The sequence below is a fragment of the Calonectris borealis genome, chromosome 4, assembly GCF_964195595.1.
Source record: "Calonectris borealis chromosome 4, bCalBor7.hap1.2, whole genome shotgun sequence".
NCBI lineage: Eukaryota > Metazoa > Chordata > Aves > Procellariiformes > Procellariidae > Calonectris > Calonectris borealis.
In genome coordinates, this window is record NC_134315.1 from 11,699,874 (window position 1) to 11,771,962 (window position 72,089).

The 72,089-nt window shown below is 46.3% G+C and overlaps 2 long non-coding RNA genes across 2 annotated transcripts; both read left to right on the forward strand.

Annotated features, from left to right (window-relative positions):
* The first annotated feature begins 22,727 nt into the window (after positions 1-22,727).
* LOC142082405 (uncharacterized) lies at positions 22,728-23,756 on the forward strand. The gene is made up of 2 exons (XR_012673700.1): positions 22,728-22,807; positions 23,588-23,756. It is a non-coding gene; the product is annotated as an uncharacterized LOC142082405 (long non-coding RNA).
* Positions 23,757-36,517: 12,761 nt separating this feature from the next.
* Positions 36,518-37,550, forward strand: LOC142082406 (uncharacterized). The gene is made up of 2 exons (XR_012673701.1): positions 36,518-36,601; positions 37,382-37,550. It is a non-coding gene; the product is annotated as an uncharacterized LOC142082406 (long non-coding RNA).
* Positions 37,551-72,089: the final 34,539 nt, after the last annotated feature.

Consider the following 72,089-nt stretch of genomic DNA (forward strand, 5'->3'; position numbering starts at 1 on the left):
TATGGTTTAAGAAATTTCCTGATGTTAATTTTCAGGTCTGACTTGCACAATAATTACCTTGAGATGAGCAGAGTAATGAGAATAAAAAAAAGAACTAGGTGACCAGCAAACCTTGAGGCATTCTGTATTCTGTTCAGTTACTACTCCCGACATAGGTGCCACGCTCCTATGAAGAGCATCCTTAACAAAATCTGCCCCACTGCCACTTTTCTCAGCTATTTGAAAGTCACCATTGACTCCCCAGTGGAGAGCAAGGCTGGACAACCTTCAAGGTGGTGCTGTCAAGCTGTAGTGACCAGCACAGAGCACAGTGCTTCTTTCTGCAGAAAATCCTATCTCCTTTCCCGTTGCACAGCCTCAGCAGAGACAGGCTTCAGATTGCCCTAGGTTCTCCAACACAGGCCCTGTCACGTCAGACAGAAAGCATGGAAGGAAAAGGACGGTGTTCGGGACTGAGGAGCACTGCTCTGCGCAGCACCATGCTGCCGAGGACCCTGTGCCCCTACTGAAGAGCTGGTGTCTTATCTTGCCCTGTTAAGACGACTGCCAGTGTCTGCTCTCCTGGGAGGTAAAACACACTTGGCTAAGAGCAAGGTGACAAACTCTTCCTAGTCAATAGTAGACTTTAAAGCCTTCCCAGGCTCTGTAGTATTAGGATATTTCCACCTCAACGTACTGTGGAATAGCAATATACGACAATAGTTGTTTAACAAATCACACTAAGAAATAATACTATTCTATCTCTAGGAAAGCTTTTCGTGCAGCTTCTCACAAGCTGACTAATTACAACTTTGATGTGCACTGGCCTAGGTCCAAATAACTGAAATCCCACAGGATGCACAGACTGTCACTTTTCAGAAGCTTGCGTTAGAGAAACAAAAATGCCTGTATCTTCTTCTTCAAACTGGCTTCAAAATCTAAAGCCTAAGGGAAAACCACATGATTATACTCTCTTTCAGTGTCCAGTTGTCCAGAACACACATAAGACCTTATGTAGAAAACATTTAATATGTGATAACTGTGATTAAGAGCAGAATTTTAGTGAAGTACTTCCAGTACCTTGTTAAGTTCTCTTCATTTATTTTATATGAACATGGAAAGGAGAAGATTATGTTCTCATAAAAATGTTTGGCTGATTAAATTGCCTCCTTGGCAAAGGAGGAGCCCTATCTAACACTTTTCCCTATAATGTTTCTCACAATTATAAGAAGAAACGTGCTTTACCTAACTAAGCTATCTTGTTCTAAAAAACCTTCAGATGTCTAGAAGAGGCAAGTTAAGAAAATGATTGTCTGATATTCAAAATAAATCAACTTCTGGGGATTTAACCACGACAACAAAAGATGCATTTATGTCAAATAGAGTTCAAACATGCATGCCTGATTTGTTCTGTGTATTTAGTTTAATGCTAGTGGTTTGGAGACTGAGCACAATAGCTTTTATTTGGCATTGGTACATATTCAGTTGGTGTAGCAGTTGGTTTCCATTATAATCGATCTTGCCTGTTCCCTTTCAGATCAGTGCAATGTATGTTCCTGATTCATGGTTTTACCCTGCCCAAGTCTCCCACTGCAATAGTCAAAGGTTAACTGGGTCTCCATTTCTTGATGTCCTTGATCCCTGACAGGATGCCCTCCTTGGGCTCACGGCGGGCAGACGCAGGGTACCAGCGGCAGCATGGCAGCGGCTGAGAGAAAGCTGCAGCCTGCGGTACGCAGGTCATGTTGGGTGAGGTACGAGGGCTACCCTGCTGCAAAGTTTAAGCCCTTATGTTCCTGTGGATAAACTACTCAGCCTTTAAGCCTTTGAAAAACCTGCTTCCACACATTGGCAGCGAGTAGCCAGAGGTCAGCAGCTAAATGTGCCAAGGACCTGCTTTGGATTTAGCTTGCTCCATCCTCACTACAGTGCCTGGGGGGGGGACTTTGACCATGGGTTTCATTTTCTGTGACAGAGAAAATGAGAGTTGGGGACTACTTCTCCTGTGCTGCCCCAGCTGGAGGGGCACCCCACTGAAAGCAAGTCAGGAGAGGAGAGAAAGACTCTAGGATCAGGCACCATAGGGACAGAGGGATTTTTTGGAGGTGGGAAGAGTGCTGGGAGAAGAGAATTGACCATGGGAAGTGATGGAGAATGGGAGCCAAAAACAGTGCAGATGGGATCTGAGGAGAGAAGAGCTCTGTAGTAAGGATGTAAAGGAAAGGAAACTTGGGGAATTGGACAAGGGAAAATGCCATGAGTGACACGGCAAGGCAGAGCCCGCATGGAGACTAGCAAGGCACAAGAGCAGAAGCCATCAGGGTTTGAGGGGCCTGGGGAATAAGGGCCCTGGTGAAGGGAAGATGCGCCCTTGGAGTTAAACCTGAGAAATGAACCCAAGGCATCTGCATTTCAGTGCTCAGCTGCTGCTGGCAAACCAAGTGGGGCAGTGCCAGGCAGGCAAGACCTCCCATGGCAGCGAGTTACTGCAGGACCTCCAGTGCTTGGCTTCTGACCTTGCACACTTCTGGCAGGCTCCTTTCCTCACCCTGGTGGGATGTGGGCGAAGGAGCTACCAGGAGCCGAGGCTGGAAACCTCCTGCCCTGTTTACATGTCTGGTACCAGAGGAGTGATCATCAGGGACTGACCCCTGCATGCATGCAGAGGATCCAAAACTGCTTCCCTGCTGGAGAACCATGGGATGCCATGGGATGCCATGGGGTGTCATGCCAACAGCTGAAAATAAAACAAGCTGATGTCTGCTATTTTTAAAAGTTTAGGGATCTGCACACCAAGAAACGTCTCCCCAGAATCTGCCTGGAGACAGAGTGCTGTGAAGTCTGTGCCAGTCAAAAATGAGGAATTGCCAGAATCAGGAGCATGTGTATATTCAGCAATCCCTTTTTTAAGGCACTAATGGATTATGCTTTGGAGGCAGATTAGGGTTTTGTAGAGCAGAAAGCTGTTGTAAAACATCTCATTTTGCCCCACTTTGAAATGGTTTCACTTGCTGCAAGATCTTAGAAAGAGATGAATGACTGAAGGAGGGAGTGCAGGCATGGGAAGGATGGTCTCACATTGAAATGCTTTAGCTCCCAAGAAAACGAAAATCTCTGCTTCACAGTTGCCATTACTTTACCTGGGAATTCAGACTTTGCCAACGAGCTTTTGAAACCAGGGTGGTTCAAGAGACTGTAATATTTATAGAGCAGTTTAACTTAAATTTGGCCCAGTACTCACTACAACAGCAAGCAGGATAATCATGATGGTAAGTAACCTTCAGAATATTGTCATGAGGACAAGGGTCCAAAGAAATAAAGTTTACCCCCTTTTGCAGCATGAGCAATTCAGGGTCTGGTGTCAGAAGAGTATCTGACGTCCGTGAACTTTAATGACAATTTTGAACTTCTTTCAGGGACATTTTGTGCCAAATGTTGTCTACAGAAAAAAAAGCTCACACTAATGGTATTTGTTGCTAGTACTGTGCAGGAAAAGGGAACAAACAAAACAAAACAAAAAGCTTCACTGTTCTCCAAGCCAGGAGAGTAGAAGCAGATATTTGATTACTTCAGACATATTAAAGCTGGAACACGTCCTTGCAATAAGGACACATCTCCATAGGAACAGAGATAAAATAACGATAGAAAAATGACAAAAAAAGTGGACACATAATCAGTTAAGAAGAACATGTAAAGCAAATATGAGGTGCTGGGTGTCATGGATAATAATGTACAGTGTCCCTATTGAAAACTTTGTACTTCAGGACTGAAAAGATTTTCTCTTAAATGAAAAAAAAAAAAAAACACCCAACCCAAACCTAATACTTTTCAGCTTTTATCACAGTTTCAGTTCATCACAAAACGGCATTTTTAGGTCCTCCAATGGAGCTGGTAAGGAAGTATATGAGTAAGCGGTTTGAGAAGAATCAAAGAATATATTGAAAGGCAAATCCTTCCAAGAATATTCAGCAGTAATATTGTTTATGGCTTTGCTGTAAATCTAAATGCAGCTACTCAGCTAACCTCCTCAGCACACCACTGCACTAAAGTAATTACATCACCAAATGAGCTTTTGAAGTAAAAGTGAAAGTGTCCTGGTTTAAACTGGCAGGCAGCCAAACACCACGCAGCCGCTCACTCACTCCTCCTCTCCCCGGTGGGATGGGCAGAGAATCGGAAGAGCGAGAAAAACTCGTGGGTTGAGATAAAGACAGTTTAATAGAACAGAAAAGGGAAAATAATAATGATAATGATAGAATATACAAAGTGAGTGATGCACAATGCAATTGCTCACCACCCGCGCTGACCGATAACCAAGTAGCAATCGCTACTTCCTGGAACACGCCTACCATTCATATCCTGAGCATGACGTCACATGGTATGGAATACCCCGTTGGCCAGCTGGGCTGACTGTCCTGGCTGTGCTCCCTCCCATCTTGTGCACCTAGCTCAGTCGATAGAGCATGGGAGCTGAATGTCCTTGACTAGGAGGACACTTAGCAACAACTGAAAACATCAGTGTGTTATCAACGTTCTTCTCATACTAAAGCCAAAACACAGCACTAGGAAGAAATTTAACTCTATCCCAGCCAAAACCAGGACAGAAAGGTTTACTGAAGACAACAACAAAGAAAGTGGAAGCTTCACTGGTGACTTTTGCATCCTCTTTTAATTCATTTGAACCAAATCCTGGCTCTTCTTTCTTCTTTCCACTCCCCCACTCCCTCCCGCAAAAAAAGAGTTTTTGAAAGTAATTAACATACTATGGCAATGTTTTGAATCACCCATCTGGATGGATTTTGTTGTGTGGGTTTTCTCAGAACTATTCATTTAACTTTCTGTCACAGCAGTACTGTGCATATGCCTTGCTGACAAAAAATTTCCATCACCATTTTTAAAGAACTGCCACAAATGACCCCAAAGTCTCATTTCTGTGTGTTAATACTATGTTTGTATCTCTGCCATTCAACACAGAGAGCTGGATTAGAGTTCTTGTTCTTTCATGTGGATTAATTTCTATTTATCAGCCCTGAATATCATCTGATCTTCACCCAGTCATTCAGTACTGTGAATTTCCTGCATCTCTGCATAGCAGCTTTAGACTTAACTATCCTGAATAATTTCATATCCTCTGCAAAATTTGTTCCCTCACTATTTACCTCTTTTCCTTTATCATTAGTTAATATGCTGAGCATGACAGGCCCTACCACATATCCTTTGAAGCTCTCAATAAACTGCTAAAATGTTCATTTACTAATATATGTGGCTACAACAGGACAGAGACAAAAATTTTTTTGGTTAATAGAGGGAAAACGTCTTTAGCAGCTTTTGCTGAAAGCCCTTGTCAACCTTTTTTCTTAAGTCCAAGTATACTGGATTGACAGGTTCACTTTACCAGTAAACTGCCGTCTTCAGAAAACACATATAGTTTTACAAGACATTCCTGTGACTCATCCCAAATCTATGATTTCATCCATATTTATTAATTCCATTCCTCATTACAGTTCCTCGCCAATTTGGCTGGTGCCGAAATCGAAAGTAACTGGTTTGTCGATCCCAAGATGACCTGAGTCACTCTTTGAGACACTGGCACCATGTTAACCATTTTTTATTCCCCCAATTCTGAGGCTGGGTCAAGCAGCAGGTTATTTGCTTTTAAAAAATAGCAGCTCTCAGAGGTTTGCATTCAGTTTATTGATTTCTGAATGGCCTGCTGTTGATAATTCTGACACAGTTCCCCACCATTCTCTTCTCTGCTCTTCTGCATCAGTAATAAACTCCCCACCTTCCTTTGCAATAAATGAGGATCAAAGCTTTTCACCTTCGTTGTCTATTCATCCTACTGACTCTGGCAAGCTCTCTCTTTCTGACATGTTTGAAGAAGTTTTGATTATTAGCATTTATGTCTTTACCAAGTTGCTCCTTCTATCTTTTTCTTGGCTGCCCTGTTGTTCATTGATATTTAATTTGCTACAATCCATTATCTTCTTCTCAAGTGGGCACCACTTCCATTTTTAAGTGTGTGGGGTTTTTTTCCCATTTCTAATGCCCTCCTTTACTCTTCTGTTCAGCTATACTAGCTTTGAGGTGTGGGAATGGTCCTCTTAGGGCCTAAGTTTCTAGTATAATATGTTTTAATAGCATTTTACCTCATTACCTGCTCCTTTTAAATGGCTCTTTAACAAGCTTCCTCATTTTAGCCTAGCTTTTCTTTTCTAATGTTTCATCCTACCGTGAGGGATATTCTCTGTTTTCCCCTCTCAGTACCACTGTTAAATCTGTATACCTTACGGTCTGAGTGGCTCCTCTATATGTACTTCCTGAGCCTCCAGTTCTGGGACCTGCTCGGAGCTAATAGGTGCTTGTCCTCTTGTGGCTTTGCTGCCCGAAAAGCAGGCCTTAATGGGGTGATTTCATCTTGAAATTAAATTTACCCAGGGTATATGAGGTGTCTGATGTCTCCCAATGCTGTTCTCTGTTTTCTGCCCTGATTTGCCTCCTTCCAAAGTGATTTTCATCACAACTCCCAGACCTCACTGACAAGCCTGCAGGAGGAAGACAAACTATGCTTAGAAATGTTCATCTTGCCGAGTTCTCTACAAATCATCTCCACAAAGGGAGACAAGCTTGAAAGACTGCATAGTGGAAGGCAGATGATACAAGTACGCAGAGTCTTTATGTCTTTTCTGCCGGCCAGAAGATACCTCCTCTCTCTGCCTGCGCTTCCAGCGCACATCACTTCTGCTGCACTTACCTAATGCTCCAGAACAACCACAAAAACTCTCACAGGGAAAAGCTACCCAGTTCACATAGGTTAAACCAATTTAAGACTGAAGAGGTTTATTAATTTAAGAACATACAATTATCTGGCAATCAGCATATTATACATTTAGGATGAATACTTGCCACTCTCTGTTACCTGCTGATTGCCATACTGGTGAGAAAGCCCATCGTGAGGTTGCATATGCATGTTCAAGGTGCAGGTCCCTGCTTGCTGCACCCCATAATCCACTAGCCATTTGAACGCTACTCACAGCATCCAAAGGGGTGGCTGCTCCGTATGGTTGAGCAAAGGTTGAGATGACAGCAGGGCAGCTTCTGGTGGGTTTTGACTCCTGCTGTTTCCACTCAAATACCTCTGCCGCTATTACAAATTTTCATGCTTTTTTGTACTTCTTTTCAACCTTACTCTTTCTTCATTTTTAAAGTTCCTTTGAAATTTCCTGGTTATGCTTTGATCTGGCTGATGGCCATCTTCCTCTAACTTGATTGGTTTTATGTATTTGATACATGCATACACCGTGCACACCCGTACTCTTATCTTAAAAGCTGTGGTTATGCATGCCACTTGCCAAGAGTATGCTGTGCAGGCACCCCCAAAAAAGCAAGTCAGGGATCTCTGGCTCTCAGTCCTGTCCTCTGCAAAGGAATAACAGACAGTGAGCTATTACTGCACATATTTTCTATAGGGCAGAGATGAATCAGACCAGGTGAGCACAGGAAAGGTGCCTGCTTCCTTTTACATCCCTCTGGACTATCCTGATAGTCGTCTCAAGCAGTAAGGCTTTTCCTTTGATGTCCTACAGGAACCCAATCCTGAACAAGACTTTCCTGCAGATAAGTTGTATTTGGTGCATGGAAGATAAGACTGTCGATCAGCTACAAGTTAATTTCTAACTTACACCATTTGGTTAGTCAGGAACGGTCAATGGAGAATGGAGACGCAGAAGAACTGCCATCTTGTAGCTATTCCTGACAGGCTTCATCCCTCCCATGCCAAGAGGGGAAGTGATACACGATCTGCCTTTAGTCACCTAATGTCACTGGGAATTTGTCCTCCACAAGGGGAGATTTTGTCGGCAACTTCTCAGCTGAATCCAGGCCACTTTCCTCACGCAGATGAGGCATAGACATCTCATCCTTCATTCTTATGGCTAGTTCAGCTTCGCATACTGTCCAAGTTCTTGTGTGACAAAAATCTAGTGGTTTCTTTTTTTCTTCTAAGCAGAAGATAAAAATCTATGAACCCACATGGAGAAAACATAAAAAGAGGAGGTTTTGGATTCTCTTTCACTTATTTCATCCCTAACATAGAAATTCAAGATGACAAGTGGCTGGAAAAGTAATAAGGATTTTGTGACATGAAAACAATGGAGTCAGTTATTATCATAAACCTTGTGCTTGCCCGCTGAGGAAAGTAAGGGATTACTGGAACAAAATGGCCAATAGGCTGAAAATGAACTTACAGTACATTAGTTGATCCACACTAAATCTGGCACAGGGTAGCTTGCTCCAAAGCTGCCTCACATTTCTGTGTGCACTGAAATAGAGAAAAGCCTCTGAACTTTCCTTTAGAGACTGCTAACTTCCTTAAGAGACCAGGAAAAGAATTGAAAAGACTGAAAAGAATTGGCTGCAGAAGGAGGAAGGCAGCAGCAGTTAACACTGAAAGGAAAAAAAGTTTTCAGCAAAACCAAGACACTCAAGTTTCAGAGCTTGTAAAACTAATTGTATTAGCAAATAAGGTACATTGTGGAAACAGGAAATAAACACTTTTTGTAATCAAGTTTTCTCTCCACCACCATAAAATAATCAGCTTGATGAAATGCAAGTGGGACATTTATCTTCTTTCTTTACAAGATATCATGGCAACTTCTCTCTCCTGCCAATTAGCATTGATCTTCTTCACGTTTCCATTCTAACAATGAAGTAATGGAATCTGACACACAATTTGCTGAAATAATTTTTTCATTAGACTGCACCAGACCTTGTCAATACCTTAAGGTAGGAGGCAGTTCATTGTTTGCAATGATATCTAGCAGTGTTGTCACATGGCTATAGCTCTTAGTTTAATATCTTTATAAAAATAAGCTAGTCTGCAAAAACAATATGCTTTAAAGAAGGTTTTGGAATTCAAGTTGCTAGCAAAGTTAAATGGCATGTGTCTAGAAGTAAACACTAGATGAAAAATTGCTTTGATACAACTGTGGTATGTGGTCTGGTTTTGAATTGTTGCTTTTTTTGAGACAGAAGCGAGATGCATCTGCTTTCAGAGACAAGCTAAGCCACATTTATATTAGAGCCAATTAACAAGAGTAGGCAAGCTAGCATAACAACATTTTCTTTCTGACCTGTGCTTCCTCAGAAAATGTTTCCTTTTTGTTGTCTTACAAGGGCTGTAATTCCAACATATTTTAAAAAATGATCTCATCAAATCATTGGTTTGATCTTTCAAGCTAAAGATCAGTGCTGGACCTATGCACAAACGCAAGTATCCTTTCATCATGTAATGTCTTCCCTTCTCTTTCCAGGGATTTCATTTATACCTTGTCCTTCCTTGTATACTTGTCTGCTTGTAATTCTGTCTTTTGTTTTACAGTCAGCTTGTAAGCTCCTTCAGGACAGAAATCATTCTTTGTTCTGAATCTGGGCAGTGTCTCACTCAAAGTGATCAAGGTCTAGGACTGGAAACACTAGTTGCATGGTGCAAAGCCACCAGACCTTCAAGTACTCTCACCTTACAGATTTTCTCAAGCACCTCAGGGGCAAGGGCAACAAGTTTGGTTGGGGAACTCGGCTAGAATTGATCCTGCTTTACTCTATGTTCAGACACCTACTTCTGAGATAGACAATGAAGCTTCCATTAAAGTCAGTTGCAGATTGTGGATACAGTTAGGATCTGATTCATCTGACCAAATGGTGGTATCTGTTTTTGAATTATGTGAATTGCTTCCTGGCTCCTACTGGCCTCTTTTACCTATATCTACAGTGACTACAGGGGAAGTCTAAACAGGCTTACTATATGTAGACATAGATCTATGCAGACACCTACGAGTGTAGGTCCTCACACTCAGCTGAGTAAACGTCACACTTTATGTCTTTGTTAGTATCTGCCTGCAAATACAGGCAGTCCACGTTCTTTAACTTTGAACCTGCTAGGATAATGAGAGTTCAGTTGTTCTGCTCCCCTATCCCGAATTAATGAGGAAAGACTAAAACCCATGACATAATTGGTCTGACCTAATCCCAGTGGAATGATGGTACGAAAGGTCAGCTGCATTTTTGGCAGAAATATAGTAAAGAAGGTCCTCTGAATACACAGATACATAGAAAGGTATAGCACATGTGATGGAAATAAATGATATTTTTTAGAGCTTGACCCAGGGACTCACTGATCTCAACCGAGACCATTTCCACTGACTTCAGTTGGTGGTGGATCAGGGCCTTTAACATCGTGCATCACAAGTTCCCAACCCTGCAGCTGTTCATGACAAAGGCAAGACCAGAACAAATGAGCAAATAAAAGGAACTGATCATACAAATTTACAATATTCTGAAATTAAATAATAACAGTAATAGTCCTGCAGTAGCTCCATGGTTTCCTTGATAGGAATCTGAAACACACTTGAAGTTATGCCACACAGATTTGTGCCCTGAAGGTAGACCTTCATCATCTGTTCCTGACATGATGCAGAATCTGTGTGTTTTTAAAATGCTAGTTAACACAAATGCATAAATAAATAAATTTTAAAAATAAATCAACAGTCAGGCAGTCTTGAATATGAATGCATATAGCTATAGTTACGAAATGTGCTGGTCAAGATTTCCCCAAAAGATCAAAACCAACATAAAAACAGCCTCAGTAATTACTTTGGCACTGAGACACAAATGGATATCCAAAAGTTTCTAAGCAAAATGGAGAAGCTTATAATCCATTCTGAATGTAACCAAAGGACAATTACAGACCACACCAAACCACTAATAGCCTCACAAAAGCATGAGAAAATTTGAAAACAGAAAACCATTAGGGGGAAGTCTTCTGAGTAGGAAACACCAGGTATACAGGAAAAAACCTCTAAACATACACTTCCACAGGAATCTGTGAAAATTAAGAAAAATCTAGCTCTAAGGGAGGGTTAGTAGCACAAAAGTTAGCATTTTCTACTTGATTCTGTATTTTCTTCTCAATGATGGAAGCCCATCCTCTTCTTCTAATACCACCCATGCTTTCACTAAGCTATTTCCATTACAAATAAGTAGACATCCTAATAATTTCTATCCAGAGTTATTGTTTTTCCCTCTGAAGTCAAACTATTACTTAAAAAAGTCAGTGCTAATGAAGAAATTAAATTAACTGCTATTAAGTGAATTCAAGAGGCATGAGGCTCAAGAGCAGCTTTCCAGATCAATTATTTCCTCTTTAGGGTATTCAATTGTACTTGCATCATCATAGCACCAGTATCCACAGCACTGCCAAAAGTCACAGAGTTTATCTTCAATTTATTATGACTGCAATTTTTCCTTTGGCTCCTGAAATAGTTTATTGGAAGGATTAAACAGGCCCTAAATGGCTACCGTCTTAAGTGGTCTTAATACCTGGCAAACAAGCAAAATATCTAAGGTCAGTGTCTCCGTAAAAAACAAAGAGACATCCTCACATCTTCAAACACAGCAGCAGCCACTATTTGAATAGCAAAGCTTCAGACTTTGTGTTAGATCTTAAAAAAAATCAAAATAAAAATTTATGGACTAATGTAACCCAAACAACACACCCACTTACTGGCAGCTTTCCTTCAGCTACAATAAATTAGACCCTTTATGGGAAGTATCCTAATTTTGAGGTGGACCAGCAATGAGAAACTAAAGCAATGTTTCTGATTCTGTTGAATATATTAAGACTAAGTTTGCAGCAAGCTAGCTTTCAATCAGAGATGGTCAGCCAAAAGGCATCATTAAAGAATGAAAGGAAAGGGAAAATTAGTGTAATATTATTTAACTCCACACATGATTGTAAGCCATAAATTCTAAGTGTTCCTTTCATTTCAAAGGGAGTGGGAACATATCATTCAACAAATCATTCAAAACTATATACAAACCCAAAGATTGTCAGAATCTTTTGATGAACTAGATTTGATACAAAACCATAGAATTATTGCAACCAAAACTCTTAAAGGAAATGGACCCAAAAAAGTACCTCTGGATGCAATTTCTAGGAAAATTGGCTGAGAAAGGAAGAAGAGAGAAGAGCAACCTGATAGGAGAAGCTGCCAGCAAGTAACTAACCCTGCTGCAGGGCTGGTTAAAAAGAAATTGCTTATTAAAATGATGTAATCTAAAATGAATTACTGTAATTTTAACACTATTAACAAAGCTTAAAAACCTTTACTGCATTGGTTTATCTTATGTAGTCTATATGTATTGCATAGTATTTGTAATTACATGTTTCTGTTGAACTTCTTAATCTATATAGAAACTATTAAAACAAGCCAAGTGAAATAAAATGTTGACATTGGACATTTGTACTCGTCATTCCACAGTAGTTTTATTCTCCGGTGAAAGACAACACTTCAAAATAGTCTGATTTATGAAGAAATAGCTACCTACACAGTCGTGCTCAAAGTGAGATGTGCAGATGTTCACAAACCTTCCTGACTCAAAGGGAAGGAGGAATAAAAGTGCAGCCTCTGTAGCCTTCTTAGGCACTGTTTGCTGGTCTTGAGAATAAAGCTACGAGCACTAGATCTGATGCCGACACTGGCATCTGCTCAGCGGTTTCAGCAGCTTTCTGTGTCTCGGCAGGGAGACTGCACCTGCCAATTATCACTCAGCTGCTGATCGCGGGTTTAAGAGTGGCCATAGCCTACAGTCATTTTCTGGTGATGCTTTTGAGCCACCTTAATAATCAGGATTTGTAATAAATTCAGAACTAGTCCCTACTTAGCCACCCAGCTCCTGGTATTTGGAAAGTTACTGCTTTACTAGCCCTCCTGCTGCGTCCCAGTCACTAGCCAAAACCAGTGCCCCAGTGCCCGGGTCAGTTTTGGAGAATCTGTTTCTCCAGTGCTATGACCGATGTTTGCCAGAGCAGTGTTTTTCAATAAGCTGTGTAAGCGTGTTCTTGGAATTCACCGCATTAATCATGTTGCATTTTACTGGGGCAGCACACTACAAGGGTGGTTATGGAATCAATTTTGACAGAAGGGAGATAGTTCAGGCTCAGAAACTCCAAAACGTTAGCATTTCCCAAGAACGTTAGGTGTCATGGTTTAACACTAGCCAGCAACTAACCACCACACAGACACTTGCTTACCCCCTCCACCTCCGGTGGGATGGGGGAGAGAATCGGCAGAATAAAAGTAAGAAAACTCATGGGTTTAGATAAGAACAGTTTAATAATTGAAATAAAGTAAAATAGTAGTAGTAATAATAATAATAAAAGAATATACAAAGCAAGTGATGCAATTGCTCACCACCACCAAACGATGCCCAGTCAATCCCTGAGCAGCGATCGCTGCCCCCTGGCCAACTCCCCCCAGCTTATATACTGAGCATGATGCCATATGGTATGGAATGCCCCATTGGCCAGTTTAGGTCACCTTTCCTGGCTATGCTCCCTCCCAGCTTCTTGTGCACCTTCTCACTGGCAGAGCATGGGAAGCTAAAAAGTCCTTGACTAACGTAAGCACGACTTAGCAACAACTAAAACATCAGTGCGTTATCAACATTCTTCTCATACTAAATTCAAAACACAGCACTGTACCAGCTACTAGGAAGAAAATTACCTCTATCCCAGCCGAAACCAGGACATTAGGTCAGGCAGTGTTTTCCTTACTCTCCCATATTTTTCTTTTAGATTTGATGTTTCATGAAACAAAACTCAAAGTAAACTTCATTTGATTCATATATTACATTCATGAACTTTGGATTAGCTGAATTTGAAGCTTGCAGCCTTTATAGTAATCTTTTTGCCAGGGCCCAGGCCCTTCTGTTCTCTGCAGCAGACAGAGAGAACGTATAAAATAATAGAGACCATGACAGCTCATCTGGGTGTGGAACAGGTCCAAGCTCTGCAACTGTCCACAGCTATTATGCACATTTCTGTAATTTACCTAAGGTTCACATTATTACCAGTTCCACTCAACTCTGTTGGCATTGCAAACTGTGATGACTTACAGCACCTAAAAGAAAAGTGAAATTTCTAAAGCAGCACAACTAATAATACTCACACAGAGGATTTCATAAGGCTTTTTAAAAAAAGAAAATTAAAATGCTATTTTTTAAACCCAGGTTCTGCAAAGGACACTCTGTAATACAGAATTTATTCATTCACTTAAAACGCCTGAGATCTGCCAAACTATGAATTAATAATGATAGCTAGTCTTTTATGTCAAATCAATCTCACCATTTTCTCTCCCCCAGGAAAGTTCATGACATTTTGTTATCTGCTCCAAGTGAATTCACTGAACTTCAAGCATGCAAGTTCAGCAGTCGATGTTTTTGAACTCTGCATTGCCTTTCTCAGCGAAGCGATAGGGAAGTCTGTAGCATTCATTTGTTTGTGCTTGGGTATGGGGATATCTGGGCTGTTACTATGTCCCTAGTGAGAACATTGCCAGTAGAGTAAATGAGTGCAGGATCAAGCAATTAAGAGTAAAACAATATGGGGAAAAAAGCATGTGACTTCGGGTAAAAGAAATAAACTGCATCTTGTTATAGGCTGCAAAACGGAGCAAGGAGACAACCAAGGAAGAATGAGGATAGTCCATCATCCAGGACTGAATTTCAAAGACTGACTTATCCAAAGGGAGAGAGAAAGAGGACTTGGTTTTATTAGCACAAGCACAGTCTGCACAGAAGAAAAGATACTCCTGGGTCTCCCTCTTTGAGAAATCAAGAGCAAAGGGTCAGACCCATAAAACAAGTTGGGGACAGCAAATCGCACACTGTAATTCTAATCCTTCTCTTCCTTCACCCAAAACAACTGCTGGACTTTGTTTAAAGATAGAACTTGTGGTCAGAGTACTCACTTTTTTTTCCTTTGGTGTCTATGTAACGTAAAGATGGGCATAATCCTGGGAACAGAGGCTTGAAGGGTCCCAAAACTCTTGCTCATTCATAGATTTCTGCCACAAAGAATATGGGTTTCAACAAAAGGAGGGATGGACACTGCCTCTACCCAGGACTGCCTACAGACTTTTTCCTTAACGCATTATCTAAAGGTGAGATTTGCGGTTTGAGCCCCTGAGACAGCAGAGGGCTGAGCTCAACCAAATACCCCAGGCTCCTTCACTAACACAACACACCACACCTGCTAATAACCCCCTACAACCACATTTCCTTCACCACCACCCTGGAGACAACCTAGGATCCTCCACAAAATGCTGCATCCCAGTAACTGACCTGAGGCTTCCCCTGGTCACATTATTCAGAAAACCTTATCAAGAAACCATCTTGTAACCCCACCAGCACAGCTGCACTAGCCTGAGAAAACAGGCAGAGCTGCCTTAAAACACAATACTGCAACCAAGCAAAACCATGTGGGCTTTTTTATAGCATATTCTAAAAGAACTGGAAGGCCATGCTCTGTGCTTATCTGCTTTCCAAATACCTATTGCCTGTTCCTCATTAGTGCACATTAATACAAGCTGGGGAGACAACCTGGCATTACAAAGGACACTGAGGGATTATGAGCTGCTATGGTTTGTAAAATGTAAATTTACATTTGAGTGCAGGCAGGGGACATCAGATATCTCTGTTCCCCCTGCAGGGTTTTTTGGAAATTACACAATATCAGATCATGCAGTAGAAAATGTTTTCAGGCCTGGAGCATGAGGTAAGGAGTCAACTGAGCAACAAAGAACACAAACGTGATATACTGCTGAATGACTGGATAGAGCCTGACTCACTAAGAGCGGGATTTTTTTTTAATCCTATAGGGTGTTTTATTGACGGCGCTTTCATATTCACACACGTGAAGTCAATGAGCATTTGATTTATTGTGATTTTCACCACTGGTAAGCATTTGATTCATTGTGAGTTTCACCATTGAAAGAAGAGCTATTTGCTGCTCAGCTTTGGCAGATGTAGCTGAGGTTTCAGCAAGGAATGACCACAACGTACCTTCATGCACCTGAAAAAGCCTCAGATGGATTCCAGAGAAAATAGAGTTCATGTTTTTACTTCCGGTGTTGTTTTCTGAGCACGTAGGCAGAAATGCTCAAAAAGCACAGTCTGCAGGACACAGGTTGTTTTGCCTGCCCTAAGCCCGGGGGCTCTGCTGGGTATTCCCTGTACCCATTAGTGGCAGGGCTGAGAACATGAAATCTTGACTTTGTGATGTGAAGAGTTTTCTCCCTTGCTGTAAGTAGATTGTTGCAAGAGGTCCTGCTTTTAACTTCCTACACGTATATAGATGAAGGGTAAGTCTACCCAGTGAAATGAAGGTATGATTCCAGCACATTTGACTATAGGTATTCTCAGAATATCTGCAAAGCTGTTTTTTTATGATGAAATGGGGAACACACTTCAACCCGTTTTTCTAAATGTCAGGAGCAATTCTGAGCTTCTGTGTACAACTTGTTAAAGCGCCTTTCCCCTGTTTCCCAAAACCTTCCTCTGCCAGCGTCAGTGCCGTGTGTGCCCTGGGAGTGGCATGTATGCCTCATGGGCATGTGAATGGAAGCAAAGGTTCCAGAATCACCTCTCCTAATGCACCTAGAGAGTAAGTAGATCAGGAGAGACCCCATTCCTCACCCCATGAACGTCGCCGTTCTAGATCTCGCTACTCTCTGTCCATTTGTGCCCGGTCGGGCGGCAGCCTGGAGGTTCTCCCCGCCCTGCTCAGCCCTGGGGAGCCCCAGTGTGATGTCAGAGCCGCCACTGTGAGGTCAGAGCTGGCCGCCCACACAGCCCTGTGGTGCGCGGGGAAGGAGCCCACAGCTGCTGTGTGGCTGTTGCCCTGGGCAGGCGCGCTCCTGCTGCCAGAGCTGTTTCTGCCTGGGCAGGCCACACTGCTGGAGCTGAGGCGGAAGAGCTGAGCGGGGAGCCTGCCTTTGCCCAGAGATGGCGGGGAGAAAGGCACCCCGGAGAAGACGCCAAGGGGCCTCAGACGGCTCCTTGGGGAAGAAGGCTGACCAACAGCCAGCAGGGGAGGCCGCGGAGCCGAGGTACGAGGTGGGCTGCTCCTGCCCGGGGCCTCGGGCTGGGGAGGTAGCAGGGACACGGCCTAACACGGCCTAACACGGCGCGGAGCAGCATGGGGAAGCCGACAGAGGCTTCTGAAGAAGAGCCCCCCCCAGTGGCTTGCGAAGCCCCCCTTCTGCGGGGATGGGCCTCGGCTGAAAGCCTGGCTCGCTCTCCCGGCCAAAAGCCAGTGTGCAGCCTGGGCTTTTGGGGAGGCGGCAGCCTCCTGCTGCAGGGGCCAGTGCCCAGCCCTGCTGCACGGGGAGGTATTGCTGCCGGGGGAGAGTTTGCTGCACGGGGAGGCCAAGCCCCTGGGACCTGAGGCTGGCCCCCTCTGGACATTGAGGCGCGGCCCTGCCTGGCTGAGGGGGGGAGCTGTGCGGGGAGGAGAGGGGTCGGGAGACCGCCAGCGCCCAGGGAAGAGGTGGGGGGCCGTGGTGGGGGACAGCAGCCTCCGCGAACGGCCGCTGAGAGGTGCCTGCGAGGGGCAGGTTGGTGCCAGGGGCCAGGGAGCAGGGACGGATGGGGTGAGAATCGGGCTGTGCTGCCTGGTGGGCTTCCCGCGGCAGGGGGCTGCTGCTGCCGCCAGCTTGCTTCCTCTTCTCCCACTGCGGGCCTGTAAAGCAAAGGATGGGGAAAGGAGAGGGGGATGCCTGGATGCAGCCCAGCTGCGCTGCCCTCTCTTGCTGCAGCTGAGACGTCCCCTGGGAGGCTTCCTGCGGCCGACCTCTGGCAAGGGCCTTGGCTCACACAGCGTGGGGACGGTGGGTGACCGACATCTCTCTTTTTCCTCCCATAGGAGCCTCTGCATGGAGTTGGAGCTGGAGACAGGCTTTGTGCATGAGACTCCCAGCTCAGCCACTCAAGTGCCTGCGCAGGGCCGTCAGAAGGCCGCTGAAGTTGCAAGTAAGCTCAGCACTGATGCTTGCTGTCAAGTGCTCGGGGGTGAACTAGGAGAGCTGCGCTGTGCCAGAGCTCTGGCCAAATGTAACAAGTGGCAGGAGAAGCGGAGGCTGCCCTGCTCTTTGCCCCAGTGAGGGAATACGTAGGACTCGGTGCCCGCCTCCCCGCAGGGAGCTGAAACATGCGGGCTGGGCATCCGAGAGAAGAGACCTCCAGAGACAGGCCTAACTTTTCTCTGCTTTCTTTGCCCAGGCACGGCCTTCAGCCGTCTTTGCCATCTGGCAGGTGCCCTTGTCTCCCTGTGGAGACATCTACTGAGCATGATGACATGCATCTTCACCATGTACGTACTACGTGTTTCTGCTGTGGACAGGGGGAGAAAGGGGATGTCCGAGGGCCAGGGCAAGCAAAGGGGAGAGCAGGGGGTGTTCCCCAGCCAGCTGCCCAGCGCTCCCACTCGGGCACCGAAGCTCAGGCGCTGCTCGTGCTGTGGCCATTCTCAGGGAGAACCAAGAGCAAAGCCCCTCGGCAGTCTCACTCCCATGCATTTGCCGGTGGCCCAAACTTTGGCTGCGGTAGGACAAACTGCCGCGTAGCCAGACGCTCGGGTGCAGAGCCACGCCTCTGCAGGGGAAGGGTTTCCCCAGCTATGGCAAGAGACCGCGCAGGGCTGGGAGGGCTCTGGGAGGAAAGCCAGACGAGGCTCCTGTGCTTCCCAGCCGTGTGGAAAAACACCCCTAAGAGAGAGCTGTGTGATTGCAAGTGAGAACAGGCCTGCTCTCTCAACCAAAGAGAGAGCAAGGTCCGCAAGGTCATTTGCTCGACCTCTTTACTTCCCGGGATTATTTTCATTCCCTTTCGGAAGGCGCTCCTGGAGCTCTTCCTTTGAGGAAGATCTGCCGTTAGATCTGATTTGGGCAGAAATCATGTTCCTCCTGGGCGCTGCTCTGTCAGCTCTCTGTCAGCAGCAGGCTTCTAAAATGGTGGCTTTTCAGCCTGAAAACGGAAATCCAGCTGTGAAGGGGTTTGCTCAAGACTCGGCTCATTGACAGCCACAGGACTCCCTCTTTTCCAGGCAGAAGACGGCCCTGCAGAAGACGAGGTTCTTGAAAGTCTTCCTCTTGTTGCTCCCAGTGGCTCTTGGTGAGTTTGCTTGAGCAAACATCTGAAAGCGACAGCCTGGCTGTGCTGGATGCCAGCTTTCAGCTGGCCAGCTTTCCTTTTTGGCCGATACGGGTGGAAACTCCTGTGGCCCAAGTGCTTCCTGAGTATGTCCTTGACTGGGACTTGCTTTTGGGCGACCAGTGAGAGTGGTAGTCTGCCAGCCATGCTGCTCCTCTGGCCCCTAGACCAAACGGCTTGCTTAGTCTGCAAGTCTGCGAGAGAAGGGCGTATGTATTTCCAAGCCTGAACTGGGAATTCCCAGGGGGGCCGTGCAGGGAGACCGATGGAGAGGCACCTCTCCTAGCCCATGCAGCCTGGTCTCGGTGCTCACTGAAGCAGTGAGGGGCAATGGGGAATAGCTGTGGGGCACCGAGCACACCTGAAGATCGGGGCTGCGCCGTCCCCTGACGCCTGGGGTGATGGCTCCCGGTCAGAGGCGCGTCCTCTCTCTGCACCCCCACGTTCCCCACCTCCTCAGCTAGCCTGCTGCCCCACTCCCAAGGCACCAGGGAGGAGACAATGTGACTGCAGGGATCGCTAGCAAGCCTAGTCAAATAACTGTCTCTCGGTGATGTGAATTGCAGCTGGTGTTTACTGTGGGACCCCACTGCCAGCGTGGACAATGCGGGCCAAGGGACTGATAGAGGTCGGTGATTGTAGTGGGACAGGCACCTCCTGCAAGGGAGCGCTGCTGACAGTAGCTGTCACACATAAATCACGGGCTCTTCTGCTTCCACGCAGGGTGACCCAAAGAAGCAGCAGCTTTTGCCGTGTCTTCCTAGGGAAGCCTCTCCTGGGAAGCCCTGGCAGCTCTGCTAGTGGGTTCTCTAATGGAGCGTCTTTCCCTTTCAGGAGCTGACGCGTGTGACTGCAGCAGACCTGAAGACCCTGAGGTAGGAGATGTTTCCTGAGCTGGAATTGGGTCTGTGCAGAAGCGTTAGCCGACCTCGTGCTACCTGCGCTTATTGTCCTTAATAGCCAGGGCTCCCGTACTTCCCTTCTGCCTTTGCCTTTTGCTCAACCTGGTGAGGAAGGGAAGCACTCGCAAAGCAGGGAAAGCATGTGGGTCTCTGTTCCTTGCTGAGCTCAGACGCTCCCCAGAGGGGATGGGCCACTCTCTGACAAGATCTGCTTTGCTGTTCCTGCAGGAATTTGCATGGGTTTTTGGAGGAGCAAACCCAAAAGTTGCAGCTGCTGCAGGAGGAGTTGGCTGAACTGAGGGTGGAGACCAGGAGTATGAAGAAGGTGATCCTGCATTTTGGGGAGGGAGGCTTGGCTGGGCAGAACCCCTGAGAAAGCGCTCTTTGGGATTAGTGGTGGGCTCAGAGTGCTGACCACAGCAAGGCAGCCTTTGCCAGAGGCTTGCTGGGTGAGCTTCTGTGCCGCACAGGCCCTTCTCCAGGCCCAGTTCAACCGGGCCGCCTCAGGCAGCGGAAGACTTCCAACATCCTTCCCTTTGGTGCGCCGGCGCCTCTGGCTGCTCTGGCCGGGCCCCTGAGGCGGTGGTGAGACCCAGGCACGCTCACGGGGCCAGCCGTCACTGGCAGGGCCTGAGCCCATCTCCTGGCTGACCTGGAGAGCGTGGAGGGGTGGGAGGAGGGTGTGGGGACCCCCGTCAACCCACCTCGGGGCCGGGGCCAGGGCCGTGGCCACAGATACTGTTCTTCCTCAGTCCTCGTGGCTCACATCAGCCGCAGAGAGTCTCTCAGCTCTGCGGACAAGGTTTGCCTTGCCTTGCGTTTCTGACACTGGCCCTTCGCTGCTCCGGGCGCTAGTAGCCACGCTGAACTGTGCACTGATGTGGTCCTTTTCTGTGCTTGTTCATGGCTTTCTCAGGAAATGAACCTGGCATTGTCCAAGATGTCTCTGGAAGTCTACGTCCAGATGTCTGACTGGGCCCTGAAAAGCGCTGGTATGGACACAAGCAGCCCAGTCTCCTTGCCCTGCGCTTGTCTGTAGCACTCCCCAAAGGAGGCTGTGCTCCAGGCGCTGCTCTCCAAAGTGGGGGAGCTTAAATGCTTCACGGGGTCCAAGAGCAAGGCTGTGGCAGAGCGGCTCTCTCAGACTCCCTCCCAGTCCTGCCCTCGGCCTCTGCGCAGGTGCCTCGGGCGCTGCCCCCGCACACGTTCCTGTGCTGACGGAGGGGCTCTCTTCCTCTCCGCTGCATTTGGAAAGGGAACGGCTGGGTCATCCTTGGCTGCCCACAGAGCAAGCCCTCAGCTTTGGTCTGCTGTCATTCACATGGGCGCCTGCTGCCTCCCAGCACCCTCAGACCTTCTCGTGGCGCTGTGAGAGAGGCAGTCACCAGGCACGTGGATGCTGTCATCGCCATGCGCAGCTGGGCACCGCCACCAGCGTGCTGATGAGGACAGGACTGACAGACGTGGAGCTGGCCGGCGGTGTCAGAAATAGTGTCTGAGCACCAAGTCCTCCTACTCTGTGGCCTCTTGCAGTCATCTGCTCTCCCTTCTTTACAGGTGCCAGCATTGACAGGCAGAGAACTTCCAAGACCTATGACTGCAAAGAGTGGACCTACAGGGTTTTATCGTTCTTTTGCACTGCCAACCCTCCTGATACTATTTTGCAGGTATCGTAGCGGAAATCATCAGTGCTGGTCTCCTTCCTTCCTGCAAAGTTGGGGACTGACCGCCTCAGGGGCTCTCCCCTCAGTCCAGTGGTACTGCTCACACCCACAGTGCTGATGAGGCTCCTGAAACCAAAGCTTGAACACAGGGCTGGGCTTGCTAGAAATCAGTGGTTCCCCTCAGGAGGGGAACAGAGCGGAACTGCTGCATCTTGCCCACAGTCCTCTGTCACAGCTGGGTGAAACACTTTCTCCCTGCTGACCCCATTTCCACGGTCGTCCCGAACAGTGCCTTTTTGGGGGTGGGAGGCGGGAGGCAGGGGGTGCCCTGCAGAGCCACTGGGCAGCGAGGTGTTTCTGTAAGGCCCCCAGCTGGGATGGTCTCATAAGCGGTATTGTCCTCTTTTCTGAGGAGAGCCCCCTTTGTCAGGCAGGGAAGGAGCCCACCCTCTTCTGTCCACTTCCTCACAGGCGCCTAATTTTTGAGCTGAAATAGACCCCACAGACACACCGGCGCCTATGCTTCAAGCTACATGAGCAGTGGTGTTGGCCCCAACGCTCTCTCACACTTCATTGCTCTCACGCTCTGGTTGCAGCCGGATGTTTCCCCAGGAAACTGCTGGCCTTTACGAGGGCATCAGGGCCAGGTTGTCATCAGGATGCCAGCACAAGTCCATCTGACTGCCATCAGCATGCAGCACATCGACAAAGAAGCGTCTCCATCTGGGACCGTCAACAGCTCCCCCAGAGACATCGCTCTCTTTGTAAGTCTCTGCTGGGCACTTCTGGCTGGGATGTGGCCCCGGGGGAAAGCCGTGACAGGGACTTGCTTGCTTTTGTGCATCCTCTGAGGTTTGTGTCCTGCTCTCTCCTGAGCACTGCAGCGCCCTCGCGGGATGTTTCAAGGGCTCTAGAGGTTTCATCCCTCTCAGGACTTAGTCTGGCCAAAGCACCTCAGGGTTCTTGACCAAAACTCAAGGCGGAGACTGAGCTCCACCCTAACCGGTGCTAGACTACTGCTAGAGCCCCCGGAGAGGCTGGGTAGATAACAGGGCTGATCCAGCGCGTACATCCCCTCTTTGTCGGGACGAGTCTGAGCTGCTCTCCTTGTGCTTTGCCCCTGAGGGAGTGGATGCGGACGGAGAAGAGGAAACTCTCCTTGGGACGTTCCTGTATGACGTGGCAAAAGAGCCCCTTCAGACCTTCTTTCTGAAGGTAGGGTCCAGGCACAGGGACAAGATGCCGGAGAGCAAAACAGGTTTGCCTGCAAGTCCGTGGCAGGAAGAGCGTGAATCCTTTCTCCCTGGGCCCAGGGGCCCAGGCCACCGCCGAGAGAGACCTGGCGGGGTTGGGAGGGCTGAGTGGCCTGCGGTGGTGGTAGCAAAAGGACAGCAAGGGCAGGGTCACACCGTGGGAGCACGAGTCATGAGAGATGCCTGGCTGCAGCCACTGCCTCAGCAGAGCCAGCTGCACACGCGGCCACTCCGCCCAAGCAACGTCCTTGTGCCGTGGAGAAACAGGGATGCCTGGTGGCAAAAGGTGTCGGGCAGCACCATCGCTCCATGCTGTGGCCTGCTGGCAGGCTGGACAGCGTGCCCCTTCTCTCCCGGTGCTCTCCCGCTTGCCAGGAGGAAGGCAGGCAGAGCGGACAACGGGAGCCTGGTGGGGTTGCACACCAGCTGCCCCACACATAGGAGCACCTCCCCGGCCTCTCTGTTAGCACACAGCAAGCAGCAGAAGGAAAGGGGCAGAGGGAAGGGAGTTGCAGCCCCAACCGGGCCGGCATGCAGAGGATGCCAGGTGCCTTCCTCCTTGCCATGTCCCCAGCCTCCCCAGCAGGCCCGGTACCAGCAGTGAGCCTCAGATGTCCACAGCCGCTCCCACCCACGTTTGGGAGCTTGTTCCTGAGCAGGAGCAGGGCTAGCAGGGGGCGATACCGTTGATCGCACTGTTGCTCTTAACACCTCCGTTTCCATTTCCCTCTTTTCTTCACAGAACGCGCCGCTTCCCAGAGCCTTTTCGTATATCAAACTACTCGTGAAGAGCAACTGGGGAAACCCAGCGTACACCTGCATTTATCGAGTGCAGGTTCATGGGAAGAGGGCAAACCCAGAAAGCCTCAGCTGAAACCGGCGAAGAAAGGCAAAAAAAAAAAAGAAGAGAAGGGAGGGGGGGCAGAAATAAATGCTGTGGCCGTTCAGATCGGTGTAGAAGATTTGTCTCCAAAGTGGGGTGCGCGAGAAGATCCATCCGGGGGAGGGCGGGAGTGCGCGCTGACGTGGCCACTGGCAGCCTGCAGGCGGGGGTTGCAGGGTGACCAAAATCATTGGGGCAGCCCTCGGGGGCTCCCAGGGCCAGGAGCTCCTCCGTTCCTTTCGCGATAGTGGGGCCGGAGGAGCAGATGGAACAACTTGGGCTAGCACCTTCCCAGCAACCAGGCTGCCCGTTTGTTGATTAACCCATAATTTCTGTAAAATGGGGGTGGGTGGGGAGCCTGTCTGACTGGCCTGTCGGAAACCCCATTCCTCACCCCACGAACGTCGCTGTTCTAGCTCTCGCTACCTCTGTCCATTTGTGGCCGGTCGGGCGGCAGCTCTGTGGCCCCAGGGGAGCCCACAGGTTCTCCCCGCCCTGCTCAGCCCTGGGGAGCCCCAGTGTGATGTCAGAAAATCTTCAACAGTTGCGAACAACTAATAACCAGGAAGGAGCTGCGTTCCTGGAATAACGTGACCTCCTCCGCAAATGACATCTTGTTTTAATGAAGTAGCGCCAACTGTTCATTCTCTTTACTTTTTAAAGAATAAAATTCTTTCCCAGGATTTTATCTGAATGTAAAATAAGCATTATTCCCTTCTCTATTTAAACATGTGGCTGCTTTAAAAATGTAGGTTTGAGCAGCAGAGAGGGTCAGTCTTGACTATGATGAGCAAGTTAACTATGTGAAAAGTTTGGTTTTAAACACATGGACAAATGTACCTCCGCCCTGTTTTGGAAGAGCTAAGTGAGGAAAACAAATCATGCTCTTCCATACATGATATCTCTTTTTGAAATGTCATTACAACAGGTCCCCAGCTGGAAAAGAAAGAGCAAAACACAAGGTGCAGCAATGCCTAGGAATACTAAGAAGTTCACTTCTTAAATGTAAAAAAATGCAATGTGAAAGAACCTGGAGGTATTAACTTCTAGACTGGAGTTTTGCAGTGCCCTGAATATATATGTAAAGGAGATTAAAGTATATAACTGTTCATCTCAGAAAAACTTTGCTTAGTATATAATAACTTCACAGTTTATTGTAAAGGAGAATTGTTATCTGCTTATTCTTTTACACCACATTCATCACTGATACCTTGTGATCTGTCATAGAGGCAAGTGCCCCAGGGTGGCAAGGAATATTTCATTACCTGAGGACGACAACAGAGTAGCCCTGCAGTGTGTATTTGGGGCCTTTTAGGACAAAATTATTCTAATTTCAGAAAACATGAGGGTAAAGCAAATATCAGCACAAACTAAAGTCATTAGCAAATGAAAGATAGTTTTTCAATATATGTATGTATGGAATGGTCATTTTGTTATATCTAGAAGCAGCCGATGATTTTTTAGGCCACTCTTGCCTGATGACATAGGTGGGCGAGTGACTGGGCGAGTGAGCCAGAGTCCTTTCCTCTTCTAGGAGTGGAAGAAGTGTTGGTGGAAGGTCATTGATGAAACAGCAGATAGCAAATGAACAGTTGGTTAAATCCAAGGATTAATGAAGTCCATGACAAAATTTCTATTGACGTCAGCGGGTCTTGAATGGTTTTTGATGGACCTCAGGAGGGATGATATTAAGGTGAGCCTTCAGGAAGAGAAATGTGGCAAAGGCTGGACTGCCTTTGTAAAGGTCTTCTTTTTCTTTAATTCATGAAGTTGCATTTTAGCTAAATCTCACCACCTTCCACATCACTTGTACAGAATCTGTAATCCGTCTCAAACTCAGCTCAAGGAGTGATCCATGTTCTCTCTTCCCTTCGTTACATGCTGCAGCTGGTACACTGAGCCATTCTTGCTGCTGCTGAGAGATGTCCATGCTAATTTTTCAGACTTACAAAATACTCTTTTGTTCATTAGTTCTTAACCCTTGTGACAAAACGGCCTCTCTATTCTGCTACAGTTGAAATTGCCGCTAGCAGGGAGCCAGAGAAATTCAGAGACAGCTGGAGCCGGTTTAAAGGCACTTCAAACTCCAGTCACCTGTCCTTTGCTGCTTTTCATTGCTGCGGAGGAGGACTCATGGTGCTGCTGCTTTACAAGCTAGAGCTGGAGACCGGACGGGAGCACACGTTGTTTGCAGCCCCAGTTTTTCCAACAAACATTTGGAGCCATTTCATACCAGTTCAGTGGGATTTCAAGCTGTTGCTGTTAACATTGATCTGGTGACTTGAATGTAAATGTTCATCTTTATGGCGGTAATTTTAAGTATGGGAGCGTTATCAAACATTAATGGGAATCTAAAGCCCACATCTCTGCCCTGAAAACATCCATGAGAATTTGCAGAAGGCAGGGAGAAACTTAGAGGTAGCAGCAAAAGGAGGATTTTGTGTGAAATACAATGACTTCTGGCCAATTCACAGATTAGCAAAGAAAAAAAAAGTTAGATGATACTGAAAGAGATTATTAATGAGGGCTGAATCTCATAAGGTTCACCTGCAGGTTCAGAGATGTTTTCTTGTTCTTGTCAGCTCTCAGAAGCTCAGACACTTCTGCAGAGCACAAAGTATATAAGGCGTTGGATTTTTACAATTAGTCTCAGAAACAACAGCCTCTCTTTTCAATTGCCAGTGATTCCTCACTTTAGTTGGGATGAAATGTCATTGGAAAAGCTTCTCTTATGTTACTCCATTTCAATGCATGCCCCCCTGCAGCAAGATTGGAGCGTGACAGGTTGAATTTAGTTCAAAATTTTAGGGTGTGACTTTAAATTTTAAAAATCTTTAAACCTAAACGATTGCACACAATTGTCTGGGCCTGATTTTGCTCCCATTTTAGTCTTTCCCTTGGAAAACTTCTCTCCTAGTTGGTGTCAGAGAAGACTTTTGGAGCCGTTTTTCCCTTCTCTACTTCAATTCTTTACTTGGAAAAGTTAGTGCCGGTAACATGGAAGGTGGTTAACACGAAGGAAAAAGGCCTATGAGCTGAAAGACAAATACAGATGAGACCATGTGGGGCAAACACCAAGAGTGACAAATACAGGGGTGGCAAAATACAACCACAAGCCTGTCCTTAGGAGGTGGGGGACGGCCCAGCTGTCTAGCTTAAAAGGAAATTACAAAATAAGGATTGTGGTGCGTCTCCATTCCTGGAAAATTTAAGGATCTTTTTTTTGCATCTTGTATTAAGTGGTCAGCAGTAAAAGGGTTTAACACACATTTCCTGCATTTTGACCATGATTTTAACAGATTCCTTGCCAAATATGGGATTACAATTATCATCTGCCTATGACTAGAATAGGAAGAAATGAAGGGTGAGATCATTCAGACAATTAGCACCTGAAAATGCAAATTGGCCTTAAATCAAATGCTGTTAGGGACAAATCCTTCGCTACTTAGTCAAAGTCCCTGTTAAAAAAAGCCTTTTTGTTTCAGTAGGCTTCAGTCCTTTAAGTGTAAATGTACTCGGAGAAAAATCTTTCTCCTTGGCAATGATGGGGTTTTGATGCAAATCTATTAGAACCAAAACTTTGTGGTAGAAATGTACCTGTTCCAGTGAAAAATTTGGGAAAGTTATCTCAGCTCAAGGACAAAATCTCTGTTTAGGATGAAAGAAAGGTTTATTTGTCACTCTCACCTGCTTTCTGGTTTGCCTTTTTTAAGCAAAACACCATGAAAGGTGCAGAAGGAAGCCACACTTAGGCATCTGTGTTTAAATCATCAGTAGCTCTTTTACAACAAATCAAAAAGCAAAAGAAATGAGTGAGACAAGCACCAGAAAAATCCACAGCAACTGTGAGTTTTGTCCCTGAGATTTGGATTGCTGGATTGGGCCGGCAGTGTGTTATTTACGTTTTTCCTCAATGGCAGCTGATCAAAATAATTACTACAATTATAAAAATAGGAGAAAAATAAAATATCTGATTGTCGTGGCTTAACCCTGGCTGGCAGCCGCTCGCTCGCTCCCCCCCAGTGGGATGGGGGAGAGAATCGGAAGGGTAAAAGTGAGAAAACTCGAGGACTGAGATAAAGGCAGTTTAAGAGGTAAAGCAAAAGCCGCGCTCCCAAGCAAAGCAAAACAAGGAATTCATTCACTGCTTCCCATCGGCAGGCGGGTGTTCAGCCACCTCCAGGAAAGCAGGGCTCCATCACGCGTAACGGTTACTTGGGAAGACAAACGCCATCACTCCAAACGTCCCCCCTTCCTTCTTCTTCCCCCAGCTTTATATGCTGAGCATGACGTCATATGGTATGGAATATCCCTTTGGTCAGCTGGGGTCAGCTGTCCCAGCTGTGTCTCCTCCCAACTCCTTGTGCACCCCCAGCCTACTCGCGGGTGGGGTGGGGTGAGGAGCAGAAAAGGCCTTGGCTCTGTGTAAGCACTGCCCAGCAGGAACTAAAACATCACTGAATTATCACTGTTTCCAGCACAAATCCAAAACATAGCCCCATACTAGCTACTATGAAGAAAATTAACTCTATCCCAGCCAAAACCAGTACAGTGATGTTTTTAGATTTCTCAAGCATGGGACATTGTTAACAAGTGTTCTCAATAGCAAACTGCTTTTCTCTAACCAGAAAACTTGTACTTCATTAGATTGTACAAATAAGTGGCTAACACTGTCCATTTGCTCTTCTCACTGACAGCCAAGAATCACAATGATCAGATTCACAGAAGTGCAATGCTGTTGTACTTCAAACTTAATACAATCTTCAAGTAAATATTCTTTTCACTACTCAGTTTTATTTTGCGGTATGTTTATTCTTTATTTCTCCTTTGGTCTTCAGGTGCCAATAGTTTTGTATAAGAAAAAAATAAACTAATCCATCTTGTTTGGTTTTCTTTCAGTAATTGTTTGGGCATTTTATTTTAGACACTCCTGCTAACCCTTGATATTATTTATGCACAAAGACTGCTAGAGTGTTAGTACTTATTTTTTTCTAAATCCTGTACCTAAACCTTGATCTCTGTTATTTTTTAATTTCTCCATTACATTTCAGTTGAAAAATGTCTTGTGTGTCTGAGAGTCACTTATCACAGCAGAATTCGTATCTGACTATTTGCTGTCCCTACCCCTTGTGCAACTTCTTCTGGAAGGAATGCTTGGCTCAAGGGAGTTGCTAGTTTTATCCTTCATGTTGATGGGCTCAAAACTTACCTCTACATTTTGTTTCTCTTTGAATTTTTTGTCTGCAGTTCTACCCATATCCAGAATAACCTGGCGTAACAGTTGGTTATGTTTGATTGAGGGAACAATGTGCTTCTGAGAAGGAACTCAATGAATTTATTTTAAAATCCTAACCTGACTTTTTAAATCTTTTTTTCTTTAGATCTTTTTCCTTTGTGCACTCTGCCATCCTAAACCCAGCTGCAGAAGTAGATTCCTACTACTTGTTATTTGCATTAATTTTCTTTAGGGACTGTAATTTATTAATAATGGATGTGTGTATTTGTTATAACAAATAACTTTACCAATAACATCACAAGTTATATATACACGGTTTATATACACAGTGAAAACCCAACACAGGCAGATCAAAAACAAGTCTCAGAAATTACACAACATCAGATCATGCAGTGGAAAATGCTTTCAGGCCTGGAGCATGAGGTAAGGAGTCAACTGAGCAACAAAGAACACAAACGTGATATACTGCTGAATGACTGGATAGAGCCTGACTCACTAAGAGAGGGATATTTTTTTAATCCTATAGGGTGTTTTATTGACGGCGCTTTCATATTCACACACATGAAGTCAATGAGCATTTGATTTATTGTGATTTTCACCACTGGTAAGCATTTGATTCATTGTGAGTTTCACCATTGAAAGAAGAGCTATTTGCTGCTCAGCTTTGGCAGATGTAGCTGAGGTTTCAGCAAGGAATGACCACAACGTACCTTCATGCACCTGAAAAAGCCTCAGATGGATTCCAGAGAAAATAGAGTTCATGTTTTTACTTCCGGTGTTGTTTTCTGAGCACGTAGGCAGAAATGCTCAAAAAGCACAGTCTGCAGGACACAGGTTGTTTTGCCTGCCCTAAGCCCGGGGGCTCTGCTGGGTATTCCCTGTACCCATTAGTGGCAGGGCTGAGAACATGAAATCTTGACTTTGTGATGTGAAGAGTTTTCTCCCTTGCTGTAAGTAGATTGTTGCAAGAGGTCCTGCTTTTAACTTCCTACACGTATATAGATGAAGGGTAAGTCTACCCAGTGAAATGAAGGTATGATTCCAGCACATTTGACTATAGGTATTCTCAGAATATCTGCAAAGCTGTTTTTTTATGATGAAATGGGGAACACACTTCAACCCGTTTTTCTAAATGTCAGGAGCAATTCTGAGCTTCTGTGTACAACTTGTTAAAGCGCCTTTCCCCTGTTTCCCAAAACCTTCCTCTGCCAGCGTCAGTGTCGTGTGTGCCCTGGGAGTGGCATGTATGCCTCATGGGCATGTGAATGGAAGCAAAGGTTCCAGAATCACCTCTCCTAATGCACCTAGAGAGTAAGTAGATCAGGAGAGACCCCATTCCTCACCCCATGAACGTCGCCGTTCTAGATCTCGCTACTCTCTGTCCATTTGTGCCCGGTCAGGCGGCAGCCTGGAGGTTCTCCCCGCCCTGCTCAGCCCTGGGGAGCCCCAGTGTGATGTCAGAGCCGCCACTGTGAGGTCAGAGCTGGCCGCCCACACAGCCCTGTGGTGCGCGGGGAAGGAGCCCACAGCTGCTGTGTGGCTGTTGCCCTGGGCAGGCGCGCTCCTGCTGCCAGAGCTGTTTCTGCCTGGGCAGGCCACACTGCTGGAGCTGAGGCGGAAGAGCTGAGCGGGGAGCCTGCCTTTGCCCAGAGATGGCGGGGAGAAAGGCACCCCGGAGAAGACGCCAAGGGGCCTCAGACGGCTCCTTGGGGAAGAAGGCTGACCAACAGCCAGCAGGGGAGGCCGCGGAGCTGAGGTACGAGGTGGGCTGCTCCTGCCCGGGGCCTCAGGTTGGGGAGGTAGCAGGGACACGGCCTAACACGGCCTAACACGACGCGGAGCAGCATGGGGAAGCCGACAGAGGCTTCTGAAGAAGAGCCCCCCCCAGTGGCTTGCGAAGCCCCCCTTCTGCGGGGATGGGCCTCGGCTGAAAGCCTGGCTCGCTCTCCCGGCCAAAAGCCAGTGTGCAGCCTGGGCTTTTGGGGAGGCGGCAGCCTCCTGCTGCAGGGGCCAGTGCCCAGCCCTGCTGCACGGGGAGGTTTTGCTGCCGGGGGAGAGTTTGCTGCACGGGGAGGCCAAGCCCCTGGGACCTGAGGCTGGCCCCCTCTGGACATTGAGGCGCGGCCCTGCCTGGCTGAGGGGGGGAGCTGTGCGGGGAGGAGAGGGGTCGGGAGACCGCCAGCGCCCAGGGAAGAGGTGGGGGGCCGTGGTGGGGGACAGCAGCCTCCGCGAACGGCCGCTGAGAGGTGCCTGCGAGGGGCAGGTTGGTGCCAGGGGCCAGGGAGCAGGGACGGATGGGGTGAGAATCGGGCTGTGCTGCCTGGTGGGCTTCCCGCGGCAGGGGGCTGCTGCTGCCGCCAGCTTGCTTCCTCTTCTCCCACTGCGGGCCTGTAAAGCAAAGGATGGGGAAAGGAGAGGGGGACGCCTGGATGCAGCCCAGCTGCGCTGCCCTCTCTTGCTGCAGCTGAGACGTCCCCTGGGAGGCTTCCTGCAGCCGACCTCTGGCAAGGGCCTTGGCTCACACAGCGTGGGGACGGTGGGTGACCGACATCTCTCTTTTTCCTCCCATAGGAGCCTCTGCATGGGAGTGGCGCTGGAGACAGGCTTTGTGCATGAGACTCCCAGCTCAGCCACTCAAGTGCCTGCGCAGGGCCGTCAGAAGGCCGCTGAAGTTGCAAGTAAGCTCAGCACTGATGCTTGCTGTCAAGTGCTCGGGGGTGAACTAGGAGAGCTGCGCTGTGCCAGAGCTCTGGCCAAATGTAACAAGTGGCAGGAGAAGCGGAGGCTGCCCTGCTCTTTGCCCCAGTGAGGGAATACGTAGGACTCGGTGCCCGCCTCCCCGCAGGGAGCTGAAACATGCGGGCTGGGCATCCGAGAGAAGAGACCTCCAGAGACAGGCCTAACTTTTCTCTGCTTTCTTTGCCCAGGCACGGCCTTCAGCCGTCTTTGCCATCTGGCAGGTGCCCTTGTCTCCCTGTGGAGACATCTACTGAGCCTGATGACATGCATCTTCACCATGTACGTACTACGTGTTTCTGCTGTGGACAGGGGGAGAAAGGGGATGTCCGAGGGCCAGGGCAAGCAAAGGGGAGAGCAGGGGGTGTTCCCCAGCCAGCTGCCCAGCGCTCCCACTCGGGCACCGAAGCTCAGGCGCTGCTCGTGCTGTGGCCATTCTCAGGGAGAACCAAGAGCAAAGCCCCTCGGCAGTCTCACTCCCATGCATTTGCCGGTGGCCCAAACTTTGGCTGCGGTAGGACAAACTGCCGCGTAGCCAGACGCTCGGGTGCAGAGCCACGCCTCTGCAGGGGAAGGGTTTCCCCAGCTATGGCAAGAGACCGCGCAGGGCTGGGAGGGCTCTGGGAGGAAAGCCAGACGAGGCTCCTGTGCTTCCCAGCCGTGTGGAAAAACACCCCTAAGAGAGAGCTGTGTGATTGCAAGTGAGAACAGGCCTGCTCTCTCAACCAAAGAGAGAGCAAGGTCCGCAAGGTCATTTGCTCGACCTCTTTACTTCCCGGGATTATTTTCATTCCCTTTCGGAAGGCGCTCCTGGAGCTCTTCCTTTGAGGAAGGTCTGCCGTTAGATCTGATTTGGGCAGAAATCATGTTCCTCCTGGGCGCTGCTCTGTCAGCTCTCTGTCAGCAGCAGGCTTCTAAAATGGTGGCTTTTCAGCCTGAAAACGGAAATCCAGCTGTGAAGGGGTTTGCTCAAGACTCGGCTCATTGACAGCCACAGAACTCCCTCTTTTCCAGGCAGAAGACGGCCCTGCAGAAGACGAGGTTCTTGAAAGTCTTCCTCTTGTTGCTCCCAGTGGCTCTTGGTGAGTTTGCTTGAGCAAACATCTGAAAGCGACAGCCTGGCTGTGCTGGATGCCAGCTTTCAGCTGGCCAGCTTTCCTTTTTGGCCGATACGGGTGGAAACTCCTGTGGCCCAAGTGCTTCCTGAGTATGTCCTTGACTGGGACTTGCTTTTGGGCGACCAGTGAGAGTGGTAGTCTGCCAGCCATGCTGCTGCTCTGGCCCCTAGACAAAACGGCTTGCTTAGTCTGCAAGTCTGCGAGAGAAGGGCGTATGTATTTCCAAGCCTGAACTGGGAATTCCCAGGGGGGCCGTGCAGGGAGACCGATGGAGAGGCACCTCTCCTAGCCCATGCAGCCTGGTCTCGGTGCTCACTGAAGCAGTGAGGGGCAATGGGGAATAGCTGTGGGGCACCGAGCACACCTGAAGATCGGGGCTGCGCCGTCCCCTGATGCCTGGGGTGATGGCTCCCGGTCAGAGGCGCGTCCTCTCTCTGCACCCCCACGTTCCCCACCTCCTCAGCTAGCCTGCTGCCCCACTCCCAAGGCACCAGGGAGGAGACAATGTGACTGCAGGGATCGCTAGCAAGCCTAGTCAAATAACTGTCTCTCGGTGATGTGAATTGCAGCTGGTGTTTACTGTGGGACCTCACTGCCAGCGTGGACAATGCGGGCCAAGGGACTGATAGAGGTCGGTGATTGTAGTGGGACAGGCACCTCCTGCAAGGGAGCGCTGCTGACAGTAGCTGTCACACATAAATCACGGGCTCTTCTGCTTCCACGCAGGGTGACCCAAAGAAGCAGCAGCTTTTGCCGTGTCTTCCTAGGGAAGCCTCTCCTGGGAAGCCCCGGCAGCTCTGCTAGTGGGTTCTCTAATGGAGCGTCTTTCCCTTTCAGGAGCTGACGCGTGTGACTGCAGCAGACCTGAAGACCCTGAGGTAGGAGATGTTTCCTGAGCTGGAATTGGGTCTGTGCAGAAGCGTTAGCCGACCTCGTGCTACCTGCGCTTATTGTCCTTAATAGCCAGGGCTCCCGTACTTCCCTCCTGCCTTTGCCTTTTGCTCAACCTGGTGAGGAAGGGAAGCACTCGCAAAGCAGGGAAAGCATGTGGGTCTCTGTTCCTTGCTGAGCTCAGACGCTCCCCAGAGGGGATGGGCCACTCTCTGACAAGATCTGCTTTGCTGTTCCTGCAGGAATTTGCATGGGTTTTTGGAGGAGCAAACCCAAAAGTTGCAGCTGCTGCAGGAGGAGTTGGCTGAACTGAGGGTGGAGACCAGGAGTATGAAGAAGGTGATCCTGCATTTTGGGGAGGGAGGCTTGGCTGGGCAGAACCCCTGAGAAAGCGCTCTTTGGGATTAGTGGTGGGCTCAGAGTGCTGACCACAGCAAGGCAGCCTTTGCCAGAGGCTTGCTGGGTGAGCTTCTGTGCCGCACAGGCCCTTCTCCAGGCCCAGTTCAACCGGGCCGCCTCAGGCAGCGGAAGACTTCCAACATCCTTCCCCTTGGCGCGCCGGCGCCTCTGGCTGCTCTGGCCGGGCCCCTGAGGTGGTGGTGAGACCCAGGCACGCTCACGGGGCCAGCCGTCACTGGCAGGGCCTGAGCCCATCTCCTGGCTGACCTGGAGAGCGTGGAGGGTGGGGAGGAGGGTGTGGGGACCCCCGTCAAGCCACCTCGGGGCCGGGGCCAGGGCCGTGGCCACAGATACTGTTCTTCCTCAGTCCTTGTGGCTCACGTCAGCCGCAGAGAGTCTCTCAGCTCTGCGGACAAGGCTTGCCTTGCCTTGCGTTTCTGACACTGGCCCTTCGCTGCTCCGGGCGCTAGTAGCCACGCTGAACTGTGCACTGATGTGGTCCTTTTCTGTGCTTGTTCATGGCTTTCTCAGGAAATGAACCTGGCATTGTCCAAGATGTCTCTGGAAGTCTACGTCCAGATGTCTGACTGGGCCCTGAAAAGCACTGGTATGGACACAAGCAGCCCAGTCTCCTTGCCCTGCGCTTGTCTGTAGCACTCCCCAAAGGAGGCTGTGCTCCAGGCGCTGCTCTCCAAAGTGGGGGAGCTTAAATCTTCACGGGGTCCAAGAGCAAGGCTGTGGCAGAGCGGCTCTCTCAGACTCCCTCCCAGTCCTGCCCTCGGCCTCTGCGCAGGTGCCTCGGGCGCTGCCCCCGCACACGTTCCTGTGCTGACGGAGGGGCTCTCTTCCTCTCCGCTGCATTTGGAAAGGGAACGGCTGGGTCATCCTTGGCTGCCCACAGAGCAAGCCCTCAGCTTTGGTCTGCTGTCATTCACATGGGCACCTGCTGCCTCCCAGCACCCTCAGACCTTCTCGTGGCGCTGTGAGAGAGGCAGTCACCAGGCACGTGGATGCTGTCATCGCCATGCGCAGCTGGGCACCGCCACCAGCGTGCTGATGAGGACAGGACTGACAGACGTGGAGCTGGCCGGCGGTGTCAGAAACAGTGTCTGAGCACCAAGTCCTCCTACTCTGTGGCCTCTTGCAGTCATCTGCTCTCCCTTCTTTACAGGTGCCAGCATTGACAGGCAGAGAACTTCCAAGACCTATGACTGCAAAGAGTGGACCTACAGGGTTTTATCGTTCTTTTGCACTGCCAACCCTCCTGATACTATTTTGCAGGTATCGTAGCGGAAATCATCAGTGCTGGTCTCCTTCCTTCCTGCAAAGTTGGGGACTGACCGCCTCAGGGGCTCTCCCCTCAGTCCAGTGGTACTGCTCACACCCACAGTGCTGATGAGGCTCCTGAAACCAAAGCTTGAACACAGGGCTGGGCTTGCTAGAAATCAGTGGTTCCCCTCAGGAGGGGAACAGAGCGGAACTGATGCATCTTGCCCACAGTTCTCTGTCACAGCTGGGTGAAACACTTTCTCCCTGCTGACCCCATTTCCACAGTCGTCCCAAACAGTGCCTTTTTGGGGGTGGGAGGCGGGAGGCAGGGGGTGCCCTGCAGAGCCACTGGGCAGCGAGGTGTTTCTGTAAGGCCCCCAGCTAGGATGGTCTCATAAGCGGTATTCTCCTCTTTTCTGAGGAGAGCCCCCTTTGTCAGGCAGGGAAGGAGCCCACCCTCTTCTGTCCACTTCCTCACAGGCGCCTAATTTTTGAGCTGAAATAGACCCCACAGACACACCGGCGCCTATGCTTCAAGCTACATGAGCAGTTGTGTTGGCCCCAACGCTCTCTCACACTTCATTGCTCTCACGCTCTGGTTGCAGCCGGATGTTTCCCCAGGAAACTGCTGGCCTTTACAAGGGCATCAGGGCCAGGTTGTCATCAGGATGCCAGCACAAGTCCATCTGACTGCCATCAGCGTGCAGCACATCGACAAAGAAGCGTCTCCATCTGGGACCGTCAACAGCGCCCCCAGAGACATCGCTCTCTTTGTAAGTCTCTGCTGGGCACTTCTGGCTGGGATGTGGCCCCGGGGGAAAGCCGTGACAGGGACTTGCTTGCTTTTGTGCATCCTCTGAGGTTTGTGTCCTGCTCTCTCCTGAGCACTGCAGCGCCCTCGCGGGATGTTTCAAGGGCTCTAGAGGTTTCATCCCTCTCAGGACTTAGTCTGGCCAAAGCACCTCAGGGTTCTTGACCAAAACTCAAGGCGGAGACTGAGCTCCACCCTAACCGGTGCTAGACTACTGCTAGAGCCCCCGGAGAGGCTGGGTAGATAACAGGGCTGATCCAGCGCGTACATCCCCTCTTTGTCGGGACGAGTCTGAGCTGCTCTCCTTGTGCTTTGCCCCTGAGGGAGTGGATGCGGACGGAGAAGAGGAAACTCTCCTTGGGACGTTCCTGTATGACGTGGCAAAAGAGCCCCTTCAGACCTTCTTTCTGAAGGTAGGGTCCAGGCACAGGGACAAGATGCCGGAGAGCAAAACAGGTTTGCCTGCAAGTCCGTGGCAGGAAGAGCGTGAATCCTTTCTCCCTGGGCCCAGGGGCCCAGGCCACCGCCGAGAGAGACCTGGCGGGGTTGGGAGGGCTGAGTGGCCTGCGGTGGTGGTAGCAAAAGGACAGCAAGGGCAGGGTCACACCGTGGGAGCACGAGTCATGAGAGATGCCTGGCTGCAGCCACTGCCTCAGCAGAGCCAGCTGCACACGCGGCCACTCCGCCCAAGCAACGTCCTTGTGCCGTGGAGAAACAGGGATGCCTGGTGGCAAAAGGTGTCGGGCAGCACCATCGCTCCATGCTGTGGCCTGCTGGCAGGCTGGACAGCGTGCCCCTTCTCTCCCGGTGCTCTCCCGCTTGCCAGGAGGAAGGCAGGCAGAGCGGACAACGGGAGCCTGGTGGGGTTGCACACCAGCTGCCCCACACATAGGAGCACCTCCCCGGCCTCTCTGTTAGCACACAGCAAGCAGCAGAAGGAAAGGGGCAGAGGGAAGGGAGTTGCAGCCCCAACCGGGCCGGCATGCAGAGGATGCCAGGTGCCTTCCTCCTTGCCATGTCCCCAGCCTCCCCAGCAGGCCCGGTACCAGCAGTGAGCCTCAGATGTCCACAGCCGCTCCCACCCACGTTTGGGAGCTTGTTCCTGAGCAGGAGCAGGGCTAGCAGGGGGCGATACCGTTGATCGCACTGTTGCTCTTAACACCTCCGTTTCCATTTCCCTCTTTTCTTCACAGAACGCGCCGCTTCCCAGAGCCTTTTCGTATATCAAACTACTCGTGAAGAGCAACTGGGGAAACCCAGCGTACACCTGCATTTATCGAGTGCAGGTTCATGGGAAGAGGGCAAACCCAGAAAGCCTCAGCTGAAACCGGCGAAGAAAGGCAAAAAAAAAAAAGAAGAGAAGGGAGGGGGGGCAGAAATAAATGCTGTGGCCGTTCAGATCGGTGTAGAAGATTTGTCTCCAAAGTGGGGTGCGCGAGAAGATCCATCCGGGGGAGGGCGGGAGTGCGCGCTGACGTGGCCACTGGCAGCCTGCAGGCGGGGGTTGCAGGGTGACCAAAATCATTGGGCCAGCCCTCGGGGGCTCCCAGGGCCAGGAGCTCCTCCGTTCCTTTCGCGATAGTGGGGCCGGAGGAGCAGATGGAACAACTTGGGCTAGCACCTTCCCAGCAACCAGGCTGCCCGTTTGTTGATTAACCCATAATTTCTGTAAAATGGGGGTGGGTGGGGAGCCTGTCTGACTGGCCTGTCGGAAACCCCATTCCTCACCCCATGAACGTCGCTGTTCTAGCTCTCGCTACCTCTGTCCATTTGTGGCCAGTCAGGCGGCAGCTGTGTGGCCCCAGGGGAGCCCACAGGTTCTCCCCGCCCTGCTCAGCCCTGGGGAGCCCCAGTGTGATGTCAGAGACGCCACTGTGAGGTCAGAGCTGGCCGCCCACACAGCCCTGTGGTGCGCGGGGAAGGAGCCCACAGCTGCTGTGTGGCTGTTGCCCTGGGCAGGCGCGCTCCTGCTGCCAGAGCTGTTTCTGCCTGGGCAGGCCACACTGCTGGAGCTGAGGCGGAAGAGCTGAGCGGGGAGCCTGCCTTTGCCCAGAGATGGCGGGGAGAAAGGCACCCCGGAGAAGACGCCAAGGGGCCTCAGACGGCTCCTTGGGGAAGAAGGCTGACCAACAGCCAGCAGGGGAGGCCGCGGAGCCGAGGTACGAGGTGGGCTGCTCCTGCCCGGGGCCTCGGGCTGGGGAGGTAGCAGGGACACGGCCTAACACGGCCTAACACGGCCTAACACGGCGCGGAGCAGCATGGGGAAGCCGACAGAGGCTTCTGAAGAAGAGCCCACCCCAGTGGCTTGCGAAGCCCCCCTTCTGCGGGGATGGGCCTCGGCTGAAAGCCTGGCTCGCTCTCCCGGCCAAAAGCCAGTGTGCAGCCTGGGCTTTTGGGGAGGCGGCAGCCTCCTGCTGCAGGGGCCAGTGCCCAGCCCTGCTGCACGGGGAGGTTTTGCTGCCGGGGGAGAGTTTGCTGCACGGGGAGGCCAAGCCCCTGGGACCTGAGGCTGGCCCCCTCTGGACATTGAGGTGCCTTTGCCTCGTGTGGCTCCTTGGGGAACACGGCCTCTCAGCAGCCAGGAGGAGAGGCAGCGGGGCCGAGCTGCTGACAGACGAGTAGATACGAGGGTTCGGGTTTAGATTCGAGTTAGGGTCAGGGTTCAGGTTATCTCACACTCAGATGAAAGATGAACACCCTTATTATGAGAAAGTAATTGATAAAAGGTTCACTCATATGGTGGACTCCATGTATGAACCCAGCCTGACCAGATGATACATAGTTCCAGTCGTAAGTAATGGCATTACTACTGATTTCAGATTTTTTCGAGAGAAGATATCCTTGTGAACTGAAGGCCACCTGTTGTGGCCTCCACTATCATTTACCAACTTCACATATCTGATTTCAAGGTCTTTGTCTCATTAGAAATTTTCAGAGCTTGAAGTGGAAACCTTTCTGACAACTGACACAGTTTGGATATATCAGGAAGTAAATCTTCCAGATCCAGATGGAGGGATTAACCTGAAACTATCCAGATCCATAGATGCATGTTATGAGTCCCTCTCCCTAATGCTGTCTAGTGGATCAGATCTATACAGGAGCAAAGGTAACCTGTGGCCCATGAGAAAGATAAGAAAATATAAAGGAAGAAATTATATCTCTACAAACCATTCCATTAATAAGTTGGGAAGATTTGGCCAGATCTCCACAAATACCTGGAAAAATGCACAGGCACATAAGACTAGATGGGAATTCTTCCATCATCATGCCCAGTTTCCCAAGCATATGGGATAATCCTCTACACCTTCTACCTTTATGCCTTCTGCTACTAATTTCTCTCCTTCTGGCTTCTCAGCTGTAGAGTCTGACTTTGCCCGTTTCTCATACCATGATCTCCCTCTTATCACACAGAGGGAAGTCACAGCATGGAAGGGTGCTTGGAAAGAGGTAATGGCACTTCTGTTTGTGCTATTCTGGGGGACTTTCCCTGTAAACAGGTGTAGATTCTCTGCTCATTAAGGACTACTACTGCGAAGTCCACAGACAACAATGCCACAGTAGTTGACATATCCATTTTCTAGATACATCCATCTTCCTGATGGCTAAAGTTCCTGTGGAGAATGATCTCTGTAGGTGCATCTATGGTTACAGTCCACCCTGTCTTGCTATTTCACCACCAATTCTCAATTTGCAAAGCACAATTGCATCATTTACAACAAAACAACCTCCCAAAACACAAGTCAACATGTCCATCTTATTTATCACTGCAGTTTATTTTCAATTCAGCATTTTGGAAACACTAGATTTGCTTTTATTGCATAGCATACTCTTAGCATAGAGTAATGTCCCACTATCATACTATTTATATCAGAAAAGAAATTACCAAAGGCTAAATTTGAAAAACCAAAGTTGGATAACAATATGCTTTGACTAGCAATCATAAAAGGTTGCTCATAAAATAGAATAGCCTGGAACTGCAGTTTCATGTTTCCTGATATAACAGATGTCCTGTTACGATGCCTCAGTCAGCAGATATGCCAACAGCAAGGCAGCTACCAGGCTTTACAAACGTGCTCCTAAATTGGGGTTACCAACTAGTCTGATCATCATGTGGAAGCCAATATAAGATACGGAGTCCCACCAACCAACAAAATGCAATTATTTGTAAGAGGTAGGAACCTCTTGGATACAAGCCAATATTTCTGTATTAGCCAAACATGCATAGCTTCCTCAGTACACCAGATGCCTTAGCATTAAGGAAAGGCCAAAAATAGCTATAGTTACCCCAGGTGGAACAATAGAAATTTCCTTTGAGACTTATATCTTTAAATTAGCAATTACAGACCAGCAATGATCGAGTCCAGTCTGAGGATCACTGATACACACTGCAGTCCAGAACTCAGGAGTGAGGTATTATTGACCCGGCTGAAATCTCTGGCAGTTTTAGCAAGGGGACAAATGACTGCAAAAGATACGACTGGAACCTCTACTTCTTGCCTGCCCTTACTCTTGCTATGAGGCTTACATTGACTGGCTGAAGGTTGAAATCTCTACAGATCTCTACAAAATGCCTGTTTTGTTTGTTTCTACTGCCATGTTGGTAGAGCTCCCCTGTTTCTCTATGTATTCAGCCACTGTGTGTTTATTAACCACTGGGGGAGATCCCTCCAGAGAAGAGACCTTCTGCAGTACTTACATGAAACAGGGCTCAATATGATGAGGCTTAAGTTCTACCAGATGAGCAAGGACCTTCACTGTGTGGTTGCTAAAGGTTCCAGCAGGATAATACTACAGAAACATGACGGAAGTAGTAACTCCATACTCAAATCTCCATCTCTGTAGTGGTGTGGTCCAAGAGTCACTGCGATGTTGCCTAGTGTTGATGGTTGCATTGTATTCCACTGCCTTAGGCTGAAGCAGCCTCCAGGTACAGTACCAGTTCCAGAAGGCAGGACTGCTCTGTTTGCTCAGAGCTAAAATTCACTAGTAAGGAGGCATAAAAATACTGCCTGGCTGTTATCCGTGTTATATCTTGCCTGTAATTAAATAAAGAACTCAGGTTTCCAGTTTGGTCAATCCAGTCTTGCCATAAGCAATACATTCACTTTAACTTTTTTTTTCCCCCAAAGTGAAAGATTAAAATAAACACATAAGACCCATTCCCTCCGACCTATGCATTTAGCTCCTTTAATGGTTTGAGAAGCCACATTCCTTTCTCCTCCTTCTCCTTTCTCCCTTCAAAATCCAATCTTGCTGCTAGGGATTGATTTTCTTCTATTATTTCCTAATGCTCTGGAAAGTCAAAACTGAAGTGCTATTTCTACTTGGCTCGATTATTCTCTTCTTGAATTAATGAAGACTTTTCAAGAGGTAAACAGCACGACCATTTAATAAAAAATACATCTAGATTGGAGGACAAAGCCAGAAAGTGTGACAACAAACCATCTGATACTCCAGGACCCAATACATCAATTAAAATTATTTAACCACAAGAATTTGTTGTGGGATCTTGCAGAGAGTGTGGATACAGAGTCTTGAAGATAATTTAACTCATTTCCCATAGGGAAACACATCTCAACTTAATAAGATTGCTCCTAACAAAAAGAGAATAACAAATGCTGTTTTTACTAACAGACTGAGGAAATACAGGAGAAATGCGTGCAAGTTATTCTTGACACAGATACAAAAATAATAGGCAAGAGAACATTTCCTTTGCTTATGAATCCAAGCCTCACTTTATTGTGATCCTGGTGTTTTTAATAGGTCAAAATGAGCTTACATGATTCCCTGTGCCTTAATGGTGTATTATTTTGCATTTGAAACTGGGCAGCAAAAGCCTCCCAAGGAGAATGCCAAGGCGAGTGGTTTGCCTCCCATTCAGGGAGAATTTTGTGGTCCTGATTCATTCTGACAATGGTGTGCACATCCTCCGGGTGAGGTGGGGCACATCTATCGATAATGTCACCAGGGTCTGCTGCTTTCAACCACTGACATGCAGTTGAATAACTTTTCAAGGATGCTTCATTGTCCTTTTGGATTATGGTGGTAAACCTATTAGGAACAATTAGGATCAGCTGAACTAGCTTCTTTCTTAAAACACCTAATGTCTTTGCTTTTCCAGAGTGGGGAGGAGCAGAATCTCTATGTGTCCCACACCTTCTCCAACCCAAAGACACATCCCCTGCTGGTTCCCCTTCCTCCCTCTGCAGCTATAGAGGTTCTTCATCACCTCCAAGGCCTGCAGAAGGGATGAATCCACAGAAGTCCTTTTCTCTCCTCTGCCAGCACCAAACCTTCAAGGATTGACTGGGAGGGGGGAGCAGAACCATTTGAGCACCACCCTCTGTTCCTCTGGTAACCCTTCTGGTACCCCAAAACAGGGCACCCAGAGAGAAAAATGAAGGAGGGACAAAGAAAAGATAGAAGAACAATTTCTTCCTGATGTGTCTGCAAAATACAGTCACTGCATATATAGTATAGGCCAAAACTGTGTTTTCTACACCTAAATTATGAAAATTATCCATATATCTGAATCAAAAGGAATATACACGAAAAAGACACTTAAAGTTACGTGACAACCACACTTCTGGAATCTCCTAATTTGTTTTTGCATTAGCAATATTTTGCCATTCCTCTCTTCTTTTCTTTTTTTTATGTGGACTTACACAGACACAGAGTCCAACCCTTCCCTACACAACCTGTAGAAGCAAAATTAATTACATATGAAACTCATGTAAAGCATTTGCAATTGTGAGCGGCACTGTACTTGCAATGTTGCATAGTTATTCTCACGTATACACAGAAATACCCCGTACTTACACTGCATATTAAATTTACAGGTTCTGACTGCCTGCAGAAAGATCAGACATAGAAGACTCCAGCTGACAATGCCAAATTCTTTTGCATTCTCAGATAAACTCCAGTATTTTTTTCTATTAAACATAAAACTTGCAGAATGAGTTGGTCTGTTAAAGATTTTCTTCAATCGGTCTAGAACCATTTGAAAAGGTCATAATTATTTTCCCTGGTGTTAAAATCATTGTCTTCACACATTCGTTTTAAATCACAAGTAGTAATAGTAATGGACAATTTGATAAGCCAGGTTTTTTGTTCTTAAAGAACACAATCAAGTATTTCAAATTAAGTAATTTTCCTTCTTATACTTTATTTTCTTGAGAAATGTAGTGCTCCCCAAAATACTGGCAACACATTACCACAGGTATCACATTTCATGAACTCTAATTCCTAAAAACAAGAATTCAGTGTTGTAAGGAGCTGATCTCACTAAAGAGACTTCAATTACATCTGTCAGAAAGCAATTACATGTGTCAGAAAACAAACAAAATTCTTTTCCCATGAGAATTTCTGACATTTTGAACTTTATAAATGTCAGTTTGGAAATATTCAGTTTACTGTGATGATTTTGAAACAGTTCCTTTCACTGACACTGAAATAGTTAAATAGATTATAAATATATTAATAAAATAATATTTACAATATTATCATATAGAACTGAAAAATCAGAAATCTCACATGAAATTTTATCAAAATCAATATGTGGATATATTTAAATTTCAATGAAATTGCATTTTCTGAAAGAGATTTTTTCCATGCCCAAAAATAGACCATATCTTCTTATAGGACCAGGATGGATCCCTGAAAGGGTTAGGCAGTAAGCTAGAGCTGGCGCCTGTTTTACATGCTTAATTTCAAAACGAATACTTGTCCTGGTTTTGGCTGGGATAGAGTTAATTTTCTTCCTAGTAGCTGGTACAGTGCCGTGTTTTGGATTTAGTATGAGAAGAATGTTGATAACACACTGATGTTTTAGTTGTCGCTAAGTCGTGCTTACACCAAGTCAAGCACTTTTCAGCTTCCCATGCTCTGCCAGGTGCACAAGAAGCTGGGAGGGAGCATAGCCAGGACAGCTAGCCCAACTGGCCAAAGGGGTATTCCATACCATATGACATCATGCTCAGTATATAAGCTGGGGGGAGTTGGTTGTGGGGGAGCAATCGCTGCTCAGGGACTGGCTGGGCATCAGTCGGTGGATGGTGAGCAATTGCATTGTGCATCACTTATTTTGAATATTCTGCCATCATTATTATTACTATTAGTATCATTTTCCCTTCCTTTTCGGTTCTATTAAACGACCTTTATCTCAACTGATGAATTTTACTTTTTTTTTTTATTCTCTCCCCCATCACACTGTGCGGGGGGAGTGAGCGAGCAGCTGTGTGGTGTTTGGCTACCTGCCAAGCTAAACCACAACAATACTCAGAACCCATATTCAGTTGCTGCCTAGCCTTGGAAGCGTCTCAGCGCATTGAGAGCTAAGTTTTCAACACCAGCGTTCTCATGCGCCTCAAACTGCCCCAGCATGGACGGTAGCTGTGACATAACTTTCACCTAAGCTCTCCTGGGATCTCACAGGAATGAGGTGCCCTTCCACATATATTGCTTCACAGCCCTGATGCATTAGGTGTCCTCAGAAATTGCCGCAAGCTTTGAATAAGGCTTTATATGTTGCTAATCACTTGCTGCTCTCATCCAATAGTTTAGTGTCTATAGCATTTTTCTATGATTGGAGAGACTACAGTCCCATACTGTCTTCTGCCTGAAGGGAATCAGATCTACATTTTCTATATGAGTCCCCTTGTCACTAAGCTACAAATTGTTTTGGGAAAGGTCCAGACAGGCTGTCGTGGTTTAACCCCAGCCAGCAAATAAACCCCACGCAGCCGCTCACTCACATCCCCTCCCCCATCCGGTGGGATGGGGGAGAGAATCAGGAGGGCACAAGTAGGAAAGCTCCCGGGTTGAGATAAAAACAGTTTAATAATTGAAATAAAACAAAGTAGAACAGTAATAATAACAATGAGAACAGCAACAATAACAGAATATACAAAGCAGGCGGGGCACAATGCAAATGCTCGCTGACCGCGTGTCACGAAAGGGGGGCGAGCCCCCCCACACACCTGGTTTTTATACTGAGCATGATGTCACATGGTATAGAATACCCCATTGGCCAGCTGGGTCCACCACCCCGGCTGTGCTCCCCCTCCCTGGTGCAAGCACCACCCAGCAACAGCCAAAGCATCAATGGGCCATCAACGCTCCTTTCATACCAAACCCAAAACACAGCACACCCCCCAAGCTACTGGGAAGAAAGTTAACTCTGTCCCAGCCGGAACCAGGACACAGGCCCACTCTACCTGTTGAAGAACAGGAGAGGCTGAGGGAATTCAGTTCAAGTCAGGCTTAGCTTACAGTGTTAGTAGAGCTTATGATTCTCCTGGGAGGGGGCTGTGGCATTCCCTGAGAAGCAAAGCAATCTGCATTGCAGTCCTTGGCTATTTTATTTTAATCAAGGAGTTACTTGACTATGGCAGGAAACTGGAAGTGAGAAGATGCAATGACAGTCATGCTGCTGTGTCACCCTTGTGCTTACTTCCTTTCTCTCTCTGGCCAAATGAATATCTGATTAGCTGATATAAAGTCAAAGAGTTTCAGATAGAAAAATGAGGATAGAGTCAGCTGCAGAAAAAAGACTTGATTCATACAGTAGCAGTTGTCTCCCTCTGTGAGCAGTCCTACTCCTTTGCAATGTGAAGAGTAAAAGCAAAATCTCAAACCACTTTTATTGGTGCTTTAGGAGAAGTATTGCCTGTTAGAGGAGTCAGTGTATCTGCTGTGTTTGGAAGAACAAAGGGTCAGCGACAGCAGGAAGAGAGCAAATAGCATTACCTCATGCATGGATGAAGAGTTAGTTCAGGAGGCACTCGCAGGAATGTTTGTACAGCCCAGAGGAGACTGTGATGAGTGTGCTATGTTATGAATTTAAAGCTAACAAAGTGTGATGTCTTTTGAAAATCTAGTTATTTACTCGAGGCATTGCCTAGATGCAAAAGATGTACCCTCAGGAAAATGAAAGATAAAGGTTTTCGCATACTTCACAGCCACAGAATATCTTAGACATTCAACGTTTTCTGGCCATGTTTGAAAGGTTCATTCCAAATTTATCGGAGTCAATCAGCTTGTATTAAAATAACTAAGCATATTGGATCAAAAAGAAAATTAAAATCTCAGAGGAACTGGAAAAGGAATGTGTAGTTTCAGGCTACTGGTCCATATTTAAGCAGAGTAACTCACAGCAGTACGATGTGGTACTTTTCTTCTGGGAGATGCGGGCTTCCACTTCACTGGCTTATAATGATGGGCATTCAATAACTTGTAGAATTAACTTCAAAGAGGTACTGAAAACTGAAAATGAGAGTAAGGAGGCCCAATCCGAAAAAGGCACCTTGGGTATAACTTAGAATCATAGAATCATAGAATTGTTTAGGTTGGAAAAGACCTTTAAAATCATCGAGTCCAACCGTAAACCTCGCACTGCCAAGTCCACCACTAAACCATGTCACTAAGCACCACATCTACACGTCTTAAATAATTCCAGGGATAGTGACTCAATCACTTCCCTGGGCAGCCTCTTCCAATGCTGGACAACCCTTTTGGTGAAAAAATTTTTCCTAATATCCAACCTAAACCTCCCCTGGTGCAACTTGAGGCCATTTCCTCTCGTCCTGTCACTTGTTACTTGGCAGAAGAGACCAACACCCACCTTGCTACAACCTCCTTTCAGGTAGTTGTAGAGTGCGATGAGGTCTCCCCTAAGCCTCCTCTTCTCCAGACTAAACAGTCCCAGTTCCCTCAGCCGCTCCTCATCAGACTTGTGCTCCAGGCCCTTCACCAGCTTCGTTGCCCTTCTCTGGTCACGCTCCAGCACCTCAATGTCCCTCTTGTAGTGAGAGGGCCCAAAACTGAACACAGGATTCGAGCTGTGGTCTCACCAGTGCCAACTACAGGAAGACAATCACTTCCCTGCTCCTGCTGGTCACACTATTTCTGATGCAAGCCAGGATGCCATTGGCCTTCTTGGCCACCTGGGCACACTGCCGGCTCATATTCAGCCGGCTGTCAACCAGCACCCCCAGGACCTTTTCCTCCGGGCAGCTTTCCAGCCACTCTTCCCCAAGCCTGTAGCGTTGCATGGGATTGTTGTGACCCAAGTGCAGGACCCAACACTTGGCCTTGTTGAATCTCATACAATTGGCCTCGGCTCATCGATCCAGCCTGTCCAGATCCCTCTGTAGAGCTTTCCTACCCTTGAGCAGATCAACACTCCTGCCCAACTTGGTGTTGTCTGCAAACTTACTGAGGGAGCACTCGATCCCCTCATCCAGATCATTGATAAAGATATTAAACAGAACTGGCCCCAGTACTGAGCCCAGGGGAACACTGCTTGTGGCCAGCCACCAACTGTATTTAACTCCATTCACCACAACTCTTTGGGTCTGGCCATGCAGTCAGTTTTTTACTCAGTGAAGAGTACGCCCATCCAAGCCATGAGCAGCCAGTTTCTCCAGGAGAACGCTGTGGGAAGCAGTGTCAAAGACTTTATTAAAATCTGGGTAGACAACATCCACAGCCTTTCTGCGGTGGTGCATTTCCCCTGCCCCTCCCCTGGGCCACTCCATGATGTCAGGAATTCCCGTTAGGCCTTGGCCTTTGTGTAATGAGTTGGACGGTTAAGTGTCCCTTGACTGTACCAGAAACCCTTGCACGGCTAAGGAGGGAAATGGCACTGACCATATCAGGAACTCCTGTTGCCTGGCCAAGGTGGGGAGCGAGATAAGGGATAATTCATCATCCCCTGACATCCTTATCTGGATGGTAGCTTGCGTGGAACAGCACCATCGTTACTGGAATCTTGCGAATTCTAGTAACTACCAACTCAGATAGTGCCAGGATGGAAATTTATGGACGACTAAAGCCAATCATCTTGCAACCCTATAAACAGCCGTCCTAAGTGAGGCCCTTTGAGCTCTCCTGGACCACAGTGGGCTGTGACCAGCATCTCCCTCTGAGTGGGATGCCACTCAGAGCTCGCGAACCCTCGAGTTTGCGATATTTGGAGGACCGTTGCTGAAAGCTGATGATGGGACCTGGGCTGCAACCCTTCACTCCCCAAGGCTTAACCCTCGCCTGTTGAGAAATGCTGAGGCATTTGAAGTGAATATTTCACTGAACTGGAAGGGAATTTTTAACAGGTATACCTTTGTACATTTATATATATATTTGTGTCTCTGTGTGTGCATGTGTGAATTGATTTAGGTAACCAATAGCAAGTATAGTATAAATATTGCCATCTTGAACTTATAATTAAGTCATTGTTGTGATTGTAGTGAATTCTGTTGACTCACTTTGTAAATGTTAAATTAGTCAATGATTAAGTGCTGCTAAAATCTTGTGATCCACCTTAAAACTCTGAATGAACCTTAGACTGCTGCTAGACACATATAATCCCTTAGACAAAAACCGTTGACCAAGTCTGGGACTAGGAATGGATCCAGCCACACCTAAGCTCCATCAGAAGTTTAGAAAGCAAGTGGGTCTTCTCTGAACCTCGTGACTCAACAGGAGAGTCTCCCTTACACTTTTGCATCTTCGGTCTCTGTATAAATCATTCTAGCTCAATTCTAACTCGATTTTTCCTTTGTCTGTTTCATCCATGTAGTAAGTGATAGAGTGAACCTTGCCATCAAACTTTGTTAAGTCGCGCTTTTATAAATTCCTATTAAAACTACTTTTTGCTAATACCTTCGACGGTGATTCTTTAAGCGATCTAAATCACTCAATTGCAACGCCTTCCCTCATCCACTAAGCAGGTCATCTTGTCATAGAAAGAGATCAGATTAGTCAAGCAGGACCTGCCTTTCATAAAGCCATGCTGACTGGGCCTGATCACCTGGTTGTCCTGTACGTGCCACGTGATGGCACTCAAGATGATCTGCTCCATAACCTCCCCCGGCCCCGAGGTCAGACTGACAGGTCTGTAGTTCCCTGGATCCTCCTTCCAGCCCTTCTTGTAGATGGGCATCACATTTGCTAACCTCCAGTCAACTGGGACCCCCCTGGTTAGCCAGGACTGCTGATAAATGATTGAAAGTGGCTTGGTGAGCACTTCCACCAGCTCCCTCAGATGGGTGGATCCCATCTGGCCCCATAGACTTGTGTGTGTCTAAGTGGTGTGGCAGGTCACTAACCATTTCCCCTTGGATTATGGGGGCTTCATTCTGCTCCCCATCCCTGTCTTCCAGCTCAGGGGGCTGGGTACCCAGAGAACAACTGGTCTTACTATTAAAGACTGAGGCAAAGAAGGCGTTAAGGACCTCAGCCTTTTCCTCATCCTTTGTCACTATATTTCCCCCCGCATCCAATAAAGGATGGAGATTTTCCTTAGCCCTCCTTTTGTTGCTAATGTGTTTATAGAAACATTTTTTATTGTCTTTTACAGCAGCAGCCAGATTAAGTTCTAGTTGGGCTTTGGCCCTTCTAATTTTCTCCCTGCATAAGCTCACGACATCCTTGTAATCCTCCTGAGTTTCCTGCCCCTTCTTCCAAAGGTCATAAACTCTCTTTTTTTTTGTGAGTTCCAGCCAAAGCTCTCTGTTTAGCCAGGCTGGTCGTCTTCCCCACCAGCTCGTGTTTTGGCACATGGGGACGGCCTGCTCCTGCGCCTTTAAGATTTCCTTCTTCAAGAATGTCCAGGCTTCCTGGACTCCTTTGCCCTTCAGGACTGTCTCCAAAGGGACTCTGTCAACCAGGCTCCAAAACAGGCCAAAGGCTGCCCTCCAGAATTCCAAGGTAGCAGTTCTGCTGAGCCCCCTCGTTACTTCTCCAAGAATCGAAAACTGTCATTTTGTGATTGCTATGCCAAAGACAGCCACCAACCATCACATCACCCAAGTCTTTCTCTGCTCACAAACAACAGGTCCAGTGGGGTGCCTTCCCTAGTTGGCTCGCTTACCAGCTGTGTCAGGAATTTATCTGCCACATTCTCCAGGAACCTCCTAGACTGTTTCCTCTCCGCTGTATTGCATTTCCAGCAGACATCTGGTAAGTTGAAGTCCCCCAGGAGAACAAGGGCTAGCGATTGTGAGACTTCTCCCAGCTGCTTATAGAATATTTCATCTGTCTCTTCATCATGGCTGGGTGGTCTGTAACAGACTCCCACCATGATATCTGCCTTGTGGGCCTTCCCCTGGATCCTTACCCATAAACACTCAACCTTATTGTCACCATCACGAAGCTATAGACAGTCAAAACACTCCCTAACGTACAGGGCTACCCCACCGCCTCTCCTTCCTCACCTATGCCTTCTGAAGAGTTTATAGCCATCCATTGCAGCACTCCAGTTGTGCAAGTCATCCCACCATGTTTCTGTGATGGGAACTATATCATAATATTCCCACTGCACAATGGCTTCCAGCTCCTCCTCTTTGTTGCCCATGCTGTGTGCATTGGTGTAGATGCACTTCAGTAGGGCTATTGATCCCGCATCTTTTTGGGAGTAGAAGCCCTAATTCCTATGTGACCATTCTCAGGCACTTCCGTGGTTTCTAGCACATCAATAACCCTTGTGTCTTTGCTGCCGCATAGATCTCCATCCCCTACCTCCACTGAGATGGCAGACCGAAGGACCTCACTAGCACACCATCCCTCAAACATTGGCGTGCTGCCCCCAGGCTTATCTCTAGTGAGCCTGGTTTTATCCCTTTCCCCCTTCAAATCTAGTTTAAAGATCTTGAACTTGGTGTAGTACTTAAAACTCTTAAACTTGGTGTACTACTAAATTTCACAAGTTACCACCCTGAAGCAAAAAAAATATATTGGTCTAATCAAAGACTGGATAAACATCCTGGGTCCAACGGTAGGCAACAGCCTTTGGTCAGCTGCCAGGTTGCAGAGATCGGCTTTGATTTCAGCAGCTTACCAGCATGACTTTTGTTACGTAGCATCAGAAAAACATGGTTTTACAGACAACCCTCATTGTTCCAGCTCCCCAGAGAAACATACACAGAAAGTGCATAATTCCCCTAGATGACCTCCTTAATGCAGGCTGGAAAATAGCTCTGGAAACACTGGCACACTTTGAAGGGGCTAATGCATTATTTCTTTTAGGGATGATCTCATCACCTAGCTGAAAAGAAATGTAGCCTCAATGTTTCTGGAAATTGAAGCTGTCAGTGGAGAACAGTTGTTTCCTATGGGGATTAAAATACTATTACCCTGAGGAATGTTTACAGAAAAAAATAGTAGTAGAATTCTATGCATGAGCAGGACCAAGAGGCATTGAAAATTCAAGGGAAGGCCAGGAGTGAAATGTGTTGGCCAACTTCAGATACAAACATAGAAATGGAAAGTGGTTGTTAAGTAAAACCCTGTAACATGCTAAAAATGGCATCACAGCACCCAGGAAAAGCTGTGCAGTGGGGTAGCTATGACTTAGTTGCCATCACAGAAATGTGGTGGGATGAGTCTCATGACTGGAGTGCTGCAATGGACGGCTATAAGCTCTTCAGAAGGGACAGGCGAGGAAGGAGAGGCGGTGGGGTAGCTCTGTATGTTAGGGAGTGCTTTGACTGTCTAGAGCTCAATGGTAGTGATGATGAGGTCAAGTGCTTGTGGGTAAGGATGAGGGGGAAGGCCAACAAGGCAGATATCCTGCTGGGAGTCTGTTATAGACCACCTAACCAGGATGAGGAGGCAGACGAAATATTCTACCAGAGGCTCGCAAAAGTCTCACAGTCGCTAGCACTTGTTCTTGTGGGGGACTTCAACTTTCCGGATGTCTGCTGGAAATACCACACGGCAGAGAGGAAACAGTCGAGGACGTTCCTGGAGTGTGTGGAGGATAACTTCCTGACGCAGCTGGTAAGCGAGCCCACTAGGGGAGGTGCCTTGCTTAACCTGCTGTTCACAAACAGAGAAGGACTGGTGGGAGATGTGGTGGTCGGAGGCCGGCTTGGGCTTAGCGACCATGAAATGGTAGAATTCTCAATACTTGGTGAAGTAAGGAGGGGGGTCAGCAAAACCGCTACCATGGACTTCCAGAGGGCGGACTTTGGCTTGCTCAGGACACTGGTCGAGAGGGTCCCTTGGGAGACAAAGGGGTCAGGGAAGACTGGACGTTCTTCAAGAAGGAAGTCTTAAAGGCGCAGGAGCGGGCTGTCCCCATGTGCCGTAAGAAGAACGGGCGGGGACGATGACCAGCCTGGCTGAATGGGGAGCTCTGGCTGGGACTCAGGAAAAAAAGGAGAATTTATCACCTTTGGAAGAACAGGCAGGCAACTCAAGAAGAGTACAGGGATCTCGTTAGGTCGTGCAGAGAGGAAATTAGAAAGGCAAAAGCCCAGCTAGAACTCAACCTGGCCACTGTCATGAGAGACAACAAAAAATGCTTTTACAAGTATATTAATGACAGAAGGAGAGCCAAGGAGAATCTCCATCCTCTATTGGATGCGGGGGGGAACATTGCCACCAAGGACGAGGATAAGGCTGAGGTACTCAACACCTTCTTTGCCTCAGTCTTTAGCAGTCAGAGCAGTTATCCTCAGGGTACTCAGCCCCCTGAGCTGGAAGACAGGGACAGCGAGCAGGATAAACCCCCATAATCCAAGAGGAAGAAGTTAACGACCTGCTACGCCACCTGGACGCTCACAAGTCTATGGGGCCAGATGGAATCCACCCGACGGTACCGAGGGAGCTGGCGGAGGAGCTTGCCAAGCCACTCTCCATCATTTACCAGCAGTCCTGGTTAACTGGGGAGGTCCCGGATGACTGGAGGCTTGTCAATGTGATGCCCATCTACAAGAAGGGCCGGAAGGAGGATCCGGGGAACTACAGGCCGGTCAGCCTGACCTCGGTGCCGGGGAAGATTATGGAGCGGTTCATCTTGAGGGCGCCCACAAGCTGTGTCCGGGACAACCAGGGGATCAGGCCCAGCCAGCACGGGTTCATGGAAGGCAGGTCCTGCTTGACCAATCTGATCTCCTTCTATGACCAGGTGACCTGCCTAGTGGATGAGGGAAAGGCTGTGGATGTGGTCTACCTGGACTTCAGTAAAGCCTTTGACACTGTCTCCCACAGCATTCTCCTAGAGAAGCTGGCGGCTCATGGCTCAGACAGGTGCACTCTTCGCTGGGTAAAAAACTGGCTGGACGGCCAGAGAGCCCAGAGAGTTGTGGTCAACGGAGTTAAATCCAGTTGGCGGCCGGTCACGAGCGGTGTTCCCCAGGGCTCAGTGTTGGGGCCGGTCCTGTTCAATATCTTTATCAATGATCTGGACAAGGGGATCAAGTGCTCCCTCAGTCAGTTTGCAGACGACACCAAGCTGGGCGGGAGTGTTGATCTGCTGGAGGGTAGGAAGGCTCTGCAGAGGGACCTGGACAGGCTGGATCGATGGGCCGAGGCCAATTGTATGAGGTTCAACAAGGCCAAGTGCCGGGTCCTGCACTTCGGCCACAACAACCCCAGGCAACGCTACAGGCTTGGGGAAGAGTGGCTGGAAAGCTGCCCGGAGGAAAAGGACCTGGGGGTGCTGGTCGACAGCTGGCTGAACATGGGCCGGCAGTGTGCCCAGGTGGCCAAGAAGGCCAATGGCATCCTGGCCTGTATCAGAAATAGTGTGGCCAGCAGGAGCAGGGAGGTGATTGTGCCCCTGTACTCGGCACTGGTGAGGCCGCACCTCGAATCCTGTGTTCAGTTTTGGGCCCCTCACTACAAGAGGGACATTGAGGTGCTGGAGCGTGACCAGAGAAGGGCAACGAAGCTGGTGAAGGGCCTGGAGCACAAGTCTGATGAGGAGCGGCTGAGGGAACTGGGACTGTTTGGTCTGGAGAAGAGGAGGCTTAGGGGAGACCTCATTGCGCTCTACAACTACCTGAAAGGAGGTTGTAGCGAGGTGGGTGTTGGTCTCTTCTGCCAAGTAACAAGCGATAGGACAAGAGGAAATGGCCTCAAGTTGCGCCAAGGGAGGTTTAGATTGGACATTAGGAGAAATTTCCTGAAAGAGTGGTCAGGCCTTGGAACAGGCTGCCCAGGGAAGTGGTTGAGTCACCATCCCTGGAAGTATTTAAAAGACGTGTAGATGAGGCGCTTAGGGACATGGTTGAATGGGCATGGTAGTGTTGGGTTGACAGTTGGGCTCGATGATCTTAGAGGTCTTTTCCAACCTTAATGATTCTATGATTCTATGATTCTATGATTCTATGCTTGATAGGATTTAATCAGTCTGCTCCCATTGAATCCCTGGAACAGCACTACGCATACATATAGCATATGTTTCATCTCCTATGATTAAGTGTCTCCTAAAAAAGTAAAAAGGCCTCTTAAATGAAGAAGGAGTGAAGGATCATTCTTCTTCTAGCAGAATGACAGGTCTCTCACATCTCCCATTTTTTCTTGTGGCAGGAGCTGCTTTCTGAGTGAATGCTTTTGGGTGTCCCAAACAAGGGTACAGATGTCAAAGATAGAGCTTCTGAACTGTTAGAACTGTTAACACAGAGCTATTCAATTCCATTCCACCACACCAAGAACTAGGAGGTTATTAGGAGGGTTATTTTGCAGCCAGCATCCCTGTGTGTTTGTGTATACCACAGCAGTGACTGACGGCACTCTTTGCATAAAGAGGATTGCTCTTAGGATCAGCTGCTTAACCTCTCTCTAGAAGGTTAGCTGATGTATTGTCTCCAGCCACTACACAGGGTAATTTCTGTCATAATCCCTGTCTCCACCACAGCCAGCCACTACTCGTTTGTGGTGTACAGCCAGTAATGCTCACACGCCTGGGCTCAGACATTCTATGCTTGCTGGGCATACCAAACAGAAGATGCTGGTCCCAACTGAGTAAGTAATTTTCTATGAAAATTAAGTAAGCTTTTCCCAGCCAAGTCAACAAAACTGCTTGCTTGAATATCTGGTCACCTGCTGGAGCAAAGGCTTCTCACCTCTATTTTCACCTGCCTAACAAATAACTACTGGTGGTTATAATGGGGGAATGCAGCAATGGCACCTCCGCAAATACCTATATATAAAATAAAAGTGTACTATGACTTTACTCCTTCTGTGCTGACCCATTAGAATAACTCAACTGTAAGGCTACAGAAAAGCTTCCACCAAGTCTGGAGTGCCTGGCTGGATGTTTTATGAACAAGATAAAAACCCAGTAGGTTCACCAGTTATAAAGTAGCATCTTTGATTTAGATATTCCACATTCACTCTTATCAGCATTTTAAGGTTCCTTGGCATTTGTCTGTTGGTGTATTTTTTTTCAATAAGCAGAGGCTTCCTCAATCAATTTTTACATTTAGAAATAGAAATTCTTCATTCATTGCACCTGGAATGTAAAAATGTTAAAAAGAAAACACTGACAGGCAGCTCCTTCAGCATCCTCACAGAGTCTTTCTCCATCCAACTTTAGGAATCTTGGACAAAAAAATTGAGAGGAAATAAAATCCCATAATGTTGATTAGGAGCAATTTTCTTATCTTTTCAGAAAGATAAAGGTGTTTAATGAAGATTGAATTTAAGAGGAGCAGTGGTGGTTTCCAAGGAAACTTAACATGCTCCTCTATAAACATCAATGAAATCCCTTTGGTTTTGTTTTTTTTTTCCTTCTTTTTCTTTTCCTCCCTGTTGTTGAGGTGTTGGGGGTTTTTTTCTTATTGGGTTAATTCAAAGCAGGAATTCCAAACCATTTCACTTTTTAAAATAGAAAGTGCATTCACACAAACATGTGTTGAGAGATGTTAGGCATGTATAAAGTGATTAAGTCCAGTGATATATATTTGACTTGATTCTGGACAGACGCATGTCAGGCAATCACAAGAGGGTGGGTACCAAAGGCAGTAGAAGCAAACATGAATGTGACAAGCACAGTGTAATTAAGTGGTGTTTATGCTGGGGTGCAGCACTTGCTCAGCAAGGAGGGTGCCCTTTCTGTCCATGTGCTTTGGGTTCCTCCCAGAGCAAACCAGGGAACACAGCAGGATGGAGTCCACTCAGATTTTACCATCACAGGCCATCAGAAAACAGCTGGGGTAAGGAGAGCACAGTAAAGTGGAACTGCTCCTTTGGATAGATGCAGATGCAGGGTTTGTACCTAACAGGAGATGGAAGGAATCTGAAAGTATAGATATCTGTGTTAAATATTTATTTTTCCCCTTTTTCCTGCCATCTGAAGATCTGGTTGCAGTGATTTGTGTGACCTACTTCACAGAGCAGGCTGTTGTAAGTCACTTATAAACAGCTGGAGCAGATAAGGGTGTTTGAGTGGGCACAGCAGTCAGCGCTTGGAAGAGACAACTGCTAAGCAGAGCGTTTTGGTCCCTCTTACATTTTCTGTGTCTTGTCTCTCTGGGTTGTGGAATAGGGCAGTGAGCCCTGACTTAGCAGAAGGAGCTCATTGAGGCATGTTGATACTGTCAGAACGTAACCTTCAAATCCTCAGTCAACTCTGTGCTGAAGTTTTTGCACCCCAAAGAAAGGAGGACAGGAGAAAAGAGCAAGGAACTGAAAATTTCACAAGGGAACGTAAGAAGCAGAGAGAGACATTTTCCTTCCAGACATCGTTCTACATCCCGTAAGTTGTAGCCAAAGATGGATCAGTCATGTTTTATTTCCTCTTGAAGTCATAAGGGACCTACAGCCTATGAAAACTGAAGAAAATAGGGACAAGCACAGTCAGTAGAGATGATCAGACAAATTGAGGCTAAGATTTTGGAAGTGTCATTAGCTTAGCAGAAAACAGGTTGATCAGGAATGGAAAACAGGAGACATACAAGGGGTAGCTTGGCATACTGTAACATCAAGAGGCGTGAGGGTGAGATGGCATCCACAAGAAGAGGAAGAATATGAGCATGGCTGTGCTGGGACTACCAAAGTGCAGAGGACATGCGGAATTCTCCATTAGCACCCAGGCATTACCAGCTACTCAAAGAAACTGCAGAAGTTGTCTCGACAGGGCAATATGGTTGAAAGCAGATAAATATCCCATGGTTGACGGCTGTTTGATGCAACCTCTAAGCACTCTAAGATTGCATCATGGATGCACATACTGCAGATGACTTACAAAGAACCTGGAGCGATGCTGAATATGCAAGGACCATATTCAAGGACCAGCTTTTGCTGTTCTCTGCAAGAAGCAGTATGTAAGGCTGTGGAAGTTAACTGCTGGGGAAAAAAAGTGAGTTAAATAGAGGATTTTTGTGGAAGAGAGATTTTGTGGAAGACTTCTCGTTAGAGGGAAGTGATTTTTTTGGGTAATCTGGGGTTCCCTGCTTATGAGGGCAGACAGGGAGGATAATTAGGAAAGTATTCAATTATTAAAAAGGGAGGGGATAAATACGCACTAATTTAGCATAAAATCAAGATGTCAAGAACAAAATTAATCAAGGCACGCAGGGATAAGAGAACAGAAATGTACTAATTTCCTATACACCAATGCTAGTGACTTGTGCAGTAGGAGAAATTGGAATGGATGTATGAGCATAAGTTCAGCCTTGCAGGGAAGAATGAAGCCTGGTGAGAAGATCTGCATGACTGGAATGCTAAAGTCTCCTCCTATTACCTGTTTAGGAAGGGATGAGTGGACAAAGAGGGAGGTAAAGTGTTATTCTGTATCAAAAATGATATTGTCTGTTTGAATCACTGCCAGCTCGGAAGCAAACATTTCATGAATCTTTCCAAGCCAATATCCTAACAGGTAGGACATAGTGCCATAGACCAAAGGCTTGAGGACAAGCTGATGGGCTTTATAAATATTTACCTATAAAGTGCAAGCTAAAAGGTCTGTTATCATGGGAAACTTCAGTCTGAGTGATATGTGCTGACAGTCTCATTCTCCTCAGATGTCTAAATCCCATAGAAGATAATCCTTAATTCAAAAATGTCGTCTCTGTCACAAGGGCATTCTATATTAGATGCCTTCTTGACAGCTAGAGAGGAATTGATCACACAGTTCAAAAGCCCTGGGAGTTGTGAACATTGCACTGTGGAGTTTGGCTTGGTTGCAACCACTTTATCTCCGCGGCCCATCAGGCTGATACGACTTACTTCTGAGTGTGGCTGGGCTGTGCTAACGCAGCTGCATGCAGCACTCGGCGTGTGAGTGGGGGTGGAGGTGGGAGGACGGTGCTTTCGTAGACTTTCAACTCCCAGCTCCTCTTTCCAGGGAGATGCCACTGAGTATTTTGCTTGTCACGGAGTACATAACTCAACGAAGCGGTGATCTGCTGTCTCTCACCAAGGTCAGGCGCTGCTGACCAGCAGATTTTTGTTCATTGAGGCAGGCTTCCCAGAGCCTCACTGAGTTTCTCAGGTGGGAAAGTGTGGGAGCACACTGGATTCTCTGTGCACTGAGGAGGATTGCCTCAGCTCTCGTAGGCACGGAGGAGCGGGCTGCCTTCTGATCCAGAGCCCAGCTTCACTGAAAGAAGTTAATGATGAGGTCACACCTTACTCTATGAGCAAGAAAGCATGTAGGTTAATGAACCATGTGAAATGAGGGAGCCAAAACAAAGGGAGGTGAGACTGTGGAGTTGATACTCATTAGTAATAGTTCAAAGCAAAGAGGAGAAATCATCCAATATTCAGAAAAAAAGGTACTTATATGACAAGTTATAAAAATGCTAATAGAAGAAAAAAAACTTAAAAGAGGAGGTAAATAGCAATAGGATCGAGGATCCTCCCTTTTCAAAGAGCAATCTATTGATGACCGGTTGGTCAGCATAGACTCATTGAGTGCCCAGCGGTGTGGTGTGAGAATGTTAATGGTCAGGCTAATGACGGCTAGTTCCAGCCCGTTACAATGTATATAAACAATAAATGAGATGATGGCTGTGTACTCACCAGGCTGTGTGCCTGGTCTTGCTCTTGAGCCTCTGCAGCTGGTAAATAATGCCAGAATAAAGGTAATTTCAGTGTGACACCCTCACTCATCAGTATTTGCCTCTTTGCAAAGCTATGGCGCCTGAGCCAGCTTGGTTTGCACCTTGCCAGAATATTTAACATCAGCTGCTGAAGACATCTTGCAGCTGTGGCTATTCAGAACATAGTTATTGCCTAAAAAAAGATAACATTCAATATTAAAATGTGAACGTAGGGGATACTGCTCAAAATCGCCACACTATCAGCCTTATACTACTAGCCTGTTCAGATAACTCTGTGTGATGCTGCATTGCTCTATGTAGATATAACTTCAAGTGACCATGACTTAATCATGTGTGATCTGCATCTGTGAGCTCTGTGCTTTATATGAGCAGTTTCACAGTGTCACAGAGCTGAGGCCAGCTTTGACCATATCAATTGGAGGTAAAAAATCCAAACAGAAAAGCATGAATAAAAATAAAGCTAAAAAAATCAGAACCCTGCTAAATCACTCCAGCTGAAAAGTCAGACTTGGGCAGTAGAACGAGAGAATGGTAATAGTTACAATATTAATTAACGTATCACATGCATCACATATATCATAAAGGAAAGAAAGAAGAAACGGATATTAAAGAATATAAATTAGGACATAAAACTGTAGGAACTGGTAAAGGCACAAGGACCACTACATCGTCAGCAAAGTTCAGGATAAAAAGGAGATTCTGAAAGTAAATTTGGAACAAAAGAATATGTAAAGAAGTGGGAAGGTTTTGAAATAGTAGATGATGTCTATGGAATTGTCTACAATACGGCAGAAAAGACAAGCTTCTCTACATGTTTCTCTTGGGCTTTGAAGAACAGTCAATATGCTGTGATGGCAGCGCATCTTCTAGTGATGATGATGACAATGATGGCGTATTTTCTATTCTGACAGTGACTCAAAGAAATGTTAAAAAGCAGCTATTGAAGTTATACATTTTTAAATCAGCAGGTCTGGATAGCTTGCATCAGAGAGTTTTAAAATGCTGTTTGAGTAGCTCTCTGGATCCTTAACACTGATTTTCAATAAAACTTGGAAGAGTAAGCTAGTTTCAGAAAATTGAAAGGAAGCCAGTGCTGTAAGAAAATCTGAAAAAGGTAAAGTGGGCAATCTGCTGGGCCTACTGGGCCTTTCAGCTCTAAAGAATGGCCAAAGCAAGGATGGGTAACAAGATTATTTCTCATTGCCAAGGATTCATTGACACTAGGTCGTGCTAGTTAACTTGATATATTCTCTCAATGAGGTCATAAATTTGGTTGAAAAAGTAACAGTGTTGATGCAAGCACAGAGCCTTCTACACTTTCAGACCACATTTTCATTAGAAATTAAAATATTACAAAATAAACAAAATGCACATTAATTGGGTACATTTCAAACCTGAATTGAAAACTTAATGCATGGATCTCTAAATACCATCAGCCAATGAGCATGATACTATTTAGCATTTTTATTAAGAACCTGTCAATGAAAGGATTGACAGATGATATAGAAGTGGGAGAGTCATAAGCCGTGAAGATGACACGCCCCACAGCAAGTCTGGCACTAAGACCCCAGGAAGTGGAACGCTGGCTGTGTTCACTGTGGCTGAAGATGAACTGGGGGTCATAGCAGACAGAGACATGAAGATGAGTTCATGTTATTACTATTCTATGGCACTTCCAAATATTTCCCCTCATTGGTAAAGACCTGAAATGCTAACAACTAAGGGTGAATTTTACACTGAGAAGTGCATTAGTGGGACACCATGGATGTGAAAACAAGAAAGTTCTTTCAAGAAGGATTTTGTTAAACAGCAGACAGTACAAAGAAGGCACATGAGAAGGATGAAAAGATTGAAAATCATTCTTTATACTGATACAATCAAAGAGCTCCGCTGGCTTAGATTTATGCAGAGAAGATTAAGGAGATGACTTCATGTAGGTTTGTAAGCACTGACATGAGAACAGAAATCTCATAATAATGTCCTTCAGTACAGCAGACTGAGACATAATAAGATGTGTTGGCTGGAAGCTAAGGTTAGATGAATCAGATCAGACAAAAAAGATGCATTAAAGCCATTGGACCTATCTGTTGCTGAGGTATGTTCTTGATCCTCAGAAAAGTTTAAATCAAACCTGCTTTACAGGGAACACCTCACTCCACTGAATACATTACATTCACGAACCGTGATTTCCCCAGGAATTTCTAATGCTAATTCAACGCTCTGGACTCAGACTTTGATTTTCATAGAAGTCAAAGAAGTGAAAGATAGATGCTGGCAGGTCTTTAGCTGCATTCCTAAATTTGATGCTATACCTTCAGGCAATTTAATTTTGTTTTTACCTGGAGTCACTTCAGAATACGTTTTTATGCACAGCTTATGTTTCTACACAGGGAACACGTGGCTGGAAGCTCATGACAGCAGAGGATTGTCCTCAGCAGGGCATGGAGTGACTATAGGAAAACAGAAAGCTGAACCAAGGCCTAACTTCTTTGCATACGCACTGCAAAATTCACCTTTTTCTAAATGTCTCTATTGCCACCTTGTGCGAATGGATAGGCTGTGACTGTGCCTCCCGCATTTCCCATATTAGTGTTGTGGCACTTATCCACAAAATGGGAGAGAAGGGCTGAGGGGGCTGAGCCCACCCTGAGTGCACGTCTGGAGAACTCCAACGCTGCACCTCCTTCAGCTGAGCATTAGGCAGCGAGCATCTATGCTCCGACGGTGAACAGGCAAGAAGTCTTTTGACATTGGTCCAGTGCAGAGTACACCAGATGGGAGGTAGAGAGAGCTACAGCTCTGGTCTCTGGTCCTGAGTCCTTTTTTTTTCTTCTTCCACAGAGAAATCCATTCAGGAAGACTCTATAGTTATTTCTTTTTTTCCCCCATTCATTCACTTTCTCAAGGAGTTGGTGAAACAGAGTCTGGATTAGGCTATAACATAATCCAATTAGGATGCAGCCCAACCCAGTTACAAGTAGTCGTGGTAAAAGAGGAAAGACGACAAGGGCACAAGCTGACACAACTGCCCCATGGGAAAAAAAAGTCATAAAAAAACATTTCTAAAGAAAAAAATACATCCTCACTCAGTGTTAAGTTTTCCACACAGGCAGAATCCTTCCAAACTCTTCCTGGAGGGTGAAAGCAAATGGAAAGTTAAAAACATGTAGATGTGTTTCCCTGATGCATGAATAGCTCACATTAGCGTTAATAGAAATTACCCACATGCCTCATAGACTGAACAGGCTCAATACTTAAATTGACGCTGTGGGAGCTGCTAGGCACAAAGAAAACTGCACAGGAGACTCCGGGAATACATAATACCATAGGCTAATAAGAGCTTCCTTTATTTTGTTAGGACCCCCATGAAGCTAAATATGTACCTCGGAAGATGAATCTAGATAGTATTGCTTATATAGACAGGAGGCAAATCTCATTTTTTTTAAGGATGGAGACCTTATGTAAAACCTACTGAAAATGAAAAATAGAAGATAAAGAAAAAAAGTGTTATTTAACCTGTGAGATACCTTTTTCAGCTATGTCAGTTACTATACCAAAAAGCAAAGTGATTTTTTTCCTCTTCTAGTTCTTTGTTTTGTGGATTTTTTTAATTGTTAAAATATAATGGAGACTTATTCAAAATCAAGACAGCCTTTGGAGGGAGATTTCCATGTTACTCTAGAGAAATAATTTCATGCAACAGACTTCTAGATTGGTAAAACCTGCTTACACGTTTCTGTCTTAAAAACTTGTGCTTTTTCAAATTCATGCCCAAATGCCTGCACTTGTATTCTGCTTGTGGAACAAAATCAGTTGCTTCCCAATAGAACTGTCATTTCACTCTTTTTTGGAACACCTGTATGGAAAAAACTATAAATAAGTGAAATGACATATTTTAATTTTGTTGAGGTATTTAACCAATAAATGTGCATTTGCTGATTATTGCTGAATGAATACATTTTAATTGTAACACTCCCAAAAATACTGATATCATCAATGTGCTAAAGAAATAAACTTTATAGACAGAGCTACCAGCTGTGTGATAAGTACAGTCTTTTGCATGCATTTTTGGTTAATTTTTTAAGTATTAATGAATGCAAATGCACAAACTAACATTATATTTTTATTTTTTAAGGTATAGAGTGAATAAATTAGACATTTAAAACATGCTTTAATAATTTCTCTTGATCAGTAGCCCATACAAGCACTTTCACTGACTCAGAAGGAAGCTATATGAGCAATTTCTGAATAAAGGATGCGCAGCATGCTTAAATTTTAAAAATCACTATTGTAATTTCTATTATTACAACTGAATAATTGGGTCAAAATTCTGCTCACATAATCTTATTGCATTCAGGCTACAAGCTACTGTAAATACAAGACACTTTTAATCTAACGCTTTCTTTTTTAAATACTAATGGTCTACAAGATGTATCTTCATTAAAATTGTGCTCATTTTAAATTTTTTTTTTGTAAATGTGAAATGCAACCTCATTGACTATGGCACCAAAAGGCATAGATATTTAATACTTTTCCGCATCTGTCCACTAAAAAGGTCAAATGGTTAGGGCGTTCAATATCACTGGGAGAGAAATAAAACATCAGCACAGAACAGGAAAAGAACAAGTAACACTGCTCTTTGACAAGTTGAATCTTTTCATAATTGCTGGCTCTGATGGATTTCATTCAAGTTAGTTAAAGAAATGACTGAAGCAATCTCAAAGCCATTTGGGATTATTTCTGAGAACTTCTAGTGGGGGGAGGGTAAGATACTGTAAGACAAATATAGCTCAAGCTTTTAAAAAAATTCTGGAACAAAAATATAATTATCTGTAAGAAGCCATAGGATAATAAGGAGATGGGTAAATCATGTCAAACTGCTATAATTTTCTTTTGTAATAGCATGATTGGTGTCATGAGACAATAGTAGCAGTACTGAATCACATACGTCTTGACTCATTTCTGGAACCATCTCACACGATATTCTCACATGAAAGGTAGGGAGACATGGGCTAGGTTACCCTCTTGTAGGATGGATGTAATGCTGGTTATGTGCTCATTCTTGAGGAATAATTATCAAAGACCCATTCTCAGAACTAACAGACATACCGAGTGGGATTTTGTAACGGGTTGTTCTTGGCCTAGGATAGGCTTTGACACTTAGGAATAATCAGCAGTGGAAGTACAGGACGGGATTCACTTGGTGAACAGGCAGTTCTTCAGGACAGGAGGGAAAGCCACCACTTCATACGGTGTTACACTGCGACGTTTAACTCAGAACACAGCCTGCAAGATAAAGGAGGCAGCCCTTCCTCTTCAATAAGGATCAGAGCATGCATTTTTAGACTCCATATTTCAACATATATATTGAGATATTGGAGAGAGTTCACAGGAGAGCTGCAGGAATAACTGGAGCCCTAAAAAATGCAATCTATGAGGAGATTTCAGAGGCTTGTACAACTTGGAGAAGACTGAGGGGAGAAAAGACAGTGATTTTCTGATTTGCAAAAAGTTGCTGCCAAGAATAATGGAAGAATCTGTTCTTCAGCTCTGTGATGAATTCTGGCAAGAAACATTCAGATTAAGTATCAGGAAAAAGTGCCCAGTTGTAAAGTTAGTACAACTCTGGGATAGATTGCTTGACTACAGCATTATGCAACATAGCATACAGGCTTGGGTATAAGTAGGAATGGTATAGATACGGGGGTTTCTGCCTTTGGCAGGGGATAGACTAGATGATCTCTGTAGGCTATTTCACCTTTCTTTTCTATGATTTCTATGCTCACCTGGATTTGTTAATAAAAAACAGAATTTGATAACTTGGGAACAGCTGCTGATGTACTGAAGCCATTGCCTAGCACGCTGGGTAAAATTTTTCCGTTATTTTTCCTACTTGTCTATATCCATTTGCAAACTCCTGATTTATCCTCAGCTTATAAAACCTCTGGGGTGTGATCTGTCCCTTTTTTTCTGTGAGTGTACTGTCTAGTGCAGTGGATTACACTCCATTAATTCCAGTTATTATAACATATACAATGACTATATTGATCAGCATCATTGCAGCTGTAGTGCACACTCTGAGCCAGTGTTTGGTGCTGGTACAAAGCATAGGTAGGGAAATGAACAATCCAATAACTATTGCCCTCTCCTGAGGCTGGTATGGCCAACAGACTTCCATAGGGGTTAGAAGCAGTCATCAGAAAGCGCAAACCTAAACTGTAAGAGAAAATTATTTTGGGGGGATTCCTTGGGAAACCACTTCTCAACTAATAAACCTCCAGGAAAGTACACAATATGCTGGCTCATAACAATTACCACTGGTATTGTTTGCCCATGGGACAGATATCAAGCCATGAGAAAGAAACTGGAAAGAGGATAGAAAGGAAAGATCAAAGCAGTGTTGACTGTCGCAAGCACCATATGGACCCTGCCTGAAACCAGACTAGTATCATTTAAATGGATTAGAAATTTCTATCTCCATGCAGGATCTGAGAAAAGTTATTATCTGGAAGACATCCTCTGTTTTGCAATAATACTTTGGCCTAAATAAATCTGTCTGATTCTAGGATGAGCATGACAGAGTGCCAGCTCTCAGTGACATCAGTCTTTGAGGTTGAGTTATGAATAAATTATAACAATAATAGATATAAGAAATTTAAACTGGGAAAGATACATTGTTTTAGCAGAAATATTCAGGTTTCAAAACTTTTTCCTTGTTTTCCGAGAGGAAGAAATATGACATGTTTTATAAGTTCTCCTGATCAAATGAGAAAGGTTTGTCACACAATAAGCAGAGTCCCGGGATCAGGGAACTCACGTGGAAGTTCCAGATTCAGGTCTCTAATTTGCATTCCTTCTGACGAATTTTATGTTTTTGACAGAAGGCAGTATTAGTGAACATTTTTAATACTGATAGCTTGAATCAAAATTATTAAATGTGGAGCAAATAATCCATTCTGTTCGATCTTCACTGGAGGAGTATTGCTTCATCCACTGGAGCAGCATCAAAATCAGTCATTTTTTTCTACCTGAAATATGGCCTAAAATATGTTTTGAAAGGCATGCATCAGTTTGTCTTTTTTGTTTTGCAGATAGCAGCTTTAACCTTGAATTTTATTAGAAGCTTGGTTCTTCTTCTTTTCATGCTTTCTTAAGTATCTTAGCTCAGGTAGACATTGTCAGTCTGAATTTGATCTTATAATTATTCTACACTGGGACAATACCACTAACTTCTAGTCCTGATACAGTCTGTTAAATCATGATCCAAACCAGGTATCATTTGCATTAATATGTATATAACAACATAAACCCTCGAGGGAATTCAGTTCTCTTAACTTAAGACATCTATGACATAGACATCTATGTCTCAAGTCCAATTTCTGTCCAATAGAGGGAAATCTATCTGACCAAATGTAGGTGTCTATTTTAGGATGAGATAAATCATATCCTAAGAGCAACTGATTCTGCCCATTGACTGAAAGAAGAGCCCGTGACTGCTTGAAAGTCCACAGACATCTACACTTAATCAGATGAAGCCAACTTTTAAAGGCAATGCCTGAGACGAAGCTCTTATCTGGGCACATGGAAATACATAATGAATGCAAGCCCTCAGGAGTTTACAGCTTGGAGCCCTGATCCAGCTGGCTCCTGTACACACGCAGGCTGATAGATAAATTAAAAAGTTAAAACAAAGCATAGGAAAAGGACAGTATTATTATCCGTCCTACATCTCCAAAAGATGTTGAACGTGCTAATACTCTGGGTGGATCATGTTCCTTTTAGCATGGGATCTCATTACAACTCACTCTGCAACCTTGGGCAGTCAGAGCATTACACACCAGCCACCCCACCGCCTCTGCAGAGCAACTGAACTCTTAAGGCAGAATGAGAGTCCCTGCCTTGTATCCGTCTGACTCCCTAACTGAGTCACTTTGCCAGCATTCCCATTCTATTAAGGAACATCTTCTAATTGTTTCATTCTTGATTAAACTGCCTTGGACATATATTAATATGTACTTTGGAGTAGGTTTAATTTTGAGTGATTAATTTTTCTAAATCCCTTTTCTGTAAACCAGCAACTTCCCTTTCCAGAAAAGTAAACACCCAATTTAGAAATCACAGCATTTGAGGCGCACTTATAATTACAGTTTAGCATTTTACCACTCCCAGTAGGAAATAAGTTAGCAAGACAGTCTGACAATAGACTTCAGTGGAGTTCAGAAAGGCTGCTCCCTTGCGGCAGGGCTCTGCACTACTTGGTACAGTCTAAATTCTGTAGGTTCTTAGCATGCCTTGTTATAGTGTTATAGTAATGCTGCAGAATAGTGCATTAAAGTGCTAATATTAAGGACTAACCACTTGAATGTTAATGATCAAGGCCATTCAGAGTGTTGCCGTGAATGTAGACCCTGTTTGTATGTGCACAGGGATCTCATATGCAACAGACCATCATTCAGTTAGTTTTACAAAGAGGTTCCCTTTGGACTACAACGCTCCATGTGATGGCAACTAAGAGGATAGTCTTTACTGACAGAAGAAAGTGCCCAAGAGGGATACTAAAGACTTACTGTCCTCGGGGGGAAATTGCTGGAAAACAAGTCCCTCAGTACTGAAACTCTAGTCCTCCGTATCATGTAATTATCGAAACTACTGGTCTCCAAAGCCTTTCATGACCCTCCTTCTGGTGGCATGCCAAGCTTCTCAAGATCTGAGCATGATGCAGCACCTTGCTTTGATCCTTGAAATGCTAATTTTCATTTCAAGGCAACAGTCGGTTTTAAAGTTGATGCTGTTGCTAATGATGACTTTGATGTAATTATCAGTGCTGGATTGACTCGAAATGCCGACTTATCCATATAGTTCTAAAGAGGCTTATGTATTTTAAAGTTTTTCTGTTTATTCCAGCTATATCTGCTGGTCTAATGAAAGATATTATTTCTCTCTAAAACCTTGTGTTCTTTGTACCCATAGATCTTAATTGCCGTGGGGAATCTCCATCCTTGGAGACTTTCAAAACTTAGCTAAACAAGCTGATCCATCTTTGAAGATGGCTTTGCTTTGAGCAGGAGGTTGAACTAAGTGATATCCAGACGCTCCTTCCAACCTATATCAATCTGTGACTTTATAAGGCTTAAACCTGGTAGGTTTCAAATCTGCCCTTTTTAAGTCTTTGTAATGAAGGATCTGATCAAATATTTTAATTCTGGTAGTAGTTTGAACAGTTAAAAAAGGCAGATTCTCAGAAAGCTATGAGGAAATATGAAGCAACATGAGTTGAATTGCCAAGGATATTGTGAGGTTCCTTTTAACTGCCTTGGGCTTCCCAGAGGAAGAACGGATTTCCAACTGGAGATGGTTTTCTGCAGGTCTGACAGTTTTACCCTCAATGAAATGAGGAGTTCAATAGGGAAATGCAGGGTAGTAGATACATTCAGTCCAAACAATATATATGAAATGCATATATACAGTAGGATATGCAGCATCATGGCTTGAAGAGGTATCTCTGTCATATGTGATAATGCCTCTCCCTCACACTAGAAACAGATTTGGGTATGGAAGTCAGTGCTGTAAATTGTCATGGCTGCATTACATGCATACGTGTTTGGGGGTGGTGGTTGGACAGAGAGAAAGAATTTTATCAGAGGATTGGGGCATGGCTTTATTTTTACAGAAGAGCACATATGCTATCTTCAACTGCAACACCTATTTGAATTTCCACAACAGAAAAAAATCCCAAATCTAAGTTACATCTGAAGGAAATTTATAATCGATTTCAAGTAAGAGTTTTCTAAGCTGATAATACATCTTTTACACCATTGGAGTTGAAAGGGAGCTTTCATTTTCTGCAAGTATTTTGGAGTCTAATACTGTGCATTTATAATATCCATATCATATTTAGCACTCACTTTAATGGTTCAAATATTTCCTTAATTGAAAAACAACTCCAGTGCAGCAAGGGTAGTTGAGATTTTTCCTTTCAATAATATTTTACATCATCTAAAATTAATTATGACTAGCGAGGGCTTATTTATATAGTACAGTGTAATTAAAAATGATGCACTGATTTCGGTTATTCTCTATGGCCCCGATCATGCAGATACACATGAGTAACTTTATGCACAACAGTTTTTACACTAAGTTCCACAGAAATATACAAGCATATAGAAAGGCTCAGAGAAGAAGTGGTTTTAAAATTAAGATATATACAGACATGTTCTAGTGCTCAGGATGTTCTGCAGCATTCATATCGCTCTTACTGGACATCTTTACCTGCTCAGCATCAGTAAGAGTTGGTATTCTTAGTTCACAGAAAAAAAGACCAAACATTGTGCCTCCAGCAAGGACAGCAGTTGAGATGGGGGAATCAATGGATGAATTTTTGTTAACCAAGATTAACTGGTACCTGTGGCTTTGATTTAAATTAAATTAACAGACTGAAATTCAATCCAATGTTGCCAACCCAATCCAGAACCTTGGGAAGCCAAGAAGATTTCATAGAATCATAGAATCATAGAATAGTTTGGGTTGGAAGGGACATTTAAAGGTCATCTAGTCCAACCCCCTGCAATGAGCAGGGACATCTTCAACCAGATCAGGTTGCTCAGAGCCCCGTCCAACCTGACCTTGAATGTTCCCAGGGATGGGGCATCTGCCACCTCTCTGGGCAACCTGTTCCAGTGTTTCACCACCCTCATCGTAAAAAATGTCTTCCTTATACCTAGTCTAAATCTACCCTCTTTTTGTTTAAAACGATTCCCTCTTGTCCTGTTGCACAGGCCCTACTAAAAAGTCTGTCTCCATCTTTCTTATAAGCCCCCTTTAAGTGCTGAAAGGCTGCAATAAGGTCTCCCTTAAGACTTCTTTTCTCCAGGCTGAATAACCTCAACTCTCTCAGCCTTTCTTCACAGGTGAGGTGTTCCATCCCCCTGATCATTTTCATGGCCCTCCTCTGGACCTGCTCCAACAGGTCCATGTCTTTCTTGTGCTGAGGGCTCCAGAGCTGGATGCAGCACTGCAGGTGGGGTCTCACCAGAGCAGAGTAGAGGGGCAGAATCACCTCCCTCGACCTGCTGGCCACGCTTCTTTTGATGCAACCCAGGATACGGTTGGCTTTCTGGGCTGCCCGTGCACATTGTCGGCTCATGTCCAGCTTTTCATCCACCAGTACCCCCAAGTCGCTCTTGGCAGGGCTGCTCTCAATCCTTTCATCCCCCAGTATGTATTGATACCAGGGGTTGCCCAACCCAGGTGCAGGACTTGGTTCACACAGGCCTACTTCTCGAGCTTGTCCAGGTCCCTCTGGGTGGCATCCCGTCCCTCAGGCATGTCAACCACACCACTCAGCTCGGTGTCTGCAAACTTGCTGAGGGTGCACTCGATCCCACTGTCTGTTATTGATGAAGATATTAAACAGTACTGGTCCCAGTACTGACCCCTGTGAGACACCACTTTTCACCAATATCCATCTGGACATTGAGCCATTGACCACTACTCTCTGGATGCGTCCATCCAACCAATTCTTCATCCACCGGACAGTCCACCCAAGAAATCCATACCTCTCCAGTTTAGAGAGAAGGATGTGGTGGGGGACGGTGTCAAAGGCCTTACAGAAATCCAGATAGACGACATCTGTAGCCCTTCCCATGTCCACTGATGTAGTCCTTCCACCATAGGAGGCCACTAGGTTGGTCAGGCAGGACTTGCCCTTGGTGAAGCCATGCTGGCTGTCTTGAATCACCTCCCTGTCCTCCATGTGCCTCAGCATAGCTTCCAGGAGGATCTGTTCCATGATCTTCCCAGGAACAGAGGTGAGACTGACAAGTCTCAGGTGAGACTGACACTTTTTTTTCCTTAATCATTTTACCAGTCAGGTCCAGGAAGTTCTTAACAAATGTTAATCTCTGGGTTAGTGTTTGGCTTTGATAAATTAATTCAGATGCAACAAAGAAGCAAGCAAACAAACCTTTCTGCAAGATCCAAGGAAGACTCACACATTTCACTCAGCTCAAACTCCAAATGCCTTATGTGAAAAAAAAAATAAAGAAATCAATCCACGGTTAGACATTTACAGAACTTGGCTCGTATCTTTTTGTAGTGCAAATCAATTTGGCCTAGAATTTATTGGATGAAATATGCCTCCTGACACCCTGTGTAGGTGATGGAAGCTACAAAAACATTTACATCTGACAATATGAGCTGCCAAAGAGAATCAGTTTCAAAATTTTGTCCATAAACTGCAGTAGGATTTACTGGGGAGATGCCATCTGGTGAGGATGTTAGGAATTTTTAGGTCATCAGTAATGACCTTTTTGCTGAGGTGCCTCTAGCAGTCTGTGTCATATACAGAACCAGATGTTGAATCCCATGCGGTGTTGATGTATGAGCTCTGAGCTAGAAGGAATGAACCAGCGCCAGTCTATGAGACTTACTGGTTGGGCATTGTCAATCATAAGTCTATCTAAATGGCTTTGAACAGGAGATAGCCCCTGTAAAACACTCAAGAGACCAGGCACAATTAGTGTGACTGTCTGCCTCAGACCATGTAGATGTGTCTAACGTGTCCTCATCAGCTGCCTACACCTAACCGTCTGTGCTGGAGGTTTGGGTTTTTGCATGCCAATTCCCTCCCTGGTTTTTCTGTACAAACACGATGATGAGAGCGACCTGTTTTAGCTGATAGGACATTAAAAAATGCATCTGATTCTAACTTTTTAAATTACTCTTATAAAGTCGTAGACTAAACAGGAAACATGACTGATTCCCTCTTAATTTAAAGAAAAAGAGCTGCCCAACATATTCTTTTCATTCACAGCACACTTAATAATGTCCGAGCAAATATGTTTCCCCAGGCCTCATTCTGGACCGCTAAGCATGAATAAGTACCATAGTGCTTCTGCTCAATGACCAGACTAATACAGCGTCAGTGTAGTTAATGCCTCATTTGTCATAGTCACGAAGATGGAAAATACTTTCATGCATTTGTTTTTATTTGGGAAGTGCATACTTTCAGAAGCCATACTCAGCAGGGAAGCTAAGATTATTAGAGCACATTAAGCAATCTTTGGAATCTAGATGAAATATGAGAGGTGTCTCTATCATACGTTATGAG